The sequence below is a fragment of the Aedes albopictus genome, chromosome 3, assembly GCF_035046485.1.
Source record: "Aedes albopictus strain Foshan chromosome 3, AalbF5, whole genome shotgun sequence".
NCBI lineage: Eukaryota > Metazoa > Arthropoda > Insecta > Diptera > Culicidae > Aedes > Aedes albopictus.
The window spans coordinates 243,492,445-243,553,392 of NC_085138.1; the positions used below are offsets into that span (position 1 = coordinate 243,492,445).

The 60,948-nt window shown below is 39.5% G+C and overlaps 2 protein-coding genes across 2 annotated transcripts; both read right to left on the reverse strand.

Annotated features, from left to right (window-relative positions):
* Positions 1 to 45,462: 45,462 nt before the first annotated feature.
* LOC109401538 (uncharacterized) lies at positions 45,463 to 46,124 on the reverse strand. Its single transcript, XM_019674109.3, has 2 exons — positions 45,814 to 46,124; positions 45,463 to 45,754 (listed from the first exon to the last, which is right to left on the reverse strand). The coding sequence occupies exons 1-2, from the start codon at positions 46,049 to 46,051 to the stop codon at positions 45,480 to 45,482; spliced, it is 513 nt and encodes a 170-aa protein (XP_019529654.3). The 5' UTR covers positions 46,052 to 46,124; the 3' UTR covers positions 45,463 to 45,479.
* A 9,170-nt stretch (positions 46,125 to 55,294) lies between these two features.
* LOC109412613 (caspase-3) lies at positions 55,295 to 57,318 on the reverse strand. The gene is made up of 5 exons (XM_019686235.3): positions 56,700 to 57,318; positions 56,159 to 56,373; positions 55,832 to 56,098; positions 55,640 to 55,772; positions 55,295 to 55,576 (listed from the first exon to the last, which is right to left on the reverse strand). Exons 1-5 carry the CDS (start codon positions 57,200 to 57,202, stop codon positions 55,504 to 55,506), a joined length of 1,191 nt encoding a protein of 396 aa, XP_019541780.2. The 5' UTR covers positions 57,203 to 57,318; the 3' UTR covers positions 55,295 to 55,503.
* Positions 57,319 to 60,948: the final 3,630 nt, after the last annotated feature.

The following is a 60,948-nucleotide window of genomic DNA, read 5'->3' on the forward strand; positions in this document are numbered from 1 at the left end:
TATGTAGTGGCTCAAAAAAGTGCTCTTTCGTATACAATTAAAAAATCAATAAATTTTCCAAAATTTAAAAACACAATTAAGATAGTTGTAATTTTGCACTCTTCAATTCACATTTTGACGATTTTCTGATGAAAATAAAGCAAATCGTTTTTATAAAATGTGCTATTTTTAACCCGATGTTTGTGAAAAGTACTGTTGAAAACATGAAAAATTTTACAAGTAACTAGCGATGGTACGTCAAAACATGTAATTGGTTAACGTCAAGAGATTAAAAATAATGTTAAAAAAAAACTTTCGCATTATTTCTTGGCACATCATGTGTTTTATTGATTTATATCTGATATATTTCAATTGCTCCCCAGTTGGAAGTGAAACTCGTGAATTACCCAAGAAGCTGTTAATCTGCTATCGGGCGAATCAAAGCTCCTCCTGATATTTTCCGATACAGTGTCCAAAGTTGAAAAGTCAAACAACAACTAATATAAATACATGAAAAAAATAAAAAAATCTACTCTGTGTTTTGATGCACATCTTGAACTGTATAATATTTCCACTTTCCTATTCCTAGCGCTACATAACTTAAATATAAAAGTTATTTAATTTTGATCGCAAAATCATCGATTTCGAACACTGTGCGTTCCAAGCGTTATTATAGACTTTTTCTATGTATTTATGTAGTTTTTGCGCTCAACAGCATAAAAAGGGTAGAATATGATGCAGCATATCCATTCAGGATATCCTAGGTAATCCAAACTGTTCTTGAATTTAGATCCTAAAGTCTACGGGTGTAACGGCAACATTTTTCGTCCCCTAAGTCTTATGTAAGTTCAGTAGACACTATCAGATCTGCTAGAATATCGTAGGTCATCCAAATTGTTCTTGAGTTTAGATCCTATAGTCTACGTGTTTTGTGGTAACTTCTTTCATTATACAAAACTTTGAACTTTGACTATTGAAAACGTTACGTAACGCTAGGTTGTGCTTAACGACTATCAAACAGTGCTCCGAAATATCATCTATTTTCTGTGGAATGCATCATCGTAAATCCGCAGTTCTTCGGCGACCATAAGGATTATCAAGGCAGCTGGGGTTCCGCACCATTCGTCGTGGGACCGAATCCCAAAAACGATCATTTTGAGGTATATCAATATTTCACATAGAGATTCCACAACAAAAATCTGTGACGCCATCGCTCCGTCAATCTGCTAATGAAGTCTTTCGCAGACGTTATCAGAGTTCTGTAACGGTATATAACAAATTTTACCATAGCTGGTGCTATCGTACATCATTGTGTACAAATGTCTAACGACGATAATGCATGTGTGTGCATTGTTTGTAACATTATCGAAAACAATCCGTCACGAGTCATCGAGTGTTTACATTGTTCTAGATGTGTTCACTTCAGCTGCAGAAAAATATTTGGTAATGCGGTGGCCAAAGCAAGGAAGAAGCCTTTTTTCTGCTCAGACGAGTGCTTGAACGTCTCCTCAAAAGCCACGCATCCCCAAATAAATTATGCAAACATTTTCGATGAACTCCGCAAGCTAGGTAACGCAATACGTGAAGCAAGACAGGAATCGGTTGATATGCGAGGCGTTTTCCAACAAGTGCAGCTGCAGCTTAACACTCTGCTAGAAACAAGTAAGCAAATCGAAAAATCACAAATGTTTCTCAGTGAACAATTTGATTCCATTAAAGCTGAACTCGACGTGACGAGAAAGGAGATTGGAGTCCTTAAACGGAAGACTGACACCGTAGTTGGCGACGTCGCTGAGTGGCGTACCAAGCATGAGGCCTTGGTTTCCAGAGTTGAGCTCCTCGAAATGGATTCGGACAGGAAACATCGATTGCTGATTGCAACACACGCAGTTATCTTGGGAGTACCACTACGAGAAAATGAAGACCTTGGGGTGATCATGAATAAAATATGCAGATCCATTCGCTACCCTATCAACAACGAGTCTCTCGTTTCGGTCAAACGACTACATACTAACACTGCAGCCAGCTGTTCACCACCGATTGTCGTCGTTTTCAAGTCCGAAGAGGTCAAGAACAAGTTCTTGGAGTGCAAGCGTGTTCATGGTCCTTTGCCTTTAACGAACATTGCCGACTGTCTAGACAACTCTGCGCGGAAAATCACTATCCGTGATGCGTTGACACTGGTTGGTCAAGAACTACTGAGGGAAGTAAGACAGCATCAAAGTACCTTTGGCATCAAATACGTATGGCCCGGAAGAAACGGACAAATACTGGTGAAAAGAGCCGATGGAGCAAAGGTAGATCGGATTACCAACAAGCAGCAGTTGCACGAGCTGATTGCAGTATTCCAGTCCGGCAAGGCTCTTTGTCACTATGATCAATCAGTATAAGGTTGTAGTAAAGTAATTTGCCTAAGTGTGGCATTTTTGTAAAGTAGACAACATTCATTATAATGGACAATTATTTTCATAACGATATTGTTGAATTAATCAAAAACCAAATTAATGTAAACCGTCGTTTCAATTTGAGAATCTTACAACTAAATATCAGGAGTATGAGTAGTTTAGATAAGCTAGATAAATTAAAAGCATCATTGGCGTCCATTAATGGGAATATTGATGTGGTAGTGATTGGCGAAACCTGGATTAAAGAAAATCATAAAAGTTTATACTCAATCAATGGGTTCAAGAGTGTATATTCATGCCGCCCAGATTCCCAAGGTGGTGGATTAGCAGTTTTCGTTAGAAATACAATCGTTCATAGGGAAATACTGAATGAACACGTTGATGGCCTCCATCACATTCATGTCAGACTGGACATTCCTGGCTCACTTTTTGACCTACATGCTTTTTATCGACCTCCATCATATAATCTCCACGATTTTTTCTCAAGAATTGAAACAGTGCTTGCTCGCTCACCTGGTTTGTGTGCCCTAGTAGGTGATATGAACATACCAGTTAATATACCAGATATCTCAATAGTGCAGGATTATAGAAATTTACTGAATTGTTACAATTTTGCTGTTACAAACACTTTTGCTACAAGATTAGTAAGTGATAACATATTGGATCATGTGGTTTGTTCTGAGACATTGCAATCGTCTGTAATCAACGAAACAATCTTTTGTGACTTTAGTGATCATTGTTTCATCATGTCCACATTCCCTCTCAAAAAACCAGTAACTGAACGGATGCTACAGACTACAATTATCGATAATGCTAGACTTAATAGTGCCTTCCAAGTATCAATGAATGAGATTCCTCAGGGTTCAGCAGAAGAAAAACTCAAATACGTTATAGAAACCTATAGACAACTACGTGCAAAATTTTCAAAAGTTGTTACTGTTAAAGCAAAAGTCAAAGGCGAATGTCCTTGGATGACTTTACATTTATGGAAGTGGTTACGTATAAAAGAAAATTGCCTTAAAGCTGTTCGTAGACGCCCTTCTGATGGTGAAGCGCGATTAATGTTAAGCTATGTTTCAAAAAAAGTTCAGAAAGAAAAGGATTTAGCAAAAAGAAATTATTATACTGGATTATTTAACAATGGAAATCAGAGGTCAATGTGGAAAAACCTTAACAATGTTATTGGACGCACCAAAGATTCTTCAGAAGACATCACGTTAAAGATCGATGGACGCAACGAATCATCAGGAGAAGCAGTAGCTAATCACTTCAACGAATTCTTCACTTCCATCGGACCCCAGCTCGCCTCTTCAATCAGCAGCAACATGGACATAAATAAATTCAACACGCTGAATCGCCTGCCGAACTCCATTTTCGTGAGCCCAGCCACTGAACAAGAAGTAGTTCTCATGATCAAAGACCTCGATATCAAGAAAAGCCCAGGGCCTGATGGCATCCCTGCGGCTTTCATCAAGAACCATCACCATCTTTTTGCAATTCTTCTAAGAGACACTTTCAACGAATGTTTAGTCACTGGAAATTATCCGGATTGTCTAAAGATAGCAAGAGTCACACCGATATTCAAGTCAGGTGACAGAACGGATGTCAACAACTATCGTCCGATATCGGTTCTATCCGTTCTTGGCAAGGTGTTGGAGAGAATTCTGGTCGACAGGCTGTCCAGATTTTTTCAGGCTCATCAAATCCTATATAAAAGCCAATTTGGATTCCGAACAGGATCTAGCACTTTAACAGCAGCGCACGAGCTAGTGGATGACATCTATGAAGCCTTTGATAATCGCAGCATTGTTGGAGTGCTTTTCCTAGACCTAAAGAAGGCATTTGATACGATAAACCATGAAGTACTACTTCGTAAACTTGATTACTACGGCGTGAGAGGAACGTGCAACGCTTTAATTCGCAGCTATCTCAGCAATAGATCGCAGTATGTACTTGTTAACAGCACAAAAAGCTCCCTTTCTCCCACAACCGTCGGTGTTCCTCAAGGCAGTAATTTAGGCCCGTTGCTGTTCCTGATATACATAAATGACCTTCCTAACCTTCGACTGCACGGAAAGCCACGGCTGTTCGCAGACGACACTTCGTTGTCGTATAGAGTTCTGACTACATCAGAAGCTATCCACCACATGGAACAAGACATGAAGATGCTGAAAGCGTTCTTCGATGAAAACCTGCTTTCCTTGAACCTCAATAAAACGAAATACATGATATTTCACTCGTGTATGTCGAACTGTATTTCCGTCCCTGAAGTATTTTTGGGTTTTCAGGTCCGCATTCCTTCGAATCACAACCTCAGTCGACACCAAATAGGAGTCAATATTCGTCAAGCATATCAACTCAACTCAAATTCGTGAAAACCAGAAGTGTCCACCATTCAGTCTAATCAATATTACCTTACCTTATTTATCTTGTTTAGTTAGTTAAGTTTAACTTCAGCGTTATATACGTTTTTGTTGCCTCCTTTAAAGAGCACTATTTAGCTCACTGGAGGTATAATAATTTAGTTATAGTTTAGCCTTAATCATAACCTGTAACTAGGATAAAATTGCTTCAATAAACGGGATTTGAAAACTTAAACTACGATTTGTAACCCATCATGTACAGTTAGTCTTCTGAAAGTTTATTAGACAGTATCGGATCTGTTGGAATATCCTAGGTCATCCAAACTTGATCCAAAAGTTTTCGAGCGTAACGGTAACTTTTAGCATTATACAAAGCTACTAAGTCTTCTGAAAGTTAACAAGATAGTAACAGATCAGTCAGGATACCCTAGGTCATCCAAACTGTTCTTGAGTTTAGATCCTAAAGTCTACGGGATTATCGGTAACTATTTTCATTATTCAAAGCTACGATTGGTATTCTATCATGTTCACTAAGCCTCCTGAAAGTTCAATAGTCAATATCAGATCAGTCGGGATATCCTAGGTCTTCCAAACTGTTCTTGAGTTTAGATTTTAAAATCTACGAGTGTAACGGAAACTTTTTTCATTATACAAAGCTAAGATTTGTAATCTATCCTGTCCAGTAAGTTTTCTGAAAGTTAAATAGACAGTATAAGATCTGTTGGGATATCCTCGGTTATCCAAACTGTTATTGAAATTAGATCCTAAAGTCTACGGGTGTAACGATAACTTTTAGCATTATACAAAGCTACGATTGGTATTCTATCTTTTCCAGTATGTCTTCTGAAAGTTCAACAGTATCAGATCTGTCGGGATATCCTAGGTCATCCAAACCGTTCTTGAGTTTACATCTTAAAGTCTACGGGTGTAACGGCAACTTTTTACTTTATACAAAGTTAGGATATGTAATCTTCTGAATGTTCAATGGACATCATCAGATCTACTGGGGTCCCAATATTCGAAAAGTACGACTCACTTGAAGTGCAAATTTTCGGTTATACCAATCCGTGTGGTCAAATTATGAAATTCAAATAACTCAACGTACATATGAACAGATGGGTAAATTATTGGTTAAATTGGGAAAAAATCCACAGCTCAGGTGAGATTTGAATAAGGGTCGTGAGTTCAAATCTCATCTGAGCTGTGGATTTTTTCCCAATTTAACCAATAATTTACCCATCTGTACATATGTACGTTGAGTTATTTGAATTTCATAATTTGAAAAGTAGTTGATTCACGAAAAGGTTCAGTGTATATGATTGATTATTAAGCGTTTTTCAACCCATTGTAGAAGGCCTTTGCAGACTTAAATCTCCAAACTCCAATCTCCAAATCAGAGACTTGTCCAAATTGGCTGATGTGGAATATTGGATGATTATTGATTTGAACCCTGTCTAGTTACTATTTTAAGCTAGATAAACTACTGTCATAGATTTTTAAGAACTGAGCTCCAAAACGCTTGGGATAACCGAGAGTACCCCAAACATTTTTAGAATACCTTGTGGCCATCAACAATTCAGTGAACATGATTGACTATGTAGAGTAACTTTGCTGCCCCCACTCGCAAAACAGTCCCATATGAATAGGAAACCCAGCAAAGATGGGACTGTTACGCGAGTGGCGGAAGTTTATGTAGCGTGAAAAATTTTGATACAAACGTTAAAGTGAAGATATGACGAAGCCACTTCTTAAACTTTCAAGAGCACAAATCCGAATAATAAAAAAATACGGTTTGCGCTAAAAAGTTGATCGAATAGTTAGTTATCTGCTGGTGGTAATTAATCGATCAACTTTTTAGCACGAGCCGTTGTTTGGCTTTTCAGATTCGTGCTGTTGAAAATTCGATATTTGGCTTCGTATTATCTTCACCTTAGCTGGAAGTTCTTAAGGAAGTTAAGTTATCTCAAAGGTGTTTTGATATAGCTCTGAGTGAAACTCACGGAAAGTACACGGATCTCCATGAAAGATCGGATGACCTAAATTATCACAAAACTAACATGAAGTTACCCTTGAGAGTTAAGAGGTTCATGGATCCTATTTGGTTGTGTAACGTTTCTTTTTAAAACAAACCACCCCATGTTACAGTGGTTGAACTGAGCTCCATAGCAGTAAGGATGACCCATCTCAAGAATATATGACAACGCTTATTGTTCCTCGAATTACTTTGGTAAATACAGTGGATTATGTAACACTACCTAACTAAGTGGCAAAAGCTATTATCACACGTGTAGACTTGAAGCTATGGTCTCCGGAGTAGAGTATGGTTGATCTGGAATATCCCAAAACTAGCTTGGAATGATTCATAAAATTCCAGGGGGGGTTACAGATTACAGTTGGATGTGTAATGTTACAGTTCATTATGAGAATAAATACTGTTACTGCCAAGAGCTAAGGTTCAGGACAGTTTGGGCGACCCTTAAGGGGCTGTCCATAAACCACGTGGTCATGGGGGGGGGGGGGGGTTCGGCCAATGATCATTTTGTATGGACAAATTAAAATTTTTGTATGGACAAATGACCACGCGGGGGGGGGGGGGGGGGGGGGGTGTTTGAAAAGTCTCAAAAAATTACCACGTGGTTTATGGACAGCCCCTAATGTCCCAGAAATGTATAATAATATATAGTAGAATTCAGGTTGGTCCAGTAACCGCGATTGATTATGCAACGTTACTCAGTATAGCATAGCAGATATGGCTACTGTTACGAGTGTAGACCACAAGTTCTGAACTCCAAGGTAGCTTGGCTGACCTGGAATATCCCTATAGTATCTCTAGATGGCATTTGAGGTTTCAAGAGTTTCAGGGAACCCAGCAGATTCTGCAATGCTGTTAGTTATGACGAAAACACTTAACATTATTCTTGTGGATTCAAAGGACTTTACTACAGGACAGTTTAACACCTACATCATCCCAGAATACAGTGGTTTTTCGATTTTGTCACGGTTCTATTTAATTTAGCTCCATTATATCACGCTCGATTTTAGCACGGTATTTTTTTCGATTATATCACGCCAAAATAATCGCTGGAAATATTGCCAAGCACATATTCTAAACTAGACAGGATATATAGAAGCGAACCTAGTGTGATGTTTAAGGCACATGACCATGCTGAGGACCTGAAATCGAACCCAAATTCCCGACAAACTCACAACATGTGAGGTCTTCATTCGAAAAGGTCGTAAAATCGTGGCTCCCGAGATGAACTAGCCCGAGATAAAATGCCTTTCTACGCATAACTGTCCCATGTTGTATGGGCTTCCCTGTGTACATGGGACTATTATATGTAGAATGACAGTAAAAACAATAAAAGCAGAATAAAGGACGTATGAATCGTCATATTATACTCAGTTTGCATATTTGGATATGGTTTTGTGTACCACCTGGAATCGTGTAATACCTAAAACTTTCCAATTATTTATCTAACAAATGGAATGCTTTACAAAGCTGGAATTTTGACTGAATACTGATCAGAAAGTTGGTTCGACAAAATGTTTTGGAAGTTTTAGAACTCGCTTTGGGTTGAATACGGACTGTATTTGATTTAATTTTGTAAAGCTGTTACGTTTCTATGTTTGCTAGCTCGCTAAGGAAATAGTTTTACATCTTTCTACAATGTAGCACAAAAAAAATGGCTTCTAGATCTTTACTCAAGATAATAATGTTGATCAAATTATTATCTATACAATTGTAACGAGACAGTTCATTTTTTAAAATGCTTCGTAGGGCATCGTTTCCCAAACTTGGCATTCTCGAACTCCCAGTTGGCTGGCTTGTCTTCTCGCTTCGTAAAGAACAACTCAATCGTACCTCCAAGGAATCGTGTAACGAAGTTTGGGCAGCTATGGCCTTGGGTATTTTTGATAAACTGTAATGGACAAATCATGACAACAAGAGTAATAACCATAATTTTAGACTGCCGTTACTTAAAACCGACATTTAAATAAGGCACTACGTCAACTACATTCGAAAACTTTACCTTCTTAAGACGATGTTTGCCTATTTCATTACTCCGAAGCATTTTATTCCCAATATCGGAAAGATAAGGACTATATCTTTCAATCAAAATTAGTAGATTGCTCGGAAAAGATTAAATTTGGTACACAACTTCATAAAAAGGTACTATTGTTACGTCATTTTTAAATATTGGTGACTATTTGTTCGGTTTTTGTTTTCGTTTGTTGGATGTGAGTGTGTTCTGTTTAATAAAAAAGTTCTAAAAATATATTTTCAATTTTATCACGCTCCAATATATCACGCGATTTTATTTTTTATTCGTGATATAATCGAAAAAGTACTGTATAAATTATGATTCTTGATATTCTTGACGAAGGTTAAATGGATACATATGAACGTAACCCTTATCCAAATACAGCTTTTGGAACAACTGACCACCCTAAGCAAATTTTTATGTACTCGATTTTATGACTCTCTGCAAAAATTCCTGGAGGAATGCCTGGATGAATTCCTGGATAAATTCCTGGAGGTATTTCTGGAGGAATCCCTAAAGAAATTCTGAGAGAAATCCCTGAAAAAAATCTGAAGAAATCCCTTTAAGAATTCATGGAGGAATTTCTGAACGAATCCTTGGAGAAATTTCTTTAGGAATTTCTGGAAGAATTCTTGGAGATATCCCTGGAGGATATCCTGGTGGAATCCCTGAAGCGATTTCTGGAGTAATCTCTGGAAGAAACGCTTATGAAATGCTTGCAGGAACTTCTGGATAAATTTCTGACAGAAACCCTGAAGAAATTCATGGAGAAATTCTTGGTGGATACCCCGGATAAAAAAAATTGTAGAAATCTCTAGAAAAATTCCAGGAGAAATCCTTAAGAAATTCTTGGAGGAACCCCTTGAGAAATTTCTGAAGAAATCTTTTGAGGAATTTCTGATGGAATCCTTGGTGGAATTTTAAGACAAATTTCTGCCATAATCCCTGGACGAAACTCTGGAGGAATAACTGGAGGAATTCCAGGATGATATCGAGGAACCTTAGAAAAAATCCCTTGAGAAATTCCAGGCGGAATGGCTAGAGGAATTTTTGCAGGAATTTGTAGAGGAATTTCTGAAGAAATACCTGGAGGAATCCATGGAGGAAACTACTGGAGGCAGCCCTGGTGGAATTCCTGGAGATATTATTGGAGAAATCCCTGAAGTAATTCCTGGAGGTGTCTCTGGAAGAATCCCTGCAGGAAGTACTGGATAAATTTCTGGAGAAATACCTGAAACATTTCCTGGAGGAATCAGGAATTCCTGGATGAATGTCTGGAGGAATTTCTTGAGGAATTTTTAGAGGAGTCCTTGAAGGAATCCAAGTCCAAATCCTTGGGAGATTCCCTAGAGGAGTTCCTTGAGGGATTTCTGAATAAAATCACGAATCCCTAGAAAAATTCTTGGATGAGTTCCTGCAGGAATTCTTGGGGGCATCTCATAAACAATTCTTGTAAGAATCTCTTGAGAAATTCCTGGCTTGCTGTAGAAATTTCTGAGTTCCTGGAGGAAGTTGTGAATCAATTAATGGAAAAATTCCTGGAGAAGTTCCTGAAGAAATTCTTGGAGGTGTCTCTAGAAGAATCCCTGGAGGAAATTCTGGATAAACTCCTGAATAAATACCGTAAACATTTCCTGGAGGAATCAGGAATTCCTAGATGAATGTATAGAGGAATTTCTGGTGGAACTCCTAGAGGAATGTTTAGAGGAGTCCTTGGAGGAATCCTAGTCCAAATCCCTGGGAGAATCCCTAGAGAAATCTCTGGAAGCATTCCTGAATAAATTCCTGAATCCCTGGAAAAAAATCCTAGATAAATTCCTGCAGAAATTCTTGGAGTAATTTCTAGAGGAAGCCCTGGAAGAATCCCTGAAACAATTCTTGTAAGAAATTCTTGGGGAATTCCTGGAGGAGTACCTAAAGGAGGACTTTCTGAAGGAATTACTGGATCAAATTTTGGAGGAATTCCTGGGGAAATTCCTGGAGGAATTCTTGAGGTAAAGCTGCTACGCACGTATTTTTGAGCTGACGACAAATAATTTTTTTGAATCCAAAATCATTTTACTCAATAATGTTCCTGTGATTCTGATTTCCGAATTTGAAGTGATCATAACACGGTTCGATAACCACGAACACTTACTATGGTTAGATATTATCATCAAAATATAGATCAAAGTGCATGTACAAATGGCTTCTTTACTTCCGGTTGGTGTAATTTTCTATTCCATGAAACAACTTTTCCCGGACTTTTAAATTGAATTCACCCCACCAGTCGACATTGCCGACTGAGGCTCCACCTACAGTTCAATCTGCCAACCAACGCCAACCTCGAACATGTCTTTCCATCTACGCAAGGCTACCACCACCGAGGAAGTTGATCCAGCCCAGCGAGAAGCGGTGGTGCTTCCACAGGCAAAAAAAAAAACATAAATGAAATAAACATCACGTCCGTTTGCTTGGGAAGCTCGGGAGCTCAACAGCTAGCTTCGGAAAGTTAAATAATCCTTTCGTTTAATTACTTCATCTCATTTGCCCCGGGAAAATAGTGGATGGGTCGGCGGGCTGTTGCCAGCGCTATGATGCCCTGGTTCCTGCTGCCGCAAGGAAGTGTGCAACACTTCCAACAAGCACGCACCAAGTACAATTAGTGGCACAACGGCAGCATATAAAACAGGAAATTAGCTTGGTAAGTTTTACGCGTGAAATTTGCGGAATAGTGAGATGTCGCGATTGTGTTACTCGTGGAATGAATGCAAAACAGTCGAAAATGACTTGTCGACGTTTGTTTTTCTTTTAAGGCTCTCAACGCTTGAATATTCAGAGTACTGGGAGGGTATCCTTGGGCATGGCTCGAGGTGCAGGAAGTATTATTTCTGGAATTCCACGCTATGCACGGCTTCCAGTAATGATGCACTTTTATGATCGTTCGTGGTAAGTTGCAAATAAAGATTTCTTATCTTGAAAAACGATTTGTTCTCAGATTTTGATATGTAGATGTAATGATTGCCTCTACCGTCTTCCTGTTCATCGAGTGATTGCTTCCAGCTTTTCGCTATGTCCTGTTTCTCTCTCTCTCTCTTGTAGCGCATTTCACCGAGTCCCTTTTCACAGCCTATGTTACGTGTGTTACGCAAGGTAGTACCAAGGCAGCCGTCAGTACCGTACAATGTTGACAATACACATTTGGTTTGGAAGCCACCGTTTCTAGGTAAAAGTGATACAGCCAAATGACGTATAAATGAAATGTATCATAACTAGATTCAGATTAACGTATGAATCGTTTGACGAATTTCGCACCAACTCGTCTTCGGGGTTGGCAGCACCCCCTCAGAATGTTATGAAATTTTGTAGGTTTCAAGACTTTACCTTTTCAAGCAACTTTGCGTATTTTGTTTTTTCAAAATTAACCTAGACTAACATTTAAAAAGAGTCAAAGTTCTTTAACCGTTTTTTTTTCACAAAAAATAACTCGAATATGATAAGATGTACAAAAAAGTGATGTATGGGTGACATTTAGAGAATTGTCCAAGCTTTCATGAAAAAATATTTTAAAAATTCTAAATACATTTTTACACGCTAAAAAATATATTTTTAAAATTAAAAGTCAATTTACAGAAAATGCCCACTTTTTTATGTTTTGATTTTTTTTTCCAAGAAAGTCAATATTGTTGCCTAACTTTCCTCCATACATCACAAGATGGGCACTTTTATGGAACAAAAGTTTTTCTAACAAAAACTTTTTCATGTTAGTTTTTTTAGCGTGTTGCGCATTAGCCGTTTTTTCACAAAAAAATATAACTCGAATACGATAAGTTGTACAAAAAAGTGATATATGGGGGACTTTTAGGGAATTGTCCAAGCTTTCAAGAAAACATATTTAAAAAATATAAAAAAATGTTTTACACGCTAAAAAATATCTTTTCAAAATTAAAAGTCAATTTACAGAAAAAGCCCACTTTTTTATGTTTTGAATTTTTTTTCCCAAGAAAGACAATATAGTTGCCTAACTTTCCTCCATGCATCACAAGATGGGCACTTTTAAGGAAAACAAAATTTTCTAAAAAAAACTTTTTCATTTTATTTTTTTTTTTTGCGTGTTGTGCATTAACTCGTACAGTAATGTATCCAGAATCCTAATGACAATCCATTAAAACTTAATGGGCTCAACTACTTTTTTAATATCTTAACGTGCTTGACATTGAAAATGTGCTTGATATTGGAAAGGGCTCAAGACAAATTTGCTTTTAGGGTTTTATATCAATGAAAACGCTTGTGTATTGATGAAATATGTACATATGTATATGTGTATTCAATTATTTTCTTTTCTACAATATATACATCCTTCTTTTATACATTCTATTGTAACGTTTTTTGAATATTAGATCTTTAGTCTATCTGAAACAAAGTAAACTTTTTTGGATTATCTTTTGAATTCGAAAACTTCTTCGCTTCAATTTGATTTTCAGAAATTTGCACAAATGAATGAAATCTTTGTGTACCAGGTATTGTTTTTACGTGACTGTATGTGTATAGTTCTTCAAGTTCATCCGTCATTTTTGCATATTGTTCATTTGAAATAAAGCAGAAATTCAATTTTGTTATATGTATATCTGACTGTTTAACTGCCCAGTCATACAGTTCTCGAGGAGTTGTGATTGTGTTTCCATAATCTCGAGCAAGACTTGCTCGTTTTGCCATTCGCTTGAGAGTACCTCCAACAGCGTCACATGGACATTTGCCATGTGAAGTTGCGAAGAAGTGCCATTCTGCTTCCAATCCATAATTGGACCGAAAACTGCACAAACTGGCAAATTTTTTTTTGCTCTTATAATGAGCTTCTGCTCCATCTGACATGAAAGTAATTTTTGAGAAATCAATCGATTGTTTAATGAAATCCAGCAGTTTTGATTCGTGTGTAAGTACTTCAGATATTATTATAAAGCTCAAGTTTTCCAACTTATTTTCTTTTCTGTAGTACACTTCAAAGGGGTGAATGGTAGCTTGAGAATTATTCCAATGGTAACCTTGAGCTGAATTTTGAATGATTAATGAATAATTTTCTGAAAAGTCACAAATTTTTAATACTTCACCCTATTTAAGAGATTCTTTTTTATCCCGCAAAAATGAGGATTGTTCTTTATAAATGAAATCATGAGTTATAAGCTTATCAACTTTTTCTACAAAATACGGAACAAACTCGTCTATAGTCTTAGTAATAGTTTCCAAATTGCATCGATCAGTGGTTAGCCATTGTTGAAATAAAACCGATTCTTTATCATTCGCTTCTAATAATGATGTTAGTTCACTGGTTCTAGGCACACAATAATACAATTTCAGCAAACAGAATGCTGTTTTAAGCATTCAGATATCAAAGCTGAGAAACAGGTTCTATTCCAGTTGGGATGTAACGCCAAGAAAAAGAAGGCACCCAATCAAACAAAATTGTAATGCCCATTGAGTGTTATTAAATGGGTATAAGGATTCTTGATACATCCTGTACGAGTTAATGCGCAACACGCTAAAAAAATAACATGAAAAAGTTTTTGTTAGAAAAACTTTTTTTCCTTAAAAGTGCCCATCTTGTGATGTATGGAGGAAAGTTAGGCAACAATATTGACTTTCTTGGAAAAAAATTTCAAAACATAAAAAAGTGGGCATTTTCTGTAAATTGACTTTTAATTTTAAAAATATATTTTTTAGCGTGTAAAAATGTATTTAGAATTTTTAAAATATTTTTTCATGAAAGCTTGGACAATTCTCTAAAAGTCCCCTATACAACACTTTTCTATAGGTCTTGTCATTTTTGAGTTACATCGATTTTAAAAAATTCTTCGAAAAAAAGTTAGGCCCTCTTCAAAAGTTACTCTTGAAAATTTTCAAAAATTTAAGTATGCAAAGTTGCTTATAAAAACCTAGTCTTTATGCCCACCAAGTTTCATTCGATTCTGAGAGAGTGTTGCCAACCACTGGTCGAGTTGGCGCGAAATTCGTCGTTTATGGCTTGAAGTCAGATCAGCAAGTAAAAGTCATTTCCGCCACTTCCTTAAATCTGACTGGTATATCGTTTTCTCACTTCGAAACTAGCATCGTTTCTCACCCTGCCATGAACCCTACTCATGCATGTGCGAGTCTACATACATAAATGCTCAAGAACAAACGAGCGAGATGCTGTGAAAATGATAATGGTTAATTATTGCTACGAGAATAATTACTTTTTATGGCGTTCAATCTCCTGTTTCTGTTGCTGCTGCTGCGTTTGCTGGTTCTGTGTTTTCTCAACCATCGAGCACCATTTCCGGGCAACTCCTTCTTCCACGTACTCAGACCATGGTGTCTTATTGGTCGGTGGTTATGAGGAAAGTTGTACGCCGATTTGGCCAAACCTTGGTGCAGGACTGGCATTCCGTTGTGTGCTGGAAATTAGTATAGCAAAAATGGCACTTTAGCCACACACTCACACATTCCACATGCAGAAGGCAGCCAACAGATGGAACATGTAATTTCACTTAAATGCTCGTATCGTTTGCTGTTTGAACACCGGCTTTATTGGATAATTGTTCTCTTCTTCCCGTAGGTATGAATGAAAAGTGGTATCTTCAAGGGTATCCTTCATCTAACACGTCAATTAAAGATTGACTCTGCTATTCGGTTTATTGAATAAATGTTATTTCTAACTATCATTGTTTTTTTCACGCGTCTCAGATTTTCTTGAAAGTATTTGTGTCTAAGTCCGGAAATTTCACAGATTAACTAGAAGTATATTCCGTAGCCGAAAGGAGGAAAAGAAGTTTTTTCGCTACTTGCTGCTTTTCCGCATCATCGCTTCTGGGTTGCGGTCTCGGTTGCACCGCGCGCCCGTCTAGGAGCAACTTTTCGCGCCATAAGCTAGTGCTTTCCGCAGCCAAGTGCATTGTTCGGCATTGGGTTTACTTTATTTTATTCCCGGCTGCTCAGATGGGGTGTGAGCAGCAATTTACGCTTTGCTTTGTAGTGTGCTGCGTGCCGTTCAAGGTGGGTTTCAGGGTAACACAACGGGCATTTACTTGATTAAATTTGGATAAAATTACCAATTAACGATAATTTGGTGGTGCTTTCTTGCGTACAAATTTCAAGTTATCTTCAAATCAACATGGAGATAGCTCGCGGGAAGTGATGACAATATCTTAACAAATGTTATGTGTGTTGTCTGTGTTCGTTTCCGGGTTTGGTCAGTATTTTTTCATAATGCGAATATTCCGGATTCCCTTAGACATGGAGAATCTTTATGCCTACCACACGAAGCAAAAGCAAAAAATGGCTAATTAACAAAGGAAGTACTTACTTACCTACCGATCAGGCTAAGACTTTAGTGGCCTCTGCTGTACCATAGTAGTCGTCTCCATTCCAATCGGTCCATGGCTGTTTGTCTCCAGTTCCGCACTCTACGTAGGGTCCGCAGATCATCCTCCACTTGGTCGACCCACCTATCTCGCTGCGCACTACGTCTTCTTGTACCGGTCGAGAACCATTTTAATCGGGTTGCTATCCGACATCCTGATGACGTGAATCGCCCACAGTAGCCTCCTGATTTTCGCGTTGTGGACGATGGTTGGTTCTCAGCAGCTGATGCAGCTTGTGGTTCATTCGCCTTCTCCAAGTCCCGTCTTCCATGTGCACTCCACCGTAGATGATACGCAACACCTTCCGTTCGAAAACTCCAAGGGCGCGTTGGTCCTCTGCACGTATAGGGTCCATGCTTCGTGCCCATGTAGATAGTTAACTTCGTGTGACAGCGAACTTTGTTCCATCGTAGAGTTCAGCGGAGTACAAAGTAAACTTGATGTCCTGCCACAATGGGTCTCTGAATTTCTCCGCTGGTGTCGTTGTCAGCGGTCACCAGGGAACCCAAGAACACGAATTCTTCAACCGCCTCGATTTAATCACCGTCGATAGAAATTCGGGTGGCGGGCGCGGTGATTCATCCCTGGAGTCCTTTACCATCATGTACTTTGTCTTCGACACCTTAATGACTAATTCGATTCGTCTGGCTTCACTTTAGTCTGATGTACGTTTCCGCCATCGTCACAAATTTGCAAGCAATTATATCAATGTCATCGGCGAAACTAAGCAGCTGTTTATCCTCGCTCTCCTTATAACACCTTCTAAGGCGATGTTAAACAGCAAGCACGAAAGGCCATCACCTTGTCGTAACCCTCTGCGAGATTCGAAGGAACTTGAGAGTGTCCCTGATACTTGAACTACGCACACCACTCGATCCATCGTCGCCTTGATCAATCGTATCGATTTATCTGGGAATCCGTATTTGTGCATAATCTGCCATAGCTGGTCTCGATCGATTGTTTTATAAGCCGATTTAAAATCGATGAACATGTGATGTGTGGGCACGTTGTATTCGCGGCATTTCTGCAACACCTTGGCGAATGGCGGACATCTATTGTAGCGCGTTCACTCTTGAATCCAGCCTGATATTGCCCCACGAACCCTCTTGCGATCGGTGATAGACGGTTGCATAAAATTTGAGAGAGTATCTTGTAGGCAGCGCTCAGTAGTGTGATCACGCGATTCTCGCAATCCAACTTGTCGCCCTTTTTGTAGATGGGACACACGATACCTTGTTACGTTTGTAAATTGTTGTGAACATTTTGTCTGTTTATTTTGTATGTTTTACTAAGGTTTGTACATTTGTCCCTGAAATTTAATGTGCATTTGTAGCGCTCCAAAAATTTCAGGAGCGATCCAGTACAAAACGCACAAGCCGTCCCCTAACACGGACATCAAATTGTAGACGGTCTTGTGTTGTTGCCCGAATCTGGATGCCCCCTTAGGATTAGAAATTCCTAGACCAAAACAAGCTATGAATGCCGCAACAGATGCTGCGAACTAAAAGGCGAACTGCCAGAAAAAATACGATCACAGGATTGACTGATGGACCAAGAACAAAACTGAAACCTCCTCATCCTGGGTTCGGACTTGGTTATCTATTTGGATAACTGGGCACAATTTATGTTGTGTGTTGCATGTTTGTATTCTGTGCATTTGTAATGTTCCATTTTAGTTTTCGTATCCAAGTTCCCAGACGTGGGGCCCGATACGGAAAATAAAATGTGCATTTATGAGGTTCCAATGTACTATTTGTTACATTGGCGCCCAACTAAAAAACCCACGTTCTTGTTATAGTTTATTGTTTCTTTGTTGATCCATCTGGTTTAGGTTACGTAAACTTAGAGTAGATCAGATATGAGTGTCCGCAACAGTAAAGATGGATAAAGGGTAAGTGCTTGGTTGATGGCAGTTCTTTGACTGTTGGTTAATGGCGTTAGATCATACCCTTTGCCAGGATTCGCTGGCGTTATTAGTTTTAAGTTAGCCTGGTGGCAATTAGTTTTAAGTTAGCCTGGTGGCAATTAGTTTAAGGTTAGCCTGGTGGCAATTTAACTCGCGGATTGCATTCTCCAATTCATGGAAAATTCTTCGATTGTTGCATGGAGTGTGTTACGTTTGTAAATTGTTGTGAACATTTTGTCTGTTTATTTTGTATGTTTTACTAAGGTTTGTACATTTGTCCCTGAAATTTAATGTGCATTTGTAGCGCTCCAAAAATTTCAGGAGCGATCCAGTACAAAACGCACAAGCCGTCCCCTAACACGGACATCAAATTGTAGACGGTCTTGTGTTGTTGCCCGAATCTGGATGCCCCCTTAGGATTAGAAATTCCTAGACCAAAACAAGCTATGAATGCCGCAACAGATGCTGCGAACTAAAAGGCGAACTGCCAGAAAAAATACGATCACAGGATTGACTGATGGACCAAGAACAAAACTGAAACCTCCTCATCCTGGGTTCGGACTTGGTTATCTATTTGGATAACTGGGCACAATTTATGTTATGTGTTGCATGTTTGTGTTTTGTGCATTTGTAATGTTCCATTTTGTTTTTCGTATCTAAGTTCCCAGACGTGGGGCCTGATACGGAAAATAAAATGTGCATTTATGAGGTTCCAATGTACTATTCGTTATATTGGCGCCCAACGTGGGGCCTTGCGCATTTATGAGGTTCAAAATTTTTTCGTTACAACCTTCCACCCATTCCTCCGGCAATACTTCCTCCTCTTAAATCTCCGTAATGACCCAGTGTAGTGCTCTCACCAATGCCCCTCCACCGCATTTTATAATCTCGCTTGGAAGTTGATCTGCTCCAGCGGCTTTGTTGTTTTTCAACCGACTAACCTCCTCCTCAATCTCTTGGAGGTTAGGGGCCGAAAGCCTTTCGTCCTGAGCACGTACTCCTAGATCTGTTACCAAGCCACCTTCGATGCTTGCAACGTCGCCTTTGAGGTGCTCATCGTAATTCTGCCGTCACCTCTCGACCACCTCATGCTCGCTCGTAAGAATATTCCCGTGATTATCTCGGCACATGTCGGCTTGTGGCACAAAGCCTCTGCGCGAGCGGTTCAGCTTCTCGTAGAACTTTCGTATGTCCTTAGCGTGGTACAGCTCTTCCATCGCTTCGCGATCTCGTTCTTCCTGCTGGCGCTTCTTCATCCGGAAGGCTGAGCTCTGCCTGTTCCGCGCCTGTCAGTAACGTGCCTCATTCGCTCTCGTACGGTGTTGCAGCATTCTCGCCCATGCTGCATTCTTCTCGTTTTTCAACTGTTCACATCCGCCGTCGTTCCAGTCGTTTCTGTGATGCGGAGTCGCGAATTCTAGTGCTGTAGCCGAGGTACTACCTATGGCGGATCGGATGTCCCTTCAGCCATCTTCAAGTGCAGCTGCGCCAAGCTGCTCTTCTGTTGATAGAATCCACTGCTAACTGCTGCGTGTAGGCTTGAGCCACTTCTAGGTTATGCAGCCGCTCGATGTTGAGCCGTGGCGTTCGACTTCGCATACAGCGACATGCATACAGCGACTAAGTATTGATCCGGGGCTCAATCGCACTAGTGCGTTTGGTAACGAGTCTGTAGCATGGACGAGAACTGGACTATCGGCCAAAGCAACTACAGTAGTACCTCCTGTTGATCTTCGCTATTGCTAAGCCCCGTTCGACATTGAAAGTATTTCCTGGATTGAAAACGGACTGGTTTACTTAGTGTTATCCACTGCTTAGTTCCTGTTGTCGAGGGGATGCGATATGGTTCCGTTAGTAAGATGATATTTGTACTTAACTCCGAGACTGAGATGACGAAATTGAGACATTTGGTGCATCTACCTCTCACTACTGCTTCGGGCGGCTGCGAGCTCCTGGAAGTCTGTAATCAGGGTCTTTACCCTGGAGAGCAACCCCCCCCCCCCTTAAGAGGCTCTCACCCAGGATCGTATGAATTAGTGCCTTGTAGGAGGTGTCTTCTTTGACCGCCTTCTTCTTCAGCATGAGCATCATCTCTCCTGTCCTGATGCGCCGGATACTTCTTACATCCGCTCCCAGCGACGACAGACGATTTTCGTCCCTCATGGTCCTCAACACCTCGGCGTACGTGTCCATCTTGATATTGAAGACCAGCGCGTCGATTTTCTTGCACACGTTGACCTTTATTTCAGTGGCCCCTACCGTGATCCAAGGGTTCTCTTTTCCTTGGTCTGGTTGACTTATGGTCTACTTGGGGTTGGCCTCTAAGGGCTTGGTTTCCTTGCCTCCTTGCCGGGTTTTGTAACCGGCTTTGATGCCTGAATATTTACTTGCACTGGTCCTCTCCTTCTTCATCGACGGTCTTCCTTCCACAGCCGGGGGGTTCTTGTCCCCAATGATCCGCGCCTTTCTAACTGGTTTCGGCCATGCAGCTCGAGCCGTGGGGCGGTTTCCCGTTTTCCCTCCTATGGCTCTGGTGAGCGCTAATGAGAAGGAGTCCATAAATTACGTAAAATTGTTTAGGCCATCTCAGACCACCACCCTCCTCGTAGACTTTTTTCCATACACAATTTTTGAAATTTGTATGGAGCAACGACTTTGGCCCATAGACCCTTCACACCCTAAAAGTCTGCGTAGTTTATGGACAGGCCCTTAGTAATTTATGCTGGATACATATAGAACAAAACGTACGTTAAGGCCTCGCTTCAACGGACGGAAGGTGGCATCGGCATCAGCGCATCCGCCGTTTCAGGTCAATGCCACCCGGCCCTTATTAAGAGCATACTTAGAATGACATCGCTACTAGCTCTGTTTGCGCACGGTTACCTAAGCGTGTACCACTTCAGATGGCGTTGCGTTAACTAGTATACCGTAGCTAGGAACATGCTGCCATAATTCCTGATGTGCTCGAATCACTCCTAGCTGGACGGACGCACTTCTGGAAGCGGTGCCATGTTGCTTGTACAAAGTGTGGATGTGTGAAATTTGTGGAGAGGTTCAGCACGGCCCACATCTGAGCCTCCGCCATGCCTTGTCTTACACCGCTTGACCTACCTGTGCTCCCACATCTCGGTCAGCTTTCGGGAAGACGCCTAAGGTAGTAAGTCCACCCTAGTGTATTGATATGATTCGCTTACAAAAGAATCCTAAGCTTCCACCCTGATCCTAGAAGTAATCCTGAAACCTCCTGAAGATCCCCTGCCCGAGCAGAAGGGAATAACAACAGCATAAGGATCTGTGTTATTTGGGCAAAATAACTGAATAATAAAATTGATTATTTTTAAGTTATTACCATAACATATTGTGTTATGACCTTGTCTGTCATAAGCGGCAAAATAACAAATTCCATAACAAAAAAATGTTCCTGGAAAACCATTTCAATAACTTGTTTTGTTAGTTTCAATAACAACTTAATAACAGTGAATTCGAAAAATGTTTCAATAACAAATTATGATATTAATATGTTATTGATAATAATCGGAGAGCAGAATTTGCTATGATATCAAACTCGTTACTAAATAAGTTATAATAAATACTTATTATATAAAATTATTCGCTTTGTCTCACAAACCCGCCAATAACATGAGGTTCATCACTCTGACGTAAGAAATATTTTCAAATGATCGAAAAATACTATATTTAGCTTTGAATCCATTCTAAGAGATTTGAAGACGCAAGATAATCGAACTTTATTTATTTCTACATTATCAAATACGACTAGCTTCGATTTCCACCTGTAATTTATATACTGTTATACATACTTTAATTGTTTTCGGAGAACGTGTGACCTTTGTTTTTTTTTTCAGCATAGAAACTGAAGAATTTTTAGAATGCTCAACAGTTTTGCAGAAAATTTTTGGGATCCCGAGCAGAGAAAAAAAGTTCAATAATAGCATATTTTGATATGGAGAACAAAAAGTGATATTTGTTTGTTTGAGATAAGAGGTAAAAGTACTGAAAATAATATCTCAATTTTACTCCTGGAACATCATCATCATAGCACATTTAGCTCTTGGTAAGATCTAGCCAATAGCAGTGCGCTATTTGATTGATCTTCAAATATCATGTTTTGCTATTGGTTAGATGGTTCAAGAACAACTTTTTGCTATTATTTTCAGTACTTTTACCTCTTATCTCAAACAAACCAATATCACATTTTGATCGTCAGTACTTGAACTCTGCCCGGGATATTGGAAATATTGTACAGATCATTACAATTTTCCTGGAAAGATTGTTTTAATTCCTTCGATTTTTCCCTGGATTCAAGAGTAATGTCGAATATTCCTCCTGGATTCTACAAGAATTCCTCCAAAAATTTTGCTATAATTTCTCCTGAACTTCCTCTGATGATTCCTACAAGATATTCACCAGAAATTTTTGCAATATTTTTTTTTTCTAAAATTCCTCCATTTATTTCTCTAAGGACTCCCTCAAAAACTCCTTTTATGTTTATCAAATGACTTTGTCATAAATTTCTTCCAAAAATTTGTCGACAGATTTGGTCATAAACTTTTTCATAAATGACTCCAAAAATCATAAAGAAATTTCTCCGAGAGTTCTTTGACGAAATCTTTCATGGATTTTCAAAGACTCCTCTAGAAATTCTTCCAGAATCCTGCATAGAATCCCTTCAAGGGTTTCTTCAGAATTTCCTGTGATCATTAGTCCTGAAGTTCATCTTAAGATTTCTCTGAAAATTTCTTTGAGGAAATCACCATGAGTTTTTCCAAAGGATTCTCCAGGAGTTTTTCAAAAGATTCTGCCAAGAATCCTAATAATTCCTCAGAAGAATTAACTTCGGAATTTCTAAGAAAATTGCGCCAGTAGTTTTCTTGAAGACTTCTCCAGGGATTTATCGAAAGGTTCCTCCAGAACTTCCAAGTGCTTAACCGAAAATTATTTAAGGAATTCTTAAAAGGAGTCGTTCAGGAAATTCCTTTTTAACTAAATACATAAATGGACAGGTCATAATTGTCGAATTGTTGCTGTGATTTCAAAACTTGTTACTGTTGTGCTATTGCTGATAAGTTGATCAATAGTACAATAATAACTAAACTTGTACTTCAACAAAACATGTTATGTAAATGTAATTTGATTAATGTATATCAATAGCATGATTATAACAAAATGAGATGGTACAACAGTATTTGTTATGGAAAAACTATGCCTTGATAATTTAATAATAACATAACAAGATATAAAAACACGTTATGTGATTACGTAGTTATTAACTTGCTATTCTCCTCTGCTCGGGTGAGCACCTGTGAAACCCTCTAAAATCCCTATGAAACTTCCTGAAATGAGCTGAAACGTCCATAAATGCTTTAAAGCTTTTTTGAAACTCTTCTGAAGCTCACCTGAGAGCATGTAACACCTTGAAACGCCTTGAACGCACCCCGTTCTCCTGAAACCCACCTGGAGCTCACCTGTGAACCTGTAAAGCTCATTAAAAAAAAGACACGGACACGTTCAATGCTTCCAGTGAGCTTTTCGCTCTTTGAAGGAAGCACGACACTAGACAACGGACTAGCATGCAACGCCCAGTGGCACAGCCGAAAACTTTTCCTGACAGCTGCGGCGGGAATCGAACCCGCGCTCCTCAGCACGATGCGACTAAGAGCTTGGTGACCCTAGCCGCACGACCACGGAGCCGCACATTAGAACACATCTAAAACTACCTGAACAGCCATCGAACGCCTTGTAACGCCACGAAACGCCTCTGAAGCCTCCTGTCGGAACACTCATATGACTTCACCTTAAAATCTCCTGGCAACTCACCGTCCTTAAACTCTTTTGTAACCTTGAAATTCATTTAGGTAAAAAATCTCTTCGCGTACCCATTACCTTAATAGAGGTGGCAGTGTAGAACAAAAAAATCGTGCAGTCCAAGATACGTGTTTCATCGTGTATTTCATGAAAAAAAGACGATCGTTGCCGTTGGATGGCGTAGAAAATGTCTGGAACGAGTATCAGTTTGGGTTGCTTTTGCGTGCTTCACCGCTGTTTTGAAGGTCGGTGTTTGTCGTTAGGCATTCAACATCTTGAAAGTGCAGAGCACTGCCTATTAGTTTCAAGAATTGGGTTTTTAATTAAGGAAAATGTTAATATTTTTTAAATTTATATGAAAGAGCCCCTTTTTCTGAACCACCATGATTTTTTTCAGATTTTTAGAACTTTATTTTAGTACCCAAAATCAATTTCAAAGAGATTATTTGAAATCACCTTTTGACAGCTGGGCGACTGCTTGACAGCTCCGCCCAGTACAAAATGTGACGAGGGGTGATTCGACAAATCGCTCCCATACAAGCTTCAAACTGATTTTTAAATAGGTTCCCGGGCGCCTAAAGTCATGAAAATTTGGATTTCGGTTCACTATGGTATGCAGATTCAGAATATGAAATTAGCTCAACACTGCTAAAGAAGCCAATTCATCACATTGGTTACCGATACTGGAGTAGCAACTTCGGTCGGTCAATCGACCTTAAGCTCAAGTTCAATCGTTCAAGTTATGATTTTAAACATATAAATAGTATTGATGGGAAAACGAGCGGATTTAGAAATATACAACCTCAAAGTAGGGACCGGGAACTGATCCTAGGATTATTTAATGATACCGATTGGTAAGTAGCGCCCGGACAATATTTTCATCAACACTATTTTTCCCGAAAAAAAATGAGCTCCAATCCACTGTTCCATCTCACCGAGCATTAAAGTAAGTACCTAGCAAAGGCTTTGCTTGGCTGTTGTAAGTGCGAAAAAGAATCGCGAATACCGCAGCACCGCATCGCTTTAGTGCAAAAGGAGGATAAGCAGAAAGGTACCTACCTTCAAGACGCGACCCCACTAAGGGCTCGTCGATTCCTGGCCATCAAAGCATTCATTTATATCGTGTGTCCTGATCCCCGGTCCGTGGTGTAACCAGTCGCCGCCAGACGACCACGGCTTTCAAGCTTGGTTGCCCCTGAAAGACTCGGTCCTGCCCGGGGAGATTAAAACCATCGATAGACAGTGCGCGCTGCTGTTCGAGGTTCTAGCTAGGCTGCCACCCACCCACCGTTACCGGAAGGAAAAGCGAACAAATTTCTGCGGTAGCTGGGAAAATTTATTGTTTTGGAAAGCTGAGCTGGTCAATCACCCGGGAAAACTCGACTAGTGGTCGATTTTTTCTTTCGTCTACCGTTGCTGTAGCCTTGACTGTGGATGTGCGAGAAAATAGAAGTTTGGATCGTCCGGGACAATCTCATTTAAGCCTTTTGCTTTTAGCTTGCCATGCCAGACGAATCTTAGAAGAGCGATGTTAAACTATAAGAAATAAGGGTATATGGTATTCAGTTGAATTTTTCTTTAAATTAGACAATAAGACAATAGTGAAATCACTACTATTGTATAGTTAAATCTTGTAATAGACAGAGCTAATTTAACGGAAAAGTTCCACTGAATAGTTTCTTATGGCATAAATACAAATATAAATACAAACATAACCCTAAAAAGAAATTCTCTGTTCCAATCAGTTCGAACTTCAAAATAGATGTAAGGTACACCGGGGCAAGTTGAAACGGATGGGGCAAGATGAAACAGCGGGTTAACATGATGTTATTCAATTATGGTAAACTGCTTGAATGGCATAACATATAGTTTTTGATTCAAACAATCTTATGGAGAACGAAAAATGTCCAAATTGTATTGAAATATGTTTCAAAACTTCGTGTTTCATCTTGCCCCACTCGTTTCAACGTGCCCCGGTGTACCTTAAAAGAGCAAACACTGAGCCTGGAAACTTAAAACAGTTATCACAAACCAGCTGAAATACGATTTAACTGAACCAAATTGAGGCGAACCACTGAAGTGAGAATCCGTCGAGTAGAGAATGGTCTAGAAAACGCTCATTTCTGTCGGAGACACCACGACACGACGCGCACGAGAGCCATCGGAATCAAGAGCAAATGAAATGGAAAATTAAATAGCAAACTTGAATCGTCTTTCGATTGCCATCCACGCTCTGGCTGGGAGGCGCTGCTGTGCTCGTTCTGTATCTATATAGCTCGGTGCTTGGTACTCTGACGTGGATTGAGTGGTTCGATGAAACGTCAGCTAGCTAGCTAGACGGCCAGACGGCCGAAGCTTTTCCTGTTAATGAAGAAATAAATTCCTTTGGGCGTTGATCGACTGGACTGGATTGTTCGAGTGGCCTTTCCGTTTCTGATGGCCTATTTGCTAATGAGGCACACAGATCGATCCGTTGTTCATGGCTGTAGTTTGGCAGAGCGGGAAATTGAAAATTTGAATGAGTTATGTGGGTGGTTTGGGCAAGCTTTTGCCAGCAATGGGACCGTTGATGATGATAACAAGCGTCAACGGCGATTCTGATGAAACGATTAGCTGAATATTGATTTGTGAGTTACGCAACGATAAAATTGATAATTGTTTACCTCCTCTTCCACTGTAATTCTTGTTAGTACATATTAAAATTACAAAATTTGTGTACACAGAAAAAAATATTCATGTAAAGTTCAGCGAGAAATCATGCACATAAAGAGAATGCCAGAGTTAGTGCAAATTTACATGAGATATCATGTACACATGATACTTTTGTAGTGGTTGATTTGTTTGTGTTCTTTATCAAAAAATTCAGAACTTTTTCTATCAGCAGTTATTTAATGCTGTAACAAGATAAAAACCAATATTTCCAAATTTTTAAAGGGCCAGCCAGTGCTCCTGTTATTATGGTTGAATGCTCGATATACTGTATCCCATTTAATATATATTCGAAAATTGAGTTTCTGCCAGCTTTTCTCAAAATTGAACCATTGCACAATGGAAAAAATGGGTATAAAACGCGAGTAAATTCAATATCTCTGCTCGGAGTGGATGGATTTGAATGTAATTTTGACACGAACTGCAAAAAACTCTACAGTTTCGGATAAGGAGGGGGTCATTCGCCGCACGATGCACTATGGGCCAGAAATCGAAATTTCGCGACAAAATTCAAAAAAGATGTTTTTATCTTTAGATCAATCAATTTTAATATATCTATGACTGTTTGGGCTATGTTTGATTGCATATCGACTGATTTTTTTTATTTGCAACAAAATTGTATCGTTTTTTGTATGGAGAAACTTCTTAGAAGCGAAAATTTTCGATTTTAACCAATATTAAGAAAAATGTAATGTGTGATGTAAAATGTGCACAACAAATATAACACCTACATTTCTTAATAGCAAATTTAGTACATTTCTCGCGCTTGGTATCATACGGGCGTATCTACAATGATCGATTTCTCTTCATCGATTTTCTCTTTGATTAATAACTTGGCATGCAAATCATTTTCCGTTCTATTCATTGTTTTAGATGCTGGGTAATTTTCGCTGAGACCGGCCCACTATTTACACCTTGTCCTCAAAAATGTTTCAGGTGTCGATTTTCTGAAAGCCCTCGCCTAAAAAGTAATAAAAATGCATTTGGTTACTCATATTGATGGACCCCCTGTTAGTTAGAGCCACAACAATTTTTGCAGACCCCTCGATTTTGGTCAAATGGTGGCTCACTTAAACCGTTATAACTCGAAAGTTTCTCCAACAACCACCGCAAAACGAATTGTTGTTGAAAAGAGGAAAGATAGAGCTACTATTTACAATAATAAAAATTTGGGTCGGCCATATTGATTTTGGCCGCCATCTTGGATTTTTATACCAAAACATTTTTTTCACCATGAGGGAAACCACCGATTTTCAAAATTTTTGCATCAATTGAAAGCTGGGACATTTATACATAATATATCAAAAAAATAGATATGTCTTTTTCCTCTTTCAAAAGTTATCTGCAGTTTTGTAAATTTAAAATGCAGTTTTGTAAATTTTAAATGTAAGTTTAAATTAAAATATTACATTATTTACTCAAATATTACGGTTTATTTGCCAATTTGTTAAAAAAATAGTAGTATTCGACATGCAACCGATCTAGGAAGCTAGTTGACTCTTCTTTTTCGCAAGCTGCCGGATTTTTTGCGGGAATTTGTGGGAAACCAAGATAGAATGATTTTAGTGCTTGCGATAGCTTTACAATGTTTTACGCAGTGCTTCAATAACTATTCACACTAAGGTAGACTTTTGCCATTACGACGCAATCTCTTTATGGCTTGCGAACAAACTACTCTTATTCTGTAAGGGTTCGTTTCAAGTAAGACTGTGATTGTAGACGTTTAAATCAATACAACACACTTACTCAAAGTGCAAAGTTTCGGTACATCAATTGGTATGGTCAATTATGATTTTTAATAAGCTCAATTTATGTATAAATGGATAGGTTTTTCGTGAAAAAAAAATTGTTGCTCAGGTGTTTCAGATGTCCGGCGTATGGCCGAATGCCGCTTGTCCGAATTATGTTCTAAAAAATTCAGAGGCCCTTTTTCACATTCCAGTTTTTTTTTATTTCTGTGTATCCACATTCTGACTGCCAATATGTTCATCATTAACTTTTCCTTCTTCCTTCCTCCAATCATTCACTATTCTTTCTAGTTTTACAATTCAGGGATTAGATGGCGTTGAACCGGCAATATTTTATCAGGGGGATTTCCTCCTTTTAATCATAGGCGAATATTTTGAGTTATACTGACGTGGAGAACAGTGCCACGATCATTTCTTCTTCAGCCAAACGGCGTTCAACCAAATGACGTTCAGCCAAATGACGTTCGGTCAAATGGCGTTCGGTCAAGCGGCAATCAGCCAAATGACACTCGGCCAAATTACTCGGAGCCAGTATTTTAACGATAAACAAATTGTTTTCGCTCGTCGTACATATGTTTGCGATTAGGGGAAAGATTTGATTTTCCTTATAATATTTAAAATGCCGTGTCATTGATTGGCTTGATAGCTAAGTCAGTAAAGCACTAGTGTAGCATATAAGAATCGTGAGTTAAAATCTCACTTGAGCTGTGGATTCGTTCCTTATTTCACACACTAATAATGTATCCATCCGTACATATGTATGTACGTTGAGTTAATTTAAAATTCGAATTGATAATACGGATTTATTAACCGAAATTTTGCACATTGAGTAAGTCTGTGGTATTAATTTAAAAGCTCAAAATTACATTTAAATCTGAAACAAACCTTTCCAGAATGAAAGTTGTTTATTGCTATGTATATTGTTTCGCAAGCCATAGTCATTGCGTCGTAATGTCAAGAAAGGATGATTATTGAAGCCCAGCGTGAAATATTGTAAAATTAAAGCAAGCACCAACATCACTCTAACTTGCTCTCCCGCAAATTCCCGCAAAAAATTCCGGTAGCATTCAAAAAAGAAGTGTCTAAACTAGCATCCTAGACCGGTTGCATGTCGAATACGGTCGAATACTCCTACTTTTTGAACACATTGACAAATAAACCGTAATTTTTGAGTAAATATTGTAAAATTTATTTTTTAAACTTAAAAGCATCGCAATTTGTGCATCAAATATGCAGAATATACTAAATTTACTTTTAGGAAATGCGTTATATTTTTTGGGCACATTTTTCACCACAAATCAAATTTTTCCTACTATTGGTTAAAATCGAGAATTTTTGCTTATAAGTAGATTCTTCATACAAAAAACGATACAATTTTGTTACAAATCGAAAAAATCAGTCGGTATATAATCAAAAATAGCCCAAATAATCATACAAATATGGAAATTGATTGATCTTAGAAAAACAACTTTTTTGAATTTTGTCGCGAAATTTTGATTTCTGGCCCATAGTGCGATGCTGGAAATCAGTGTAACGGGCCCGTTTCATCCCACTCTCTCTCTCTCTTTCACCTTTTTGGAAAAATCCTGAATAAATAAATGATTTATTTTATTTGTGTTTGTGTTAAAACTTCCGTTGTATCGAATGAAGCTGGTTTGGCTCACCGCACGGCCCTAAAAATTGAAATATCTTCAAATAACCCCGATATCCCCTATTTCTTTAAATTTTAACATGCATCTCCGCCCGAAGTGGAATGCAATCGACAAGAGAAGGAGCAATCTTATGTCAAATTTCTGACACAATGGAAGTTTCTACACAAATACGTGTTAAATAAGTCATTTATTTTGCACGCCAGTCGGGAATAGATGAGGATTTTCTCAAAAAGGTGTGAAAAAGAGAGCGCGGGGTAAAACGAGCTCAATACACTGAATTCTAGCATCGCCGCAGGCGAATGACACCCTCTTTATCTGAAACTGTAGACATTTTTGCAGTTTGTGTCAAAAATTCATTCGAATCCATCCACTCCGAGCAGAGATATTGAATTTATTCGCGTTTTATACCTATTTTTTTCCACTGTGCATTGTGCGAGCGTATATGGTTCGGTCCGTTGAGTGTGCCCTGGCTTCGCTATCTGTCGAACGCAAGCCGAGTGAAGAAGTTTTGGTCACTTTGCTAGTGGAAGCAAGGCAGTTGACCCACATGCCCATCGAGACCTCGGATCATGAGGCACTAACTCCGAACTGTTTTCTCATGTAGCACAAGCGGGGTCAATCAGCCTCCGACACAAAGTTGACACAAAGTCGGTCACAAGCGGTGACCTAGTGATCATTGTAGAAGATCGACTCTGTGAATGGATTAGACGGCGAGTACTGCGAGTGTTTTCTGGACGAGATGGCAGATGGAAGACCATGAGATTTTTACGAATTGCGTACATTTATTTCATTACAAAACAACTACTATAGATGAATAATACGCCAAAGTAGTTCATTTTTTTATTCAGTTAGTTTAAATTCAGGCTGTTTTGGATAAAGCTTTGTTTTTGTCGGCATGTACAGCTGTGCCTTGAACAACTATTTTCCACTGTTGTCGTTATCTGAGCGAGAGACGAACTAGCCAAGGGCTGAAAGTCTCTCAAATAAAGATAAATCAATCAATCAATCAGTTATCTGACCAATTTGTTTTACTCTATGTCTACTATAGTGAACTTTTAACCGAAAATATACTGAAATCGACGAATGTAGTTGGTTTGTGATTTAGGTTATATTATTCCCTCGCCGTTTCTCTCACAAAGATGAGTATCCATTTTGCCCCGGTAGGAGACAATATTTTCAAACTAGATTTTTGATATAAAAAAGAAAAAAAATATTAACATGCTAAGCATGTAAATACAGCAAAACTAATTTCATGTGTTCTAGAAATATTAGTTTGTAATCGACCTGCGAATAAATACTCACTAAACCTTATTTTAGATGGTGTGAAAATTATAATTTCCATGCCCGAAAAACGGAGGACGCAACTTTTTCGTGTAAAGTCAAGTATAATTTTAATTTTGAATGTTGAATGCTGAATCTACAGGGTGCGGCAGGAAAAAATGCTAAAAGTTCAAGGCACTATTACACGCTAAATATGGGATATATATGAACATTTTTTCTTGACAGTGTATCAGTCAATGTCTATATTCTAGCACTGAAAAATAAAAATGAACATATTTGATGTTTAACATGTGATAATGTAGGCCTAATAAGCGGATATCAATAAACTGCGCACCCAATGGTCATTAAACAAAATGACTATAACAGTAACAAAATTAGCTCAAATTCGATGAACAACCAGACCACACTGATCCAAAGCCATGTAGTTTCACATACCAGATGGAATAAGTACATATATTTGATGATATTGTAGAGAAAATCAAAAATTTTGTTTTATCAGATGCGAAATTTAGCGACCTGTGTGATTTTCTGCGGTTTGAAAATTCTGGTTGTCTTCATCTTCAGGCGCCGCCCTGTAAAGGTTAGTGACCAAAATGGGAAAGAGAGCACACGCTGGACATAAGTAACACAGCTAGTTTGATAGAAGAAACACAGTTTAGGAGATGGAAATTGTTGGACAGGATTACACAGAGAAAGGACTGAAACTGTAAGCTATTGGACTGAATTATATTAACCCTCGAGCAGTTGCGTCTTCGGCCACCCTCAGCGACACCGCGTACACGCTGCGTATCACAAGCGAGCTTTTTTCATGGTGCGTGTACTCAGTACACGACGCGACCGCACCCGGGTTAAAATAACATGCAAATTAATAGCTAGTTGATACTAAAAAACTATTCTTGCAAATTATAACTTTTGAACTACGTAAATACTTAAAAATAATTAATAAAATTTGATTTACAGCTAAAAACGAATTCCGTCGTAAAAAAGCTAGTTTTTGCTATTTGGACGGTCCGGAAAAAATCACCTGTTGCAACAATGATATTGAACTTATTAGACTTCTGACTATTGAATAGCGTTCAAACTGTAGTTTTAAATAGAGTAGAAGTATCAGCTTTGGCCAGTCAGGTGTTTTGGCCATAGTGCATTATTCAGCCTATTGCGATCTATATTGGAATAAATAATTTTCCTTAAAAACTCAGTTCCCATAATGTATCTATTTTGGCCAGGGTGCTTCTATTTTGGCCACTCCCATAAGGAATACACGTGATAGGCCAAAATAGAAATCAAAGTTGAGAATATGGCCAAAACTGATGGAGTGCTTCTATTTTGGCCAGTGCCACTCATAATGCAAAAATCAAGTATTAGCTTGATTTCAGAATTTTTCCTTTAAAATATGGATTTAAACCTTTCATTGGATTATTGGCTATTTTTTTAAAAGGGATTTCCCCTAGACTGGCCAAAACCGGTGCCCGCACCCAATATGCATATTCAAGGACAAAATTGGAACAATCGGTCTATACATTACACTAGTTTACAGCATTTTTTATCTCGGTAAGCTGATGATTGTTTTTGGTGTAGAATCATGCCCTGAGTTCGAAAACGCGAAGGTAAAAAATTACAGTAGAGCGAAATTTTTTTCGACTTTCCATACAAGGTTAATGATTTGAAATCGATTTTTATTCTATTTTTATTTTCCAAAACTCGCCAATATCTTGAATTTCATCAATCTTACGCAAAACCTGCATTCAGATGATCGAATGGTATTATATTCAGCTTTTAATTTATGGAAAAAGATTTAAAATTAGTTGATCAAAACGTATGATATTTGAATTTTATTAAATTCCATATTTTAAAAAGTTGTAAAACTCGATATTGAGCTAAAACTCAAAAACTGTTCTATTTTAAATTTTTTGAAGCACGGTTTCGAAATTAACGCTAAATTATGCATCAAAAATTTTGGTCGTTGACAGAAGTTCACGACTTTCGTTTTATTTTGTAATCTAGTATTATCATAATATTATTTCCCAAGCACAGCCAAATAAAGCAATTAAACCCTCAATGATTCACCCTTTCGTAAACCCTCCATTATTTTCATTAAATCTTCGAGTAGCATTATTTAATAAACTTCACTTCAGCAAATAATCCTAATTTTTTTCCGCACCAATCTCTGTAACGACAATTGGTTTCCCCAGGTGTTGCGATATGACTGGGGGCGCACACACGCCGGAAACCAACACCAGCACCCGGCAACAATCATTTGTTCCCGTCAAATTCCGACATTAAACAGCATATTTCACGCGCTTCTGATTGGACCTGTTACCGGAATGTCGGAAAGTGTGTTTCGTGAGTGGTGCCTTATGCTGCCACCCGCGCGTCCTTTCGATTCCTGCTCATAGAACGGCTCCTGGCGTGGTACAGAGACCTACATATCGCTGCGAACAAATCGTCGTTTACAATTTCAATCCCTTCTGGGTTTTCCGTCGTCGTCTTCGTCGTCACCGTTGTTATTGTTTTCGTTTTGATGAATTTTCACAACTCGATAGCATACTGTACTGGGTAAATCGTTACAAATGCTTCCACGTTCCGTAGAACCTGCTTACTAGTACAGGCAACGAGCAGTAGATCGTCCCTCTACCAATTGTACAAACACGCACACGCTCTGTGTTTTGTATGTGTCACAGCAGAGGGCTCGTGCAATCAAATTGACACGCAACATTCGCACTGCCTGCTGCTAAACGGGGGACACGGTACCCCAGCACGGAAGTTGCTTACGTTAGATTATCTCCATTGTTAACGCTGCTTTAAAGCTGAATATCGAAAGAATAAATCGCTAGACTCAAGTACCGCTCCTAACTAGACACTGACGATGAAGGTGCTTGCTGTTGCACACAAGTGTGCTGGTTTTCAAGGCGGTGGTGGCGGTAAATGGATCTCCATCAGTTACGCGTTGAATAAAATCAGCTCCCTTGCTGTCTGAAAGACGGTATCCCGTAGTTCTTAGTATCTACCCCCCGACCCACCCATCGTAAAGACCGAACATTTCTACATCCCCTTCTCCTTATTTTTTTGCTGCTCCATCATCCAATTTCGTTCTCCATCATTAAATGATTCATTTTCCACATTCGTGCAACAGCTTTCACCCAACAGCAGCAGAGGGAAGCAAACAATGGGAACATGAACCATCCATCCTGTTGAGTAACATTGCAAGGGAAGCGTCTGGAGAACCCAATAATAGTTGCTGCGGTGCAAAAATACCTGGGCTGCGGAAGAAATGGGGCAAATGTTCTGAAATATTTAATAGCAATTTCCATTTCTTGCAACTCCTATCTTCCTCGAGATTAATGGGCCTGCCGGAAAAGTTCCAGCATGTAATCGTGCTGCAAGGAGACAATTGGAAAAAGAACTTCAAAACATAGGCATCAACACTAAATTGTTCTGTAGCTAGGGTATTGGTTCCCTTATTAAGCATGTGGCTCCCATTTTCATCCTATGAAAAACAAAGGATTCACGCAACCAGAGATTGGCAATACAATACAATGCGGTATGAAACATATACAAATATGGGAGCGGACCTGGTTGGATGGTTAAAACACTTGACTAATGAATGTCTTATTTTGCTATCATAACAATTTTTGCAATTGGTGAGACATTGTTGACCTCTTTTTTTGGTTAACAGGCGAATAACTAATTTTGATATTGTTCTGTTTTCAATTACTCAATAATTGTATATTTTGCAATTCTCAACCTTATTTTTTTTGTTATTGGTTTGCCATTGTAACGTCAAGATTTGACATTCTTTAGTTATTTCATAGAACAATGTCAGTTATTATATTCACCATTTTGTCACTTATTTCAAACAAACCAATAGCAAATTTTACCATTCAGTAATTCTTTTTGAATGATAAAGCTTACAATTGTTTTGTAATTCTTTTCTGCCCGGGTATTTACGAAGACAAAACTGTCTAAGCTTAAACTTTAAGTTTCTAGACACATATTGTGTTTTAGAAAGTTTCTTTTTAATTGTTGACCCTATTCCCCATCATTGTTATGTTAAGGTGGTACATCTAGTTAAACTGATTTAAATATCTGCTTTCTAATATTTTTATTTACGATTTCATAATGGATGGTGATGGATCGTTTAACTGGAAATTCCACCAATAAGCGGCGCCAGAGGTCAAGCAAATTTAAAATTTCATATATCTCAGGACTCTCACCACTTAAATAGTAAGTTAGTGTCTTCGGCAATGTTATTCAGTTAGTCAAGGGCTTACAGTTAATATTACACTTGTTTCGAAATTTCGTCACTAGGCGGTGCTATATAGTTACACATTTGCAAAATCATTCAAATGATTAAATTTTTTCGTGGAGTAATCAACAAGCTGTAAATTTGTTTTATTTGAACGTGTCTAAGTCAAGTCAAAGGTTTTTCAAAGAGCTATGTATTAGTCATTAATGTGCGACATTTCATTTTATTCGGTTCACTTAATCCAGAGATATAGCAATTTTACGAAGAACACTCAAATATGAATTACTTCACTGGAGTTGCTCCAACTTCATGTAAAGTTATCCAATCGAGTCCAAATTTGTACCGTTTATAGCTAACTAGTTGTGCAACTGGCAGGTAAAATTTGAGAATATTTGGTGTACTTTAGAAAAAGTTACAGATTGCTGAATATATTCAAAATAATAAATAAAAGTTGCATATTTTAATTAATTTGCAACTAGCGCCGCCTACTGGCAGAACCTTGAACCAATCAGCTTATCAACTGAGAGACCTTAACCAACCTAACAACATCACCGAAGACATCAACTTTCTAAGTGATCAGAGTCCTGAGATATATGGAATATAAGATTTGTTTGCTCACTAGCGCCGCCTAGTGGTGGAATTTTGAATGAAACGACTCATCATTTGTTAGGTCTTGACTAGCCAAATAATATTGCCGAAGACAACAACTCTCTAAGTAATTAGAATCATGAGATATTTGTTACAAACATTTCATCAGTGTTACGTATGTTTGTCTCTGGCATGACAGATATCACAGACAGCAAGGCGCAGCACTTGCGAAATTTCCATACCGTATATCTTAGCACCCTGATCACTTAAATATTTGGTGTATTTGGTAAAATTGTTAGGTCAGCCAAGGTCTTACTGGTGATGGGCCGTTTGATTCAAAATTCCACCACTAGATAGCGCTGACGATAAATCAATTTTTATATTCCATATATCTCAGGACTCTGATCACTTAGAAAGTTGGTTTCTTCGACATTGTTGTTTGTTTATTAGGGCCTTTCAGTTGATTAGCTGATTGGTTCATGATTCTGCCAGTAGATGGCGCTAGTTGCATATTAGTAGAAGCATGCATCTCTTACTTATTATCTCAAAAATATTCGGCAAGCTATAACTTTTCATAAAGTGTAGGGAATAATCCCAAGCTGTATCTGTTAGTTGCACAACTAATTAGCTATAAATGATACAAATTTGAGCTCGATTGAATAGTTTTACATGAAGTTAGATGTTTTATATTTGAGTGTTCTTCGTTAAACTGGTATGTCTCATGATTAAGGACGAACGGGACGATCGAAGAAATATCCGCCATTTCTCTGTTGCTACTAAGATGGCAATAATGGATTCTACTTCATATTTTGCAAAAATAAAAACTTATCATTGTGTATGCTCACTTGCAGTGCATATGCTGATTGTTTTTCAGCATCTTCAGTTCGATAGAAATCGAGATTACCATCTTCAAAATCGTGAGGCAAATTGTTAGAAAAAGAGGGCAGATAGGAAAAATAACACGGCGTCCCGTATCACCTTAAGCGAACCGAATGAAATGAAATTTTGCACATTTACGAATAATACCGAAGATTACTTTATCAAGAAGACATGCAACTCTATTATTTTCCCATACCTATGGCAAGCGTCACCGACGGCACCGCCGCCTGCTGAGCTAAGGTGGTACCTTTGTTAAAAAGTGTAAGCGTGTATTGGTGCGAGTATGAAAATTTACACACACTATCATGAATAGTGCCATTTTCATCCGGGGTGGCGCTGCTAGCAGTGACTCCCGATTTTCAGCAGTGTTGCAAGTCTTCTTGGTAATGTGGTCTTCGCTTATACATAGCTCTTTGAAAAACCTTCGTCTTGACTTGAATACGTTCAGAGAAAACAAAAATACAGATTTTTGATTACTTTGCGAAAAAAACTCAAAACTGCATAATTTTGCAAATGTATAACTAGCGCTTCCTATTGTCGAAATTTCGAAACAAGTGGACCATTAACTGTAAGCCCTTGATCTACCAAACAACATTGTCAAAGACATCAATTTTGTAAGTGACCAGAGTTCTGAGATATATGAAATTTAAAATTTGTTTGACCTCTAGCGCCGTCTAGTGGTATATACAAGCATGCAAAGTTTCATAAATTGCCTAAAACATTTTTAGCAAGTTGCAACCTTTTATAATGCCCACCAAAACTATTCAAATTTTGAATACTTTTTTCTCAACGAGTTAGATATAATTGGTACAAATTTGGGCTTGATTATTCAACTCTACACGAAATTAGAGCTCTTCTATGTAGTAGAATACCTATTATTTGACTTTCGTTTATCGAATTACTGTACCTTCTTAGGATTAAGCGAACCGAATTAAATTAAATTTTGAAAGTTTATGACTAATGTATTGGTCTTCATGTACCGTTGGACTCGACTGAAATAGGTGCAATTTATTGAAAACTTTTTGAAAAGTTCTAATCGTTTGAATGTTTTCTTTTGCAAATTTTCTTCAACTTTGTAGAATATTTTGAAATTGTATAGAGAATAATTAATCAGCAGATTTTTTGGATAAGCCACACTAGAGTGACCGTACTCATTTCACAATAATGCAAAAAAAATGACGAAAACTTGGCAGAAACATTTTTGTCTTCGTAAGTTCGGCACTGGTGCCGGGGATTGGCGCTGGACGAGATGCAGTAAACTCGATCAAAATCAACTTTCCGGCTAAAAATATTCACAACAAACACAGTTAACAACATGTTCACGCAATAAGGTATCTGATTAAGTTGGAAGAAGTGGACGAAAACGGTAGTTTCGTTGTAAATTTAGGCAATGCACATTTTTGTATTTTTTAAGGTGTAAGTGATGAAAAATCACTTTCAGGTATATCAGGTTTAAAGTTTTTCACCAATTTTTTTTATTCCAATTTCAAAAGTTACGATTTTAGCTTTACGTAATAAATGAATGCTGTCATATGGGTACTAAGACGTAGAAGGGTGCCCATATCATGAGTAGGTACAAATAAACGGCAATTGACATAAATTCAAGTGATATTAACTTGAAATGATCAACATTTTACATGATTTGCCATAATAATTTTATTGTTGTCCGTGTATAACTAACTCCTTTCTACTTTCACATTCATTGCAGGTACTCACTACACAAAGGCTACCTTAGTAAGTGTTTTTTTTTTTTATTTTTTATCAATATTCTCTTTTACAGCCTCGAAGCATTTTACCTCATTCATATGGATAAAACCCAACACTATTCGTAATATTCAATCATTAAACTATCACAAAAATTAATATTTTTACGATATTTCTTTGATATGCTGAGTTCAGTGTTGGATTTTTCTCAAGGATGCGAGTTTTTGATTGTTCACTGGTCGTTTGCAGCTTTATTTAGTCGCAGTAGGCGTCAACGAGCACGGTCGTGTATTGTTTTACCCGTCGCATATTTTTTGGGTGGGTGCCCAGGACTGAAAGTAAGGGCAAAAGGTTATTGCAACCATAACAAATTGCAAATGCTCCATAGAAAATCAAAAAGCGCTCCATAAAAAATGAACATATGTTCCATGAAAATGCGCAATGTTACCCATAAATAATTGAAAACGTTCCATACTTTATAAAAAATGTACCGGTAAAACATAAAATTTTCTACATTAAAAGTGAAATTTTGCACCAATAAACAATACTGAAATGCTCCATTATAAAATACAAATGCTCCATAGCAAAATGCAAATGCTCCATAAAAAATTAAACCCATAGAAAATTGAATATTGCTTCATAGGAAAATTGAATTGCACCATAGAAAATAGACAATTGCTCCATAAGTATTACCAAACTGCACCACATAAATACAATTTGCTCCATAAAAAAAATGAAAATTCTCCATAACTTTAAACATTTGCACCACTGAAGCAGTGCAATGTAAAGCAATTCAGCCCTGTCGAATTAAATTAAGAGAATATGCTATCTATGGAAGATTTTCAATTTTTCATGGAGTACTTCATGTTTTCTATGGTGCAGTTTGAGAATACTTTCTATGGAGCAATTTCAATTTTTTATGGTGCAATTTATTTTTTTCTATGGAGCAATATTCAATTTTCTATGGGTACAATTTAATTATTTGCATTTTTCTATGGAGCATTTGTATTTTATTATGGAGCATTTCAGTTTTATTTATTGGTGCAAAAATTCACTTTTAATGTAGAAAATTTATGTTTTACCGGTACAGTTTTTATAAAGTATGAAACGTTTTCAACTATTTATGGGTAACATTGCTCATTTTCATGGAACATATGTTCATTCTTTAAGGAACGCTTTTTGATTTTCTATGGAGCGTTTCTATTTATTTATGGGTGCAATGAATACTTAGGCTGCCGAAAGTAAGTAAATGGCATATTTTTTCGAGCTCCCTGTTATTCTTCGGCTGATTGATAATCTGAGATGCCATACGGACTGTACGTGAGTGATTATAATATTATCACTTTTTCTTGTAACAGAAAGAGTAGAAGCTGAATTAACATTCAAAGCCAAAAAGCGTATTATTTTATGGCTCTATACCTTTGGAACAACTGCATGAAAAAAATGAAAATCCGGTTAAAACGAACTAAGCATTTGTTATGTCACTATGCAAATATACTGGTTTGAAATCATTTCGCTTGTGTTTGTTTTGAATAAAAAAAACAGTTATAAGTAGAAACAACCAGGCTTGACAGAAACTCCCTCGCGAGAAAATAAGGAAGCGATTTCGGCGATTTTCTGAGGAGTCAAAATAAAACTAAGAAATCACAACGCAAATCCTCAACAGCACCGAGCGCGAGCTTGCCGCGCAGCGAGGAGTTCGTCCAACGCTCATAATTGCTTGTTGTGTTTCTCACGTCCATTCACACTCAAAAAGCACTCAGGAGTTCCACTCCCATACATAGAAAGACTCTAGAGGCGAAAATCGCACTCAAAAACCCGAAATAATCATCGGCTCTTTTTTCGTTCCCTCTTCCTCGCTCAGTTTTTATTACCTCTCTGTTTGGGGTTCGTTCGCTCCCTCGCGACGAGGCAGAAGCAAAACACCGCTCTGGAGCATGTTGCAAAACCTAGTGCAAAACTCTTTTGATTTCGAGGAGGATTATCAAGCCTGGAAACAGATAATTTGGACAGTTATTTTGAACCAGTGAAAGAGGTTTGAATCAACAAAAATTAAGTTTGTTTGCAACTAATTTCAAAATATCGAATAAACAAACGTGTTTGTTGTTTCAAACTAAACTGATTTTTCTGCGTGTGGTGTCATCAGTCGAACCCAAATCATCCGAGTGGTTTTTCGAACCACCCGAGCAGAGGAGAATAGCAAGTTAATAACTACGAAATCACATAACCTGTTTTTATATCTTGTTTTGTTATTATTAAATTATCAAGGCATAGCTTTTCCATAACAAATTTTGTTGGACAATCTCATTTTGTTATAATCAAGCTATTGATATACATTAACTAAATTACATTTGTTGAAGTACAAGTTTAGTTATTGTTGTACTATTGATCAACTTATCAGCAATAACACAACAGTAACAAGTTTTGAAATCACAGCGACAATTATGACCTGTCCCTTTGTGTTGCTCCATTTTTGTATTCAGTTAAAAGGAAATTCCTGAATGACTCCTTTTAAGTGGAGCCTCGTAGCCGTGCGGGCTATTAGCTACACATTCATGGTCAAAAAATTAGCTATTTTGGCGAACGTAATCAAAAGTTATACAATATTTTCTGTGTGGCAATTTCATCGTGGACACCCTTTATGTTATTATCAATAACATATTAATATAAAAATTCGTTATTGAAATATTTTTCGAATTCATTGTTATTAAGTTGTTATTGAAACTAACAAAACAAGTTATTGAAATGGTTTTCCAGGAACATTTTTTTGCTATCGTTACCAATTATTTATTCGAACACATAAAATCAATTTTAATACTTTTTGTCACCTTTTGTACAATATTGGTGTGGTTACCATCAAATGAAGCGTGTTGTAGTAAAACATCGGAATTATTATGCAAATATGATTGAAGATTATAATATAACGGAGTTCTATATAAGTTTTCTTTTCTGCGGTAGCCGCCGCGTTCTACCACAGCTGTGAAGGTCTTACCGGAGCCATGAAGATCATCCTATCATTGAAAAAGATGGCCAAATCAAAGTATGCTTGCCAAGTGCATTGTTCAGAAAAGTAACAACATATAATGATCACCGGCGTCGTATTCAAGGTATTCATGAGCTGATTGATAATGCCCCGGTAAAAGTCATTAGTGCAACAGCTTAAAAATCTATCATAAAGTAGATTTTTTTCTCTCAATTAGCAATAGGCATCTTTTTTTTTTGCTTGGTAAGATCTGTCCAAATCAACGATATGAATCGCATAAGCCTAGGCTTTCTAGCTTGGACATAACTGTCGGATTCTTATGTCCTGGGATGGGACAGAAAGAGGAGCATCGACGGAGTGACATTAATTTTCTTAGCAAAGTCACTCCCAGAGTATTTACTTCACATTTAGTGCGTAGATTAAAAAAAAACTGCTCATAATAACGATTTGTTTGCAAAAACCTCCTCAGCCTGTCTTTCAAGACATAGTACCCAAAACGTAGTATGTACAAAGATTGTATGTGTATAAGACTGGGTCAACAAAGTCGATTTTTTTTGGAACAAAGTTTTTTTGATTCCTTTTAGCGTTCCATACAACTGTGCAAAATTTGGCAGCGATAGGTTGCTTCCCCGTATTCCGCATTGCGATTGAAATTTGTATGGAATTTAGTATGGGAAAACGTGTTTTTTTTTGCATTTTTCTCAATAATTGAAATTTTAAGTGTAAAACGATCTAACTGATGACGTTGAAGTATAGCCTTGGATATGTCGAAAAACTTTGCCGAAGACCGCAAAGTGATCCGACACTTGTTTAAAACGTTATAACGTACAGATTGCCCGATGGTGCTTAACATTTAACATGTAAAGGAATAACATCAATGATAAAATCTCAATTTTTGGCCTAAGTTACCAAGCGAAAACCTTTTTTCACAAGCGTCGGATCACTTTGCGGTCTTCGGCAAAGTTTTTCGGCATATGCTAGGCTATACTTTAACGTCATTAGTTACATGGTATTAGACAAAATATTCAATTTATGAGTAAAATGCAAAAATGTATGTTTTCCCATACTGTTTGGGAAAAACGCTATCGGTGCAGAGCCTTACCATCATCAACAACTACAACTCATATACACTACTTTCTGCATCACACAATCTATTTATACCACAACGTAGGCTCAGTTAGACGTATTTCTGTACAGTGATTTGTTTTAATAGATAATATATATGTAAACCTTGATGTAAACCGAAAAATTTCTACTCTTTGTCGTACGGAATCGAGCCACCTCCCTACCACTTGCTCGATCACATACTACATACATACATTTATTTGTTCAACATCATTAAGACAAGACATAATCAACAATAGTACGCCACAATACTCGGTTTGTGGCTGCCGCTCGCCATCCTCGGTCGCGCCCAATGCTCGCCAAGTCACGCTCCACCTGGTCCGCCCATCGTGCTCTCTGCGCTCCACGCCTTCTTGTGCCAACCGGATCAGTTGCAAACACCAGCTTTGCAGGGTTGTTGTCCGGCATTCTTGCAACATGCCCTGCCCACCGTATCCTTCCGGCTTTGGCCACCTTCTGAATGCTGGGTTCGCCGTAAAGTGCAGCGAGCTCGTGGTTCATCCTTCTCCGCCACACACCGTTCTCCTGCACGCCGCCGAAGATCGTTCTTAGCACGCGTCGCTCGAAAACTCCGATCACATACTAACTTCCATACAAATTTCAATCGCAATGCGGAATAAGAAGAAGCAACCTATATCGCTCCCAAATTTTGCACATTAGTTTTGGATGCAAAAATGGAATAAAAAAGCTTTGTTCCGGGTTGGTGCGATCAAATTTGAACTTTCTCCATACAACGTTGACCCACTCTAGTGTGTATTCTGCAGTATGTACAAGATTCCAGAATCATAAAACGCGTTTCTTACATATTTCAACAATAGACCTATACTTAGTGATTGTTTTACCGTGGATCGGGTTTGGTATGATGATTAGAGTACTTGACTATCTTGCCGACGACCTGGGATCGAATCCCACTCCCGATAAACTCACCGGCCTAATAATCTCGGTAATAATGATAAAAAAATACCGATAAATTGTGAACACACTGAAGCGTTTTCAGTGTAGTTCGCGTAAAAAAGTCAAGGCACGGTAAAATAGCTAGAGGTTTCGGCAGGTTCCATTATGTTTTTTTTTGGGGCGTTTCAGGGTGCTGGGTTACTGATAATACAAGCAACGTTAATTGTTAGCTTCGTTTGCTGAAAGAATTCGGAAGAAATTTCTGTATATTTTTTGTTATTCTTATAAAAAAATCGTAAAATTTATTGTAAAATAACTGACAGTGAAGTTGAGTGAAATTCTTAACTATAACACAATATGTTTTAATTGATTAGACGTGAAATTTCATTGATTCGATCGTTACGTATGTTTTGCAACTTAACGACGTATTCGGACCATTACACTTGTGTTTAATGTGGGGCCATTAAGACAAATCCTATTTTAGTCACTTTTCGATTATAACTAAGTCACTAAGTCAATATTAAGCCAATTGACTTGAATGTTTGTTCACGGTTCTACATATACAGTATCTAGCCGTGTACAAATGTATGTCAGTTGGTCAGTCGGCCTTATGTGGCCGACAGGGTACCCGGGTCCCAGCGCCCATTTAAAAAGCACGGTGTAGAAAAAAGCTAAAGTTTGTCGGACACATAACGGTTAAATTATGAGCGAAAAGTGTATAAAATACTTGTTGATTCTTAACTTTATTAATGAAATTGCAGAAGACAATATTCTACCTTTCTAATTCTTGACTTTTCATAATCACTCCTGAGTTGATCTCGTGATGATACAACACAGCGTTCTTTACAGAAACTGTTCTGGATATGTTGCATCATTGTAAAAATATTAAAAAAAAAACTTTCTGGTGCTTTTGCCACCAACAAATCATCTCTCTAGATATTGTAGCAACTACAGACAAAAAGTCTGCACTCTGTTATTCCGAGTGATGAAACACTGCCGGCACTGGCCTGGCACGTCCATGAGTGATGAAAAACACAATAGGGCATGTTAGGAGAAAGCAGTACTCATAAAAATACCACTCTGCTCAAGAAAGCCAGAACACATTCCCACCCACATTCATGTCGACGAAGTTGGTTGGGACTTGGACTCGGAAATGAATGGGAAAAACCACGCTCGAGTGTGGTTCAACAAGCAACAGCAGCAGTAGCACTAGCAGCTTCACCATAATGAAATCCACGTCTCCATAAAACACATAGAAATTATGTGCAATATTTATGCTGCCATGTATGGCTCCTGCGTAATAAATATAAGTAACGGAAAAATATCGCTCCTGCACGTAATCTACAACCCCTTATGTTTTATGTATCACTGCGAGGCGGAGAAGAAGAACTGATTGTGACTAGCCGGGCTCTTGAGTTGCAGGGGAGATATTGCACTTGGCTGCTTTGTCAGGTCCTCCAAAGGAGAAGTGCACGACGACGATGACGACGATAGGGGCAGTTGTTCTTTACTTCTACGATGCAGCTAGGGAGCAGAACTGTGTGCAAAAGCAATTCTCTAAGCTAGAGAACGGTTGCGGCACCATTCATCAACATATGATTGCAGTGGGTCGGTGCTTTTGATGTCAGAAACGATATGAGCAGTTTGTCTTCGAGTGTTTTTACTAGATTGAACAATATCCGGTGGACGATCAACACATTCACAGCTTTATGATTAGATATGTTTGCATCTATCAATGAAACTTAGAGATCGATGAATATCACTCTTTATTACTAACTATAGCATTGCACTCTTTGATCTAGATCACCACAAGATGTATCACACACGGCAGCACCAGCCCGGTGACCGATGCTGACTCCTCCGAACAGCCCTGCCACTCCACCGACAACAGCTCCGATGACAGTGCCAGGTCCGGTGAATATACTGCCAATTCCGGCCCCTACGAAAGCTCCCGTCAAAGCGCCTCCACCGACGACACCGCCCACCGAGGCCATCATGCACGGATCAGGGTTGTTTCGACCAGTCAACCAACCCCAAAACGTTGTACCTACAAGGTTGAAAAGTTGTTCACAAACAAAACCACCCGAATTCCATCCAGCCTCTTACTCGAGTAGCCATTAGCGGTATCACGTTTCACTATTTTGGCGGACACCACTTCCGGTTCCACTGGATCCGAACGTACTGTTGTGTCATTCCCGAACGGCGACGAAAGCTGCGACTGTCGTCCCGAAATGAGGTCTTCCAGATTTGTCGTCCGACCGGTGGCTTCGATCTTAACTGCGAACAACGGTAATCCCACCGTGGTCAGGACCAACACCACAATGAGCCTCCGAAAGACGTGCATGTTGCTCTTAATGTACGCCAGCTTGTGACCTGTGCCGATTGTCGACTGAGATAAATTAAATACAATTGTCGCGCGAAAACAGACTGCGGATGAGCAGTAGCCGAGGGGGAGCTCGGGGTGGGATGTTTTTCTCTACGGAAAGGTCAGGCATCATGTCAGACATTGTTTGTGACTTCTCATTCAAAGGGTCGCCTTTCTCATGGATTTGGCAGATTATACCTTTTCTTCCTATTCCTTCGGTAGCTGTTTGATTTCGGCAGCCTATTTATTGCACCCATAAACAAATGGAAACGCTCCATAGAAAATCAAAAAGCGCTCCATAAAGAATGAACATATGTTCCATGAAAATGTGCAATATTACCCATAAATAATTGAAAACGTTCCATACTTTATAAAAAATGTACCGGTAAAACATAAAATTTTCTCATTAAAAGTGAAATTTTGCACCAATAAATAATACTGAAATGCTCCATGATAAAATACAAATGCTCCATAGAAAAATGCAAATGCTCCATAAAAAATTAAAACTGTACCCATAGAAAATTGAATATTGCTCCATAGAAAAATTAAATTGCACCATAAAAAATTGAAAATGCACCATAGAAAATAGACAAATGCTCCATAAGTATTATCAAACTGCACCACATAAAATACTATTTACTCCATAAAAAATTGAAAATGCTCCATAACTTTAAACATTTGCACCACTAAAGCAATGCAATGTAAAGCAGTCGAATTAAATTATGAGAATATGCTATCTATGGAGGATTTTCAATTTTTCATGGAGCAATTCATATTTTCTATGGTGCAGTTTGATAATACTTATGGATCATTTGTCTATTTTCTATGGAGCATTTGCAATTTGTTATGGTTGCAATAACCTTTTGCCGTTTGATTTCCCCGATCTTGACTATCAACTGGTGCAGGCAGGGGGGCAACTTTTCTGGGCCCATTTTGATGAGTTCAGCTGCGATACCATCCTTTCCAGCTGCTTTGTTGATTTTGAGCTGGTGAATGGCATCCTTAAACTCTCTCAGTGTGAGATTTGGCTCATTTCTGTCCTCTGCTGCATTGGTGTAGTGAGTCGTTCCCTCCGTTGTCGTGGTCCCCCATGTCTACGATATCTACGCTATTCGCAGCATCGAAGTGCTGCTTCCACCTTTCGATCATCTCACGTCCGTCCGTCAAAAGGCCCCTGCATATCTCGGCTCGCGGTACGAAGTCTTTGTGGGATGAGTTGAGCTTCTGGTAGAACTTCCATGTTTTATGGGATCGGCACAGCAGTTCCATTTCTTCTCACTTCGCTTCTTGTAAGTGGTGGTTTTCCCCCCGAAAGAGACGGGTCTGCTGTTCCCGCTTCTGTTTGTTTCATTTCACGTTCTGCCGTGTTCCTTGCTGCAGCATTACCGCCCGTGTTGCGTTCTTTCCTTTTCCTTTTCACTCTGTACCCCTCGTGAAACCATGTTTCGGTGCATCGCTTCTCCCAATAGAAATACACTAGAACTCCAATGGCGCTGTAGTCACATTTCTTATTTAATTAAATTAATTACTTGAACTGTAATAATTGAATGTTCAAAAGTGTCCAGCTTGTAGAGGATTTTATGTTTTGGTAAACAAATTTAATTGACACTTCTAGGACCGCTACTGACGCTGTAAGGTCGTGGCAAACTAGATGTTAGTCACACGAACAGTCGCGACATTGGACTTCTGTGGCTAGTTATTCTAATCTTCTCCCCAATAGAGCATTTCACACCAAATCCCCCTATCCCACTTGTACCCAAACCGAACGGAACGGGAATGGGTTGTTGACTCGTAGGTGCACATGTACCCCCCTCTAAATACACGATGCTCAAGCTACTGCTTACTGCTTGCTGATGCTGCTGAGTCGACGAATATGTTTCAATCTGTGACGATCCGACGACCGAGAGATGGACAAGTAGGTAAGTGGATTAGCGGATTACACTACCGGGCGAAGGGTGGTCCCCACGATCCGTGGTCCGGTGGTTCGGGCGGTGCGGTGTCGTATCGTCAATTTGTAATACTATACGGTGCGGTGCGGTGTGCCTCTTTAGTTTATTAGCTTGCACAGTTTGTGCTGGAGTAGCTTTTTGATTGATGTTTACTTGTGATTCTTGGACGACTTGGTGGATTACATTTTTTTTTCTGTAATTATGGATTTTATTTTTAAGGGCTCGCTGCAGGTGCACTATGTAAATCGAAATGAATGTAACATTAGAAGAAAACCGGGAAAATCTACGACATGTTTTCCATTTTATGAAAGAATAAAGTACTACAAAAAATTAAAACCTTGACTAAAAGAGTAATTTTATAAGTGCTGAGACATTTCAGAACGTCGAAGTTGTTGGTGACTGTGACTATTATTATGATAGAGTTTTGGCACTTCTCAGCAAAAATTGCTGAAAACTTTCGCCTACCCCGGGAAATCGGAAAGGGGATTAGGCTATGTGGATCTCATTAGCCGGTTTGCTTATATCCTAATGAGTCTGCTTCGGATGTCAGTTGTGATGATTCAAGAACCGCCTAACTATGCCACAGGTATCACCGCTTTCAGGATGCTGTTCAGGTCCTTCTTCAATTCCAGCTCGTCTAGAGACCTTAGGAGAGATTTAGGGACAACTCCGGTTGCCGAGAGGACAACCGCGACTCTTTGGACGTACTCCAGGTGCCACATCTGCTTCAACTTCTCCGCTAGGTCGTGGTACTTGGTTATTTTGCCGAAGAACGTTGATTGGACATTACCCAGTGAACCAGTCATCGTATAAGATGTTGCATAAGATGATACAGTGGAGGCTATATGCGTACATTTTACATGCGCCTAAATGGAGGCATGCATGCATATTGCCTCCACTTTATCATCTTATGCAACATCTTATACGATTACTGGTTGTCTGGGTATGGTCTAACGGTACAGCGATGTCGATAAGGATTACCCGCTTCATCCTTTTGACGTAAACCACAATGTCGGGCCGGTTGGCACGAATGAAGACGTCCACAATGATCTCGCGATCCAAGTAGTACCGCTTTATGCAACTATTTTCCAGAACCGGGTCCGGCTGGTACCTGTAGTAGGATATAAAGCTGTCGACCAAGTTGTGCAAGTTTGGTGCAAGTTTTTGGTGCACTTCTTGGCAACTTCGTTATGACGATCGAGGTAGGCCTAAACAGCCTGCAACGACATGCTCGATCGTTTCCTTTACTGAATTGAACCTCCTACAGTGGTTTCCCAAGCAACACACATGTTATATAAGAGTTACGACAGTGCAAGTTTTGGTTGTATAGAAGTTAATTTTACGTAATTCCAACCTTGTGTTGAAATAACGTAAAATAAACTTATATACAACCAAAACATGCGCTGTCGTAACTAATATAGAACATGTGTGTTGCTTGGGCTTGCACACCTTCGTACAATATTTTTTTTAAATTCTTAATCACTTAACCTAATTTACAGCTCTTTTGTCCACTAGGGCACTACGTGAGCGATTCCAATTGGACGCTGCACTTACACTTTGTAAAGCGCCTACATGTATTCTATTCTAATTCAACTATATCGAACTGGTGTCTTGTCTGCTTCAACTTTTCTATCCTGTCCAAGGTAGAATAATGAGCACGACGATGCTGATGTGTGGCTGCTGTTTCTTTTCCAGTCCAATTGGGGGTCGTCCATTATGGGTTGCGGTTCGCCGATATCCAAATTCCGGGTCCGTTAGAGCAATATGCTCCGAAGAGGGTCAGGTGTCAGTTGCTCTCGGGGGAAAGAGCAACTGACGAAAAATTGCAAGTGCCGGGGCTGGGATAAGAAGCGAACGTGTGGACCACTGCGCCACGGGCCCCGAAAACTTGTACAATATGTACCGCTGATAGTTCTTCGTCGCAAACCCGGAACTAGATGACTACCATTAAACCTTCTGTATCCGATAAGAGGTCACCTCGCATCAGCCATATATTCGACGCCGCCTTATCGATGTGCTCAAGCTCCAGCTGATGGGGGTGTGTCCCATGCAACTCCTTCTGCTTCCACGCTACACTCATCTCGTCAACGGTCTCGATGTCGCAGTTCAGCTGGTAATCGTCCTGCACCAGATACAGGGCGCTATAACCGTGGTCAGCTTCACTATACAGTGCGGTACATTTCAAGACGGTTCTTGCTTTCCACGGAATATGCCTGCAACTGCGCGTGACAGGGTGACTCTTTTGATGGACGACTTTGGATGGCGCATGCGGTGCTTGGTGAACGCCACGTACTGCTCGTTCTAACGCCTCGAGGTCAGTCTTGGTCCACTTTACCACCCACAAAGCTGTAGGTCAACAAGGGCACAGCAAACATATTGATCGCCTTCACCTTGTTGCCGGCTGACAGAAAGCATCTCAGAGCACAGTTGACACGATGCAAGAACTTGTCCTGCAGTTCCTTCTTGATCGCTGTGTGGCGAATACCTCTCAGTTTCAGGAGCCAAGGTATTTGTACGTTTCGCCTTCAACCATATCCCGAATCTTCTCCTGTTCGTTGACGCGAAAATAGTTGGCGTCCACTACTTGACGCCGGCGAAGATGGACTGACCGGCATTTGTCAATTCCAAACTCCATCTGGATGTCGTTGCTGAACACCGTCACAAGCTGCAACAGTTGGTGCTGCCTATGTATTGATTCCGCAAACGGGTTCATGCCGTCCATAAAGAAGGTGTGGGTTATTCTTGTACTTCTCTCCCCACTTTTCAGTCGGTATAGCCATAGTTGCATTGGTTGAGTGTTCTGCTGAGAGGGTTCATCTCAAGGTAGAACCAAGCGGGCTAAAGGTATCACCTTGAAATACCCCCTCCTGATGCTGAGAGTTCTGATCCGCCACACAGCTGTCCGTCAGTAATTCTTAGGGACGTGCTCCGCATCCCCATCGCGTGTTGCATCAGCCTGATGACGTTCCTGTCTACCTTTTACAACTGCAGTACCTTTTTTTTTCTTCTAAACCATAGGGGGATAATCTGCAAACAGACACCCTAACAGGAAGGTTAGGATAGTATGGGGCTGAGGCCGTCTTCTACTACAATAGCCAGGACTACTCTCTCCTCGACCCACTAAACACATTCCTATGGTCGCCAAACCCTACGTCTATCCGGAACCACCAAGAAGGTATTGCTTCAGAGAGGGGCATATCGCATCCTCAAGGTTAGCTGCGTAGCCTAGCAGCAACGAACATCGATGACTCGCCCTGGAGAGTCCATCACGGTAACATGCTGGCGCTTAGCCAGTTTTCCGAGTGGTCCTCACCACTCCCTTTGTCCTCGGAAGGCGGGCAGGGCAACCCCGCCCGCGCCCTACTGCTGAGCGGACATCAAGAACTGATGCCCACATGCGACCCGATCTGACCTGCCCGCAAAGGAAGGGTATCACTACCCTTCAGGCCCTATCAGATGCATCCGTAGGTTGCAGACAGCAGGGTCTCACCTACCCCGACCCTTGCCGGGGACCCCTTTCCAACCGCGGGCTCGGATCCAACCCAGTAGACCGACGCCACGACAGTACCGCTACCGGGACTTCCTCTCCGCGGCCACTTAATCGCTGTAAAGGTCGATCTCGACCGCAGGGCACCGGTATGAGCTAAGAAGCATCGTGTGACACGGTACGGTACGCGCTCGCAACCCGCAGGTACATAAGCCTGTAAGTACTTTCCAGCTTCCGTCGGTAGCATTCAGTACTTAACGCGGTGCCCCACGCCGGGCCGCCATACCTAAGTATGGACGTAGCAACACTAGTCAGAAGCTTGCGCTTACTGGCGTACACCGCAGAGCTATTGGACATCATCCGGGACAGTGCCGCAATAGCTGTGGAGGCTCTTTTACAGGCACAATCGACGTGGCTACCGAAGGTAAGCTTGTCGTCGATCATCACGCCCAAGTGTTTGACAGAGCGCTTAGACATGATAGTGCACTCTCCTACACTGATCTCCGTCTGCTGCGCCGATTGCATGTTGTTAACAACCGTCACCTCTGTCTTGTGGTGAGCCAGCTCCAGTTTCCTGGACCGCATCCACGCCTCCACAACCTTGATCGAGTGGTTAGTAGTCAACTTTACCTCCTCGATCGTTTCACCGTAGACCTCGAGCGTAATATCGTCGGCAAATCCGACAATCACCACTCCCACTGGGTACTCTAGAGATGGGCAATCAGATCCGGATCCGTTCAAAAGAATCGTATCAGTAAAGTGAGTGGGTGAACCGTGGATCTTTTACAGAGAGAACCGGGTCACCAGTTTACATGATTCTGTGAGAAAGAGCCTAAAAGAACCGATAGGTTCTCTTTGTTTTGCTCTGGGTCATTTCCAAAACACAGCAGCTCTACGAAACGCGCCAAGCACACACAACCAACAGCAGCGTTGGTCCAGTTCCCTCCCCCTGGCCATGCAGCCGCAAAACAACGCACACGATCTATCGCTCTCAGCTCAAGCGGGAGAGCAGTACCGGCAGTCCGGAAAGATCTGATCCGAACAACCCGAACTCGAACACGAACTCACACATTATCACTTCTTTCGTTCGGTTCTTCAGCAGTATCCAGTAGGTTGTGTGGTGCTGGCGCTGGGAGAGTGATAATGCGGGTCGGGAAGATCAAGAGAATGAGTGCCGCTTGATGTGTGTGAAGCGGGCCCCACACGAGCATCAATACTTCATTAATATCGATACTTTTTGTTGGAATTTTCGTCAAGCTCGTGGTTACCCCTATGTATTAATGGAAAATAATCTTTCGATTAAGCTAAAGGTTTGATGGGAATTTTGTCAAGAAGTAGTGATATTGATGAAGTATTGATGCTCGTGTGGGGTCCCCTTGAGAGAATAAACTGGAAACAAGCAACCCCATTTAGTTCGGTGAAGCTTGGTCATTCATTCCATAAATGAGCCGCTGATCTGCTCAAAGGTCTGGTTCACTAATGTGATGGATCCGGTTCGGATCCGATCACTGAAGTGAGCCGTTTTGCCCACCTCTAACTCTAACCTCAACACCTCGTCGTACATGACATTCCATAATACCGGACCCAGGATGGAACCTTGCGGGACTCCTGAGGTTATGTGAAAGCACTTCCGACCCACCTAACTGCAGTACCTTAAGAAGGTACGAGTGCGGTATTGAGTCGCACGGCTTTTTGCAGTCGATGTTCGCCATGCTCAGGTACCTCTGCTTTTCAGTGGCTTAACCCACAGTGACTGCATCTAGGGTATCGCGCCACTTGGGCGGTGGCTTCTATATTCGTCTGTTTGCCACTATAACTCAGTCAATTTTGAACCAATTGACTTGAAATGTTGTACACGGGTACATACTATACCTATCTCACCACATTCCAAAAGTTGTGTCAATTGGTTCAAATTTGACTGAGTTATAGTGGAAAACAGACGAATATAGAAGCCACCGCCCAAGTAGCGCGATTCCCTATGATGACCTGATTTTTGCAGCCAAAAAAAGTTGAGTGCGTAGTGGTTTCAAGCCGAGCGAAGTTTTTCTCGAAGGTGAGGTCCGGATTATACTTCGTCAAGATAGTGTAAATCCGTCATCCTACGCGATTGCTCAATGGGACGCTCCGGTACACGCGACGTTGCTTCCTGGTGTGACCCCCGGATTTTCAATACCCGACGGCACCGATTCCGAAACCTACCGATAACGGTTTCTAGAATCGCGCTCCACCAGTGCTCCAGTGTAAACCCACCTTGGGGCGAGTTCCAAGTTTTTGGCCCATTCGGTCGCCTGAAGATTGTGCCCGCCGGTACGCGGCGGCGTGTTCCCAGCCGACCAAAGTTTCTGCCCGCCGGCCCGCGGCGGCTTCCTGTGAACCAAGTCCTTCACCCAAGCCCGATCGGAGACAGTCGGCCCCGAACGACCAGCCGAAGTTGTCCAAACCGGCGTCGCGGCGCCGACGTCGCACCCCTGGTCCCATGACCGCGTGCTCAGCAAGGTAGGCAGCTCAACTCTCTCTCTCCCCTCCCAACGTGTAAGCTACGACAAGGGCCCCAACGAATAGCCGAAGCAGTGTTTTTCCCCACGATCCCCTACCGTAGAATAAAATCTATTTTTCTTACTCAACTTTATACTTTTACATTCCACAGAAGCAAGAGAGTAATCCAAATCCCATTACTCTGGTGGCCTTTCATTGTTCGCTCGATACGCAGAGGTAAGTGTAGGATTGCTCAGTTCTCCCGGGTCTAAAGCCGACCCTGAGGAAGGTGAGCTGGCCGAGGCGTTCGGACGTCAACACCCCAGGGCGAGTGGACGTCCATGGTGATTTCAAACTGTGTCACGTCGCCAATCTCCGGAAGGCCCTGTTCATAATCAGGCTTGTCGTTTCGGATGCAGTTGTAGAACTCTCTTTCGTTAATGTTGAACATCCGGTTTTGTTCTCTCCGCTTCAAACATTATCTATAACGCCGCAATAGTTTCGCAAGAGAACTCAACCGCTGTACATGGGTGTCAAGGTTCTCCGTAATATTGATTTCTGTGAGATCTCGGAGTTCTGCGGGCTTCATAATATTAGCAACATAACGAACTAACCTCGTTGATCGATTCCCCTGCTTGTACTGTGTTTATCGACCAATCTCGGTCCGTAATGTAGTGATCCGGTTCTCCAAACATCCCATCCACAGGGGTTTTTGTGTGCTGGGGCGTGTGCGACCTTCACTATCTCTTTGCGGGCGCTTCCGTAACGATGGTCGACATGACCCCTAAAATGGATAGCGTAGCCATCAACAACCTTGCGCCTTCATGTGTTTGTTTCTCAATCTCCTTGGAAGTACTTGGCTGATAATAAAATCACCAGAAAACCTTTATTGCCGACAAGAAAAACCGGAAGTTGTCAATGTTTTTTGGGAAACCGCGTGTCCGTGTTTAAAAAAAAAAGATTTTATTTGGATTGTTTGCCTGGTATCTAGAAGGATGTTTTATGTAAACAAATCTTGACATCGTTCACCTAGTGATGATAAAATTACATTCAGGAATGATTTACCCATTTTACCCCACCTTGCATTTTGGATTTTGTTCGCCAACTCATAAGTTAACTTTTCTCGTCGTTGTATCTCAGGCTACTACAACATATAACTGCAACACACAGAATTGTAATGGAAATGGTCAACCTGAAAATATCCTACACCTTATCGAAGATGAAGCTTTGAAAAACGTGATCCTGCTTTCAGCTGATCTCAGAAAGGACGTAGGTGATGATGTATTTCAATGAATGATGAAAACTTGCGAATTGTTTATGGAAACTTTTATTTCAACATTCATGGCAACAAGGTAATGTGGCATTTTGTGTGATGTTGGAGTGCTGGTAGCAGTAGTAGTGTTTCAATAGTAGTAGTGGTGGTAGTGAATTTTCAAACAATCAGCACGGTAGTATGCTGTAATATTTCTTCCGACAAGCAGGAACTTCATGTTTGTTTATTTTTGCCAACATTATTTCCATTACGATTTCTTGAGATCATCGAAAAAGAACTGCTTTGTTAGTGTAGATGTTTCTGTAGGAGCTTGACCCACTCTGAAAATTATAAAACATTAGAGCCTAGAAAATCACTTTTACTTTTTTATATTTTTCTTTTACTTGTTTTTGTCAAACTCGTTTCGCATCAGTCGCATAATGTCGATGATTTCTTTATCCGAATGTTGCCTTATAAGTTCAAACAATGTTTGAATGAAGGTGCTACCGGTCATCGAATTCCTATATGATAGTGTACCTACAGTTGAAGTATAAAAACTGTAAACCACAGCCAAACCCAAAATCAATGCAACTTACCTTCATAAGTGCTGAAGCATTTTAAAATGTCGAACTTGTTAGTGGCTGTTTGAGTAACGTCAGCTTCCATCACTGCGTCACCCTTGCAGGCTTGTACGAAAAAGAGCCTTGGCTTGCCCTTCAGTGTATCGTTCATCAGCGTTGGTTCAACTACGGCATTATCCAGTTGATAAAATCCGTCTACTGTTTGAATCTTATCGTTCAATCCTCCATGGCTCATTATGACAACGATCAGGCATGAGTAGTTGGAAAGATTTTTTGTGCGCACTAGAAATTAGACAGGGAAAATGATGAGCTGTTTTTTTTTTATACCAAATATCATAATACCTTCGCTCATCTTTTTCTTCACCTTCGCCACGGAAAAATCCTCGCAAATATCGGAAATCTTCGCATTGTACTTTTTGAAAAAGTCTTTTATCAATTTGAGATCATGTTCACTACCCTTCCGGAACAATGCTTTATCATTTTTGAACAAATGGTGGAATATCACAACGTAAGCGGGTTTCCGAAGATCATACTTCTCAAGTGTAGAATTGGTGGATCTGTAATAGAAGAACACAATTACGCAAAGATGCTTTAATGCAATATGTAATAAAGATTTGAACATTGATTTCGCGACATTAATATTTTACAATGACATTTTCATTAGATTTACTTTGCTAACTTCCATAACTTCAAAGTCAAACATTTTATTCTGCAATCGATATATGTAATCCCAAAACAAAATCGATTATGTATTTTGCGCGGTCGTAGCTCCGAAAGATAACGACTGTTCCAAGAAAAATTGCTTTGTTTAGTGTGTTTTATAATACAGGCACACGTAGCGTTATAGTGCTCAACTCTTTGTTGATATACTTTGGGTACTGACCTTGAAAGTACAGGAACGCTTGCGCTTCGGAATTGACGGGATGTACCAACGACGGGAGCACTAGTAGGAGCAACAGTAGTGGAACTCTTCCAAGTAGGAACAGGAACTTCTCCGGTTCGCTCATTATTTACCAATGACGTGGACCGATTGTTGTCCTTAGAGTTTCCGAATGAGTAGAAAAGATTTCCTCCCGCTTTTGATAGAGCATTTTGGCTGAATGATGTTGTAGGCACTCCTCGAAGGGAACTATACGCTGGACTGTTCCTGGTTGAAATACCACTCTCAGCTAGCCGGCGTGTCTGATCGTACACAGGCTGATACGTTTTATTTACCGACGATGCCGCTGAGCTGGTTGCTCTGTCCGCAGTCGCTGTGGGTCTATACGAACTTACCAAACCCGATGATGATGTTTGTGTTTTGGAAACAATCTTCGTGGTTTCAATACTTCGTGTAGTTTTCTGACTAGAGTAGGATGTAACCGTTTTTGAGGATTTGTAGGCCATTTTTTGTAAACTTTTCAAACCAACCAATTTCACCAGAACTATGATTCACCAGGCTAGAGTGTGGCGCTCATAGAGTCTGTGCGACGATACTGGCGGGTAAATGGATAATGGTGAAAGATAAGAAAGCGAGCGTTCCGCTTATCAGACGTCAAACTCGCGTGATTGTAGTTAGTGGGATACAGTCATTGGCGAGGGGTACGGAATAAATTACTGATTTGCTACACACAAAAAATCAGAAGGCAGATTCGTGGTTATTTTGCCTTTGTATTGTATAGGGTATCGCGCCACTTGGGCGGTGGCTTCTATATTCGTCTGTTTTCCACTATAACTCAGTCAATTTTGAATCAATTGACTTGAAATGTTGTACACGGGTAGATACTATACCTATCTCACCACATTCCAAAAGTTGTGTCAATTGATTCAAATTTGACTGAGTTATAGTAGAAAACAGACGAATATAGAAGCCACCGCCCAAGTGGCGCGATTCCCTACATGTATGCGCGTTCTATTTCTCATACATGTAGTACATGTTATTATTCCATTTAATTATAAATGGCAATGCATACTCAATATTTGCTTGACATGTAAGATTGTTAACTATTTTTGTTTAACAGTGTATGTTAGGGTGGTCCAGACATGTCTGAGTATAGTCTAAATCCTCATAATTTTGTCGTTTCAAACTACACATTCAAGCTAACTTCGAGTTATTCGGGTAAATTTTGTGGGGAAGGAGGATAATTGGAATGAGTTTGATGTTTGAATGAAAACAAAACAAAGAAGGTGTTGAATATAGGATTGAAGAATTCCAAATTGTTGCCGCTAGGTGATACTAAACATTAAATTTATGAATTCAAAAATTGTTATTGTTCCCACCATAAAGAGACCATATATGTTATTGTTGTTCAATTGTTATTTTCAATTTACTATGTGAGATTAACGTACTCTACTACATTCGTCGTTAAAAAATATAATAGCAAATAAAGTAAAACATTTTCGGTTTCAGGATAATATTTGGAGTGCTTGCAAATTATTCTAAGCGGAAAATCTGTAATTTATTTTCATTTATTACCTTAAGTTAACTGCTCTCACTTGCCCCAGTGCATTCCAGCATATGGGGCAAGTGAGACCTATGAGAGTAAACAAACACAATTTCATAGTTTGATCTCGCTTTCCTCAGCCTAAGTCGAAATTTACACAAAAAAGAAGTAAAAATCGGCGCTTGAAGTAATCAATCATTGGATTATATTTAATTACTTCTACTCTAATGATAAAGCTATTGTTAAAAATGGTTAAGTCTTGGGTAGAACATATTTTTTTAAACCATCTATTTTTCAAATTTTCGTCTAAGCAAATTCTATTATTTTTTTCGTTTTGCGCTGCATAATGAGTTTTATGAATGTTAAGGAACCGGCCATAAAGTATGAAAAAAAAAATAAAAACGACTTATTCAAAGTTCACGATTTAATCTTTATTGAATGATCGTAAAATTATGTAAGGGAAAACATAACATCTGTAAATGCAGAAAAATCTTTTGGCGAGATTCATCAACTACGTAATATGAAAAGCAAGTTTGGAAATTTTTCGGTATTTAACTTTATGGCGCTTTGTGTATAAATAAAATCATTTTATTTTACACGAGCTGCTAGAGTTAATTTTTTACTCAGTGGTTCGTTATTATATGTGCTACGTTATTTATGCACGATACCACAAAACTTTTCCAACATAAATCGCTTAACTAAGTTATTCGTATAAGATATTTATAATTTATGCCACCTTACATATATGCAGCAACTATATTAAGCCATTTGTGAAAAAAAATCCGAATAGGTCTCACTTGCCCCGTGATAAGGAGTAAATGAAGATCTGCTCCAGTAGCTCCACTTTTTATTATACACGCAACCTGAGATTGGCAGATTCTAATACATTTGGGTATGAAACATATACAAATATTGTATTAGGGCCTTGCAAATACAAAAATTGGTAGGTGGCAGTATACCAAAAATTGTATTGGCTTCCTAGAACCTGGAAAAGGAAAATTTCGCATGTGTGCGTGTGCTCTGTCGCACTGGTTTCTCATTATTTGTTCTATTTTTAGACTGATCATGGCAGCAGCGGCGGCATCAAATACCAATACATGTTTAAAAAGTAATACGGGCGGCGGCGGGAATCGAACTGAGACACTATCATAGTGATACACGGTATCCTGCGCTCTAACCAGCACGGCTATAACTGCACATGAATAGACAAGAGGCTGAACGCCATCATGATAAACACAAACGTGGCTTGGTGATGAAAGTGATACAGCCTGCCACACTGCACAATGGGTCCAGAGCCGTATTTGCGAAGACAAAACTGTTTAAGCTTCAGCTTTAAGTTTTTAGACACATATTGTGTTTTAGAAAGTTTATTTTCAATTGTTGACCCTATTCCCTATTATTGTTATGTTAGGGTGGTTCGTCTGGTTAAACTGATTCAAAAATCTGCTTTCTAATAATTTTATTTGCGATGCCATGATGGATGGTGATGGATCGTTTAATTAGAAATTCCACCAATAAACGGCAAATTTTAAATTTCATATATCTCAGGACTCTCACCACTTAGAAAGTTGGTGTCTTCGACAACGTTGTTAAGTGAGTCAAGGGCTTACAGTTAATGGTCCACTAGGCGGCGCTAGTTACACATTTGCTAAATCATTCAAATGATTGATATTTTTCCGTGAAGTAATCAACAAGCTGTAAGTTTGTTTTCTTTGAACGTGTCTAAGTCAAGTCAAAGGTTTTTCAAAGAGTTATGTATTAGTCATAATTGTGCAATGTCGCATTTCATTCGGTCCCCTTGATCCAGAGATATAGCAATTAAACGAAGAACACTCAAATATGAACTACTTTATTAGAGTTGCTCCAATTTTATGTAAAGTTATCCAATGGAGCCCAAATTTGTACCGTTTATAGCTTACTAGTTGTGCAACTGGCAGGAAAAATTTGAGAATATTTGGTGCATTATTGAAAAAGTTACAGCTTGCTGAATATATTTGAAATAATAAATAAAAGTTGCATGCTTCAATTAATTCGTAATTAGCGCCGCCTACTGAGAGAACCTTGAACCAATCAGCTAATCAACTGAGCGGCTGTAACCAACCTAACAACATCGCCGAAGACATCAACTTTCTAAGTGATCTGAGTCCCGAGATATATGGAATATAATATTTGTTTGCTCACTAGCGCTGCCTTGTGGTGGAATTTTGAATCAAACGGCTCATCATTTGTTAGTTCTTGACCAGCCAAATAATATTGCCCAAGACACCAACTCTCTAAGTAATCAGGATGATGAGATATTTGGTATAAACATTTCATCAGTGTTACGTCTGTTTGTCTCTGGTATGACAGATATCACAGACAGCAAGACGTAGCACTGGCGAAATTTCCATACCGTACATCTTAGCACCATGATTACTTAAATATTCGGTATACTTGGCAAAGTTGTTAGGCCAGCCAAGGTTTTACTGGTGATGGGCCGTTTTATTTAAAATTCCACCACTAGGTAGCGCTGACGATAAATTAATTAGTATATTCCATATATCTCAGAACTCTGATTACTTAGAAAGTTGGTTTCTTCGGCAATGTTGTTTGGTTTATTAAGGCGTTTCAGTTGATTAGCTGATTGGTTCAGGATTCTGCCAGTAGACGGCGCTAGTTGCAAATTAGTAGAAGCATGTATCTTTTACTTATTATCTCGAATATATTCAG

Coding starts and splice junctions, on each gene's coding strand:
- LOC109401538 (XM_019674109.3), bottom strand. CDS start 46,051: ATGCACGTCTTTCGGAGGCTCATTGTGGTGTTGGTCCTGACCACGGTG. Junction 45,755..45,813: donor TACCGCTAATGGCTACTCGA/GTAAGAGGCTGG, acceptor TCAACCTTGTAG/GTACAACGTTTTGGGGTTGG.
- LOC109412613 (XM_019686235.3), bottom strand. CDS start 57,202: ATGGCCTACAAATCCTCAAAAACGGTTACATCCTACTCTAGTCAGAAA. Junction 56,374..56,699: donor AGCGTTCCTGTACTTTCAAG/GTCAGTACCCAA, acceptor CTTCTATTACAG/ATCCACCAATTCTACACTTG. Junction 56,099..56,158: donor GAAGAAAAAGATGAGCGAAG/GTATTATGATAT, acceptor TCTAATTTCTAG/TGCGCACAAAAAATCTTTCC.